Raw genomic sequence first — 71,829 nt, forward strand, 5'->3', positions numbered from 1 at the left:
AGGTCAACCGACCTGACCCCGACCACGACCACGACCCAATTGGGGTCAATCAGGGATGGGATGTAATAATATATTATTAGATATAGATAATTGTGGGTTCTCAATAGTTATGAATGCTGAAAAATGAAAACTGTTCCAAGCAGTACCAACAAACCTCTCCATGTAATTGTTGTGACTTATGAGATGTGATTACAAAACTGGTCACACATTGTTGGCATGAAATTTATTTATAAAAACTCTCTAAAGCCTTAAGTTTTCACATTATCTAGGAAGCGACTGCAAATACACTGCAGTATCAATCGTTGGTCTTTTCAATTGTTCTCTTTTCCAATCTGAACTTAAGTGTGTTCATGTTTTTTCAAGGGGAGAAAAGTATTCTGATCATGACAATTCTAAGGACATGTTAAGACATTGGAGAAAACCAAACATTATCTAGTAAGTACATATTGCCGCAAATCTCTAATTAGATCAATTAGAGATCTTAACTATTTTTATTTTAAAAAAAATTATAAGAATTATTTTTGCCTTTTTTTACGATCTTATTGACCACATCGATACTAATTTGCAAAGAAAAATAAGATTCATGCAATTTGCTTAAGAAAGAGAAAGGAATCCATATTTTATCTATTTTGTAAGAAATAGATATGTTGCATGTCTTTTATTTTTTATTTTTTTTGTAAAAGGTTAAACTTCTAGTCTTATTCAGTATAGACCAAAAGACTAGGAGTAGAACAAGTCTAGGTTACCAGAAACTGCTTGGATGGATTATTAGCACCTTGAGTGGTTTAAAGAAGAAAAAGAAATCACTGGGAAGTAGATCCTCCGGATCATAAATTAGCCCTTCAACTGTGATCTAACACAGCAACATCTCAAGAGCCTCTATACTTTATTTATAATGCTAATAGAGGGGAGATGAATTATGTCTTAGAAATTGGATGGTTTCAAATAAGGAAACTCCCAATCGGTTCTAAAATGTGAAAAATAGAAACAATTGAAAAGGAAGCTAAAACTAATGACTTGACTTCTAAGAAAACAAATATAATTAAAAATGAACCAACATGATTCACTAATGAATTGAACCAAATAAGCCAAAATGAAAGAAACCAAATATCAATTTTTTGTTTGCATGGGTAGTGTCGGATATTGTAGCATTTATCTTTACCCACCAAGGTTTTTTCTAATTACAAGTAAAAATGGAAATGGAAGGGAAGGAAGTCAGTTTATTAAAAAGGAAATAGTATATATCTTTTGTAATCATGACTGTGTCACTGCGTTAAGCTCTTACTGTATATGTTAATCAAACTTTTGAAATGAAGCATATATTTCCTCTTAAATCAAAGAAAATCCATCGTAAAATATAATGATTTTTTTTAGTGAATAAATAAATATATTAAAATGCAGGAAATAAAAAGAATATTACAAGGCAAAAAAGCCATCACGAGGCACTAGGCCTAGACAAAGAGAAAATGAACAAAACATAAAACAAAGATGAAAAGAACAAAACATCAACTGTTTAGAGAATCAAAAATGGGTTAACCAAAAAGAGGGGCTAACTCAAACCATGATCTTCAAACCTAATTATTTTTGGGCCTTTGACAAGTCCAGGTCTTCAAAGACCTGTTGATCATTTAAAATTTTATACTTCTTGATTGTATTCTTCTCCTTGGATTGATTATCCGGGTTTTTCTTAGGTTCTTAGTATACTTGATCTAATTATTTAGATATCAGCTCTTTCTTGTTGGCCATAAGAAACTGGTATTGATTGAACATGAGACTGAAAACATCTCCATATACTGTCTTAAACGAACCTTTTTTTTTTCCCTCCTATTTTCATTTATGTTATATATATGGTACTGCAGGATACATGGGGAGAAAAAGCCCCGTAAAGATGTTTGGTTTCATCAGCAGAAGATTATGGATGTAGTTATCTCAGCCCACCAAAGTGATGAGCCACTCGAGCCCAAGCCCAAGCCCAAGCAGCCACTTTCGGAGCCTGAGCAGCCAGAGTCGCCACTTCTTGAGCTGCTTGAGCCATCTGAGCCTCTCGAGGCACCTGAGCCACCACTATTGGAGCCCCTGGTTGCTGATCTAGTAACCTTAGTGTTGTTTATAATCGTTGCCTTTATCGGGAATCGGTGAGGACAATCGTATAAAAAGATTCCCCCCCACTTTTGCTTGTTAATCAATGAACTTTACTTTTATGCAGGTTGATGAGGTTAATCAGCTATCTGATCTAACCTGGAGGAAGAAACAAGCCTCAAACTCTCCAATTGCTATACTTGTATACATTTTTTTTTTTTTTTTTTACATATAACAGTTGTAACTAGCTCTTTTTTTTTTTCAGTTCCTCTTTGAATGTATTATTTGATTGAAATCTAAAAATTGAGCAAAAAAACACATACATGATTACATTTTTGAAATGTAGGCCCCCTCAAGTTGATATTACATCATGGACAGTTGAATAGAGAAACAAGGTTTCTAATGCTTTAACACTTGTGTTTGAGGAAATTATACTCCTCTTCCCTGGATGTTTCAAGTATTACACAACCATCCCCTATAAAGTTTGAAATTACACTCCCTTCCCTTCTAAGTTCTAGATTCTATCAACCGTACTCTAACCGTGAGTGAGAAGCCATTAAGCGAGGAATCATGTTGTACAAAATTGCTTTAAAACCCAAAATACCCTTAATCCAATAGAGATGACCTATTTGCCCTCAACACATATTGTCATCTTCTTCCATGAGGAAACCATTAACCGATTGAGATTTAGGGTTTCTGAACTTGCGATTAAGGATTTTAGGGTTCTGCAAATTGGTGTGCCTCTCTAATACTCCCTCAGGCGATTGTTTTGCAACGGTCTTTTTCTCAAGACCGTGGGCTCCTCGGAAACCCTAATCTCCTTGTCATTCTCATCTTCTTCTTCCTCTTCCCTAAACTCGAAGACGTTGGGTGCTTGACCAATTCATGTTGTTCCTGCGACAATTGCACCTAGGACTTGGAGAATTACTGCCCCAAACCTATCCTTACATACAATTATGTCATCTACGATGGCTCAACAACCTTTGGTGGGTTCTCTGATAAGGTCGTCGTCGACCATCACTATGTGCTTCGTTTCCCCGACAACCTACCTCTTAATGCAGCTTCACCATTGCTTTGTGTTGGGATTACTGTTTATAGTCCCATGAAGTATTTTGGCTTCAGTGAACCAGGAAAGCACCGGGGTGTGGTTGGCCTTGGTGGGCTTGGTCATATGGCCATCAAGTTTGGTAAGGCTTTTAGACTTAATGTTTTGGTGATCAGCCCGTCGACTAGTAAGGAGAAGGAAGCGCTTGAGCGACTAGGTGCCGACTCCTTCTTGGTTAGCCGTGACCTTGATCAAATGCAGGTAAAATGAACGAAAGTTATTGCATATCTCAGTTGCTTTTAGTCTTAGTGAAGCGGGTTCGATCATATGTTGTCATGCCTTATTAGTGTTTAATTTTATGCCGCAATGGGTATATTGTCATGCCTTATTGATGTTTGATTTTAGGCCGCAATGGGTACTATCACGCCCCGTTCACATAGAACTGGACAGGTGACTGGGTTTCCTCTGGGTAACCCAAAATCACCAGGATCATCAAACACAATAATCACAGCACAACAAGCCACACATGATCAATGGAATATAATTATGTAATACAGTGGAAGTCTTGTCATAATGATTACTTATAATTTTTCATATACTCTTGATACCCAAATTGTTATACATAAAGTATTTACATGTGGGCCCGTAGGTATGATATTTACACAAGAAATAGTAATTTAAATATCGAGAGCACTAAAAAGGAAAATATACCAAAAGGATCAAAAGAGTGTAGTAAATAAAATCTGTCACTGTTGCCCAGCAACACAACCCTCACACAGGCAACCGTCACTATGTTTGAATTCTTCGGGGACCCACTAATCTCTCATTGGGGTTTCGTCAGTAGGACTCAGCATGGGTTCCTCTACAGAGTATCCTACAAAATCATCTAAAAAGGTTTATACAGGAGGGGTGAACTCACTAGCTCAGTAAATGGAAAGAAAGGCGCACACAAACAAATACATTTCAAATGATACTATATGCATGAGATTCATTTTAATCCTAATCCACCTAAATAAATCATTCTAGATCATAGGTAACGTGCTACTCACAATCACAGTGAGTGTATGCCCTGGGTCCGAGATGCGTTCTCCATCCCACAAAACGGCCATAGAGTTGTTGGAGAAGGCCCACCGTGAGCACTCGAAAAAGTAAATCGTGGTCGAACCACAACAGAAATATAAATCATGGCCGAACCACAGCATAAAAGTAAATCGTGACCAAATCACAGCAAAATTTAAAAGCAGTACAATTGGCCCTTTGAATATATCACTAAGGTTTTCAACTGTCCTAATGATCAGCTAGGCATACTTTTAACCACCACGGTGGTCCGTGACCGACGCTTCCCCTCAGTGATAACCCAAGAAGTAAACCTCTGTTGGAAAGGGTCGTAGCATAAGGGTATATAAAATCATAACCACATGCTCCTACATGAGATAGGACAATTGCATAGTATTTCTGTGTCCCATTCCACGGTGTACCAATGTATTTGTATTCAAACTGACTATGGCATCTAATCTAGAAATCTCACACATGATCGGAAAACATTATCATCATAATCTAACATATGATAAATTCATGCTCAAGATTTCCAAGTGAGTAATCATGCATAAAGAATTTAAGATACACATGTTCAGTTCTAAATGAATCATTCATTCATTAATCATGTGTATGAGAATGACAATCAGAATGACAATATAGTCTATGAATGCATAGGATACCAAAAACACTCAAAAAATTAAGATCAAAGTCCTCTCCCCACTTACCTATTCTTGTGGAAGAATCAGCACTCACGGCATGGGTAAGATCCGGAGTGAGAAGATGAGTTTCTCGAAACCTAACAGAGATAAGGAATTTAGAAATACACGTAAATCAAGACTATAATTGACATAGGTTATAAAGGTGATGCGTATAATAGCGTGAAGAAGGTTGTCGGTGAGTTTGAGTTCAATCGGAGTTCGTTTGGGCTACGAGTGGATCATATGGGTGGGTAGGAGAACCCACCTGTGCAGTCTGCCTAGACTAGCAGGTCATATAGGCGGGTTAGGCACTCGCCGGTTTTACTCATCGAGTGAACCAGAAGTGCAGGTGTGACTGGTAGGTCACATTGGCAAGTGACCCGTCGGTAGAACCCGAGGGGCCAGGTGTAACTAGTAGGTCTCACAGGCAGGTCAGGAGCCTGTCGGTGTTACCCGTTGATTTTTTCAGATTTTGTTGTTTTCTTTTTTTCTTCCATTCCAACTCTTAGAACCCCAATAGGGTGATTCCCACTTCATTTTCCACACGTTCTATGCTTCATCTATTTGATTGTACTATGGATCTAAGACAACAATAAGATTTGGGGGGAGAAATTATATCTTTACTTAGAAAAAACCCAAATCTTGGAATCCTCTTTCCAAACTCAAATGCCACTTCAAAAATCTCCAATCTTTGTTTCCCTTCTCAAATACCTCAAGGAAATCTCACAATGGCTTCTTTATCCTTTAGATTCAACATAGACAAAGAGGGTTTCATTAAATCTTAAAGTTTATGGTGTTACTTACCTCAAAATGAAGAACTCAAGTCACCGGTCACTATTTCGACGACGAAAAGGTGAGGTGCGGCTCCGAAATCAAAGGGGTGAGCCTCCTTCCCCTTTCTTCTCTCATTCTTCCTCTTTCTCCCTCTTCTTTACTCCTCTCACCTACTTTTGCTAAAAACCATAAATGAGGGAGAGAGTGTTATAAGGGCTATTTATACCCTAGTGTTATAAATATCTACTAAGGTCCGTTTGGTTTTGTCAATTTCTGGACCAAATCGCATTAAATCGTGTTTTCGGGAGAGGTAGCCGACATCATCGAGTATACAAGACCTCATTGCGCAAGGAGGCCGAGACACACGTGCTCATCCAAGCCGGGCATGCTGGGGTCCACGAAACCCCAACAGGTGGGTCATACTAGTGGGTCTTGCACCTACTAGTGACACCCACCAGTTGGCCAAACAAGTCAATCTTCCTGTATTTTGGAGGAAAACGGAGTCTTGACATGTACTTCACTCTCGTCACTCGTTGTGGATCAAGTTTCAAGCATTCAAGTATGATAACATACCTTTCCTACTCATACGTGGCCTTGTGATATGTGCAAGGTCATGGCTTAGGCGTGCGGATCATCTCGGGTACCGGCTCAATCGTATCCGGCCATCCTGCATTTAATGTCACCATTGCCGTCATATACCACAAGGCACCGGCATCAACCCATTTCGATTTAGACCCTGCAAGACCAAACCAGACCAACCGGTCAATAAACTAGATTTAAAGAGCATGGCTCTACAGGTACCTTGGATGGTATCCTTGACACAATCCTTTTTCGCTGGAAAAGGACTTGCTACGACGGAGTTCAGGAAAGAAAGAGGAGGAGGGTTTATTCCGGTGATTGGGTTAATGGTCAATCATATTTCCCTCGTCTCTTAAGTTAATGATCACGTTAACAACGAACAGAGAACCTCTCTCTCTCTCTCTCTCTCTCTCTCTCTCTCTCTCTCTCTCTCTCTTCTCTGCTTCACTTCTCGTTTCGATCAACGCGACCTTCAGTTGAAGGCTCAGAGTTTCAAACCTTCTTCTTCTTCCTTCATTGATCCATAGGCAGATCGAAAATGGCATTTGTGCAAGCATGAGGTGTAGAAGCCTGTGATTCACTTATCCGTGTGACCGTCACAGGAGATGAAGCGCTAAGCTGGGGGCTCTAGATTCATAACAAAATGGCGTACAATGCACAAGCCTGTGATTCACTTATCCGTGTGACCGTCACAGGAGATGAAGCGCTAAGCTGGGGGCTCTAGATTCATAACAAAATGGCGTACAATGCACACGATTCACTACCCGTGGTGCATTGAAAGACTCGCTGGCCGCTACTGGGAACGAAGATGGAGTTTTGCAGTGGTCTTTTTCTCGGGACCTTTGAAAGACTTGAGGATTAGACAAGGGGGATGGAGGTAAAAGGGACATTTAACACTTGATTCTAATAGAGTTAACAGCATAGGGTGCGGTTGTAATTTCAAACTTCGTAGGGGTTCTAAGTGTAATACTTTAAACATATAGGGGAGGGGAGTGTAATTTCCTCCTTGTGTTTTTTATTTTGCTCTTGAAATATATTCAGTTCCTATTTTTACTCAACACCTTTTTTAAGAGGTTTACACCTCGAAATTATGTGGCATAGGGGTTATGTCCCGATGAGCAAACAAGTTTATGTAGGGCAACTCAAGATCGAGTGGAACGATAGAACAACAGACACTGGCGGTTACTAGCCGATACTGGGAAGGATTATTATGTTTTTTTCTTTTCTTTTTTTTATCTACCCATTTCTTGTGCTCCAAACATAGTCTAAGTGTACTGAAATCTTCCAACCAAAAAAAAAAAAAAGTGTACTGATATCGGAAGAAAATAAAAATCGATTACCAAAACTCAAACTTAAAGACAAGCCACTAGTGCGCAATGACTGTGTGCCATTGATGTGAGAAAGGGAAAAAAAAAAGTCACCAAATGCATTGTGCCAAGAATCAATCCTAGATTTATTTTATTTGAAAAGAAAAACCCTCATTTGAACAACCTTATTTGGCTAAGCTTATCAAAGAAGTCATCTATTTTGTGCCACTTGGAATATTTTGTGGCGATTCTGGTTCTTCGATAAATAGTACATGGTTTGGATGATCGACCTATGTTATATATCATATATTGGTATGCATACCCATGTTTGTCCATGCATGCTCAATCATTGTTGTGCACTAGCTCATAGTTCTGAATTTTGAAACCTCAAATTTGCCAATTGGCATATTTTACAGGCCTCGTTTGATATTCCATGTGATAGATATTTGTGCCTCTTTGATAAGCTAATCTAGGTGGGTTATTCTGTAAAGTTTTAACCTATTAGAAAAATCATAGATTCATTGATTGACAAATGCATTGTGTTTATGAGAAATCCTAAGCAATGTATGCTTAAATTGAAGAATCATGTCACATGAAGATAAAAATGTTACAAATGGTGTAGGAATAAAATAAATTTTCCATCCATAATAAGGCACCTATGCTTGCCACTGCAATCACCACTCCTAACATCATCTTATTCTTTTTTCCAAGAAGTACAGATAGTGGCAGTAGAGGTCCAGCTGTGCATGCAAGATAAGAGGTCACCACCTTGGCTGTGATGTGCAAATCTTCTTTTTTGCTCTCTCCAAGGATATATTTTTCTTTCCCCTGCGAAGCTTTCTGTCCCTGCATCTTCATGATCTGATTTTTTTTACAGATTGGTCATCATGAGTCATTACCCACACTGAATTAGCAATGCTTTTGAAATCTAGGTGTGGACATGGCAATGTTGCCGAAATGCTTTTCTCTTTCATGTCGCATCTATACAAGTAACTGTCCTTCTCATGAGTAAAGTAGATGGATTTGTTCAAAATCCTTGATGATGAAGAAGATGATCCTGTCGTAGTAGTAGCGGTAGCATAGAAATCAGTTTTTCCATCCTGATCAATGAATAATGCCTTGTTTTCAAGGTTTCTCACTCTTTTCCATTTCATTCTTGAAAGTCCATCTTGAAAATCTGAAAACTCCATACCATAGTACTACTTCTTCGGGTCAAGTAAAACTTTTGGAAAAGAAAGAGATCATTGCTATTAAAGCTCGAGAATTTTCCTGTGAGGTGTGAGGGTTGGGACTGGCCTTCTCTTCCTTGTTCGGAACTCCTTTCAATTATTCAGGCATGAGTAGCAGGTGTAAGACAGTTGTTACCCAGTACTCATTGGTATGGATGTCCTCCAGTGCCTCATCTGCACAATAAAAAAATAAAAAATAAAAAATTAGGACTCAGGTATAACAATTTCTTTCTTGATTTTAGCATGAAGTTAAAATTTTGTTTTTCACATATTACTGTTGTTAGTAACTTTGGATTTTATGTCACTTATATTTCACTGATGTTGTACAAAAAATAACAACAACAATCATAACCTTATCCCAATTGAAAGGGGTTGGCTACATGGATCCGATATGGAAAATAAAAAGTCAAGAAGCATAAAAGAGAGGATAAAAAGAAAAACTTGGGGGTAATAAAAGAAGGCATAGCAGTATAGAAAGACGCACCATGGGAACATCTAGGGGTGTCAAACCCTAAATCGAACCGATAAAACCTGTCGGACCGAACCAAACCTAAGCTTTATTGGTTCAGTTTCGGTTTGGAGTATTGCAATCCCATAACCAAACCGAACCGCACCAAAAATCGGATGAACCCGAAACCAAATTGAAACCGGCTCAAAACCAGGACCGAAACCGAAACCAAACCGAAACACTTCAAAATTCATTAAAAAAAAAAACAAATTTTGCATAGTTGTATATACATTTGTATGAAAAATCGAATCCAAATTGGATTAAAAATCGAAACCAACCCGACTACAAATAGAATTAAGAAACTGAAGATAAACTGAAACCAAACCGCATCGAAACCAAAACCGGAATTTCCTTATTGTTTTGGTTTCAGTTTCAGTCTTCCCACAGCGAAACTGACTCAACCTAGACCAAAACCTAGCCAGGCCGACTCATTGAGACCCCTAGGAACATCTAATAAAGACTAGGATTGACAAAGAAAAACTAATCCCAAAATGCAAGATACTCATCTTAAAACACCCAAACCAAGGCATGATAAAAATATAATAACGAACTAGAATAAAAGGAGAAATCAGATCTGGGAACAGGTCTATCGGTTTTAGATTTTAGGATTTCTGAAACCAAACTGAAACCAATACTTAAAGATTGATTTGATGAAGGAATCAGGCTTGAAACAACATAGATAGCATGAGCAATATCTAGAGAGAGAAAAGAAGAAGAAGCCTGATTAGAAGTGTGAGGATTGGAACACAAAATTTTTTCATCTGAGTTTCAAGATTAGAAGAGCAAAAAAATTCATTACACTAGTTTAGAAGTGACAATTTCTCTCTCTTATACTTGTTTTTCCTCAATGGATCCCCTATATTCATCCTATATTTTCACTCTTCCTTCTTATTCCCCTAATAAAGTAGAGTTCCATCCTGCCTTTTCCTTGGTATTTTAAAGATGTACACAGCACAGAAGACTTGATTATTTCAGGTCTCTGAGTGTGAGAACTATGCAGCCTTACCCTCACCATTTGACCAATAGATCACAACATTTGTATTTTACCATTGGACCAAGCACACCCCTTGTCCTTTGGTATTTAAAATCTCCGTGTGACACCTTTTTCCAGGTAAAACCATCTCCATAACCGGCTTACCCCATCACCCCCTCATCCCTATTGCCGTAGCCTATGCAACTCCATTTGATTAAGGGAGCTCCACTTCGTTAGAGTCTCACCGAGCCAATGTACTACTTATGATCACCCTGCCCATTAGTCAAAGCACCTGGTCATAGACGAACCAATCGTATACAGTGGGGCTTCTGGGCTCGGCTCGTTCAAGGGCTTCTGATGTTGATTTCCTCCTCGTCAATCTCCTCATCTATCTTTTGGACATAGCTATTGGGTTTGAGGATTAAACAACAAAAAATAGTTAAAACATTTCTTTTCAAAGGAGGGGGAAAAGAAAAAAATCTCAAAATTACTTATGTGAGAAAGGGGAAACAGAGGAAGTAAAGACGGCAGGGGAAGAGGGAATACATTTGGAATTGGTAGATGAATTTTGAGAAGTAGTGCAGTCCTGAGAATGTGATTTATATAGGGTCGTGGGAGATAATATTGGTGTCGAAGGTGACGATGAAGTTGAGCAGTACTTATGTGATCCTTTCCAACCGGCTATACTCTCTAATCTCATATCACACCACCTTTGGGGTGTAATGGATGGTGTGAGATGGGGTTGCATAGCACAGTCGGATGGAAAGGAAACAAATTCGACATTTGGGAGGGAAGAAGATGGGGAAATAAAACGGTAATTAGGTTTCAAATATGGGTTTTTTGCGATCCTCTTCCGAGAAGAGAAATAAAAATGAGAAATTATGCATGGCTTTAGAAACATGATAGGAAATAATTAGGAAAAAAAAAGTCATGAGGAATCTCTTTGTTAAAATTTCAAAACGTTTTCAAAGGAATAAATGGAAATCTTATAATTTTTCATTTTCTTCTATGCTTGTTTTCAGTTTCTTTTGTGTATCAATTCTCTGAACTTGAGAATTTCATGAAAACGGACGGAGGGCAATGGTGTGGAAGCAGGTGTGCCATCAACCGAATTGCAGTGGTGGTGATGCACAACGGCGAGATGGAGGTGGGCTTACAATGGGAGTGGCAGCAGGGGTAAGGAATTAAGTGGTGGATGATTGCAGAGGGCAGAGGTGTTATGGCAATGGCGGTTTGCAGCAATAGCAGCTTGGTGTTGGGTGGCTATTATCCTACTTAAGCTAATTTCTGAAGAATAAAGTGCGTTTCAGAGAGCAAAAATTATCTTTTCCTATATTTCACATTGGCTAATGCATTGCCAAAGAAGATTGATCATAGAGGATATATTGCTCTAAAATAGGATATCCAGAAACCCTACAACACTCTCCATTGATAATTTTTATTTGCAATTCTCCAGAATTTGGCTTCAGTGAGTATGTTTGGATTTCACCTGAAATAAGAGTTTCAACACCTTTCCTCGGTGCTAAGATATAACCAATGTATTGTGATCATGGAACTGAGAAAGTAGCTCCAAAGAAAACCCCTGAAAAATATCAAGTTCAGCAGCTTTAGCATGCAGCTCAGTAGGCCTACTTTTCTTATTTCTCGAATCTGTAGCATCACCAAAACAAGCCACTCCCAGACCTCCAGCATTCACAGCGGACAAGGAGCTTTTAGGCGATGTAGGCATGGGATGTAGGCATGGGAATACATTTGGAATTAAGTCTCTGAAATCAGATCCGGATAATCTCCAACCTCTCACATGCAGAGGATCCTAATTCCTCGAAATCACTGAAGTGGGGGAGTAAAAGAGCAACCCAGTGCACGAGGCTCCCGCTACTGTAGGGTCTGAGAGAGGCAAAATGTATGCATCTTTATCTGCTAAATCAACAAACAAGGTTTCTTATGTTTAACTAGTGTTTTGGTGGATTCTACTATTCAATCAAATACTATCCCATATATTGGTATGCGTACCCATATATGTCCACCTACAGAATATCAACCAATACTTTGCACTATCCCATAGTGCTGAATTTTCAAACCTCAAATTTGTCAATTGGCATCTGTGTAGGCCTTATCCAATATTCCATGTAACAGATATTTGGGCCCGCTTGAAGATAAAGATGTTATAATTGGAGTTCATAGTCATTAATTGATCAATGCATAGTGTTTATAAGAAATCCTAATTAAGCAGTGTATGCTTAAACAGAAGAAGCATATCACATGCAGATAAAGATGTTATAATTGGTGTTGGAATCAAATAAAATTCTTACTAAATCACATGTACCGTCCTTAATAATGAACCTATGCTTGCCCCTGAAATCACCATTCCTAGCTTCATCTTATACTTTTTTACAAAAAGTACAAGTAGTGGCAGTAGAGCTCCAACTGTGCATGCATAATAAGAGTACTTTGTCACCACCTTGGATAAAATGGGGAGGAAATAATCTCCTTTCTTGCTGTCCTCCTCAAGGATATCTTTTCTTTTCCTGTGCAAAGCTCTATTTTGTCCCTGCATCTGCATCTGCATCTTCATCTCCATCTTCATGATGTGAGATTTTCTTACAGATTGGGCATCATGAGGCATTACCCACACTGAATTAGCAATGCTGGAATCTAGGTGTGGACATGGCAATGTAGCCGAAATGCTTTTCTCTTTCATGTCGAATCTATACAAGTAACTGTCCTTCTTCTCAGTAAAGTAAATGGAGTTGCTCAAAATCCTTCTTAATGATGATGATGATGATGATGATCCTATCGTAGTAGAATAGAAACCACCTTCTCCATATGGATTAATAAATAATGCCTTGCTGCCAAGATTTCTCACTCTTTTCCATTCCATTCTTGAAAACTCCAAACTGTATTTCTTCTTTGGGCCAAGTAAAACTTATGCATAAGATAGAGTTCATTGCCAGACCTTATCAGCTCCCAATCGAGTAATGACACCAAATCTGCACCTATTGAATCTGATTCTGCACATGCAATATCCCGTAAAAATTCAAATAGGTTAAGAAGCTTAGGATCTGCATGTTCCATTTTAATCCTCACGAGTATCTCACCCCCCCCCCATTAATGCATATATGATTCCGTTGCTACCGACTGGACTATGTAAGTTGAATGATTCGTTCAACAGATCTATCTCAGTCCATCTGTTGTGTCCAAGCCGACAAAACAAAAGTCTAAATTTGTCATAGTCTGTGAACAAGACTGCAGTTGGAATCACTGGGGGGAGAAGATAGCAAACATCCATTGTATTCGAATGATTTCCATTCATGTGGTGGTAGATGGATTTTGTCCCAACAAGAAACATTGTCCTTCTCGTTTAAAATCCATTATTACCATCCATCCATGTGAACAAGTGCAAATTTCTTTCTGGAACATGTCAGCTATGCTCATACCATAGTAACTATCCTCTGATATGTTGCAGAGAATTTGTCCAGCTATGTCCTCGCCATGGCAAAAAACAAGCCAAGGTTCTGCTTTAGAAGAAGCTAGTGGCTGATCTCGCCTTGATCTCATCATAATATTGTCTCAGACTCTCTCTGATCCCTACTGAAACATCAAATCACAAAGAACACAAAGATATATATATATATATATATTAAATTGACAAACATATGCTCTGCTTTTATCTAATATGTAAGACAATGAATCTTTAATTATGAGGTATTGACAATGCTAGACTAACCACTATTTAATTCTAGTTAACGATTTTGAAGAAGCTAAACTTTGAGCTGCTTCCCATCATGGACAGTGACAATACTCCAAGAACATACATCTTAATGAAAAAAAAAAAAAACGATTTAGTTTCCTTGATGTGGTGATGTGAAGCTATGATTGGAATCTGGGTTCATCTTTGATTCCCACCCCCTTATTGTTCAAGGTACAAAATACCCTTTCCGTTCAAATGGTCTCGTCAGATGGATTAAATGTTTCTCTCTTCACCAAGGCTGGAGAGAAACTGGATCCTACAAAAAATAACCCACCTAGTATTTTTATATGCACTTCTGAGGGCAAGTGAGACAATCTCATAGATAGATAGATAGATTGAGTACTGTCAAAGGATAGCCTCATAAACCAAAGAATCACGATGACTTTTTCTAAGTTCTCTTTCACTTCTTGTTCTACTCAATTTTGTAGATGTTGGCCAACCCATATGGATGTTTTGATTGGTGTATGAGAACGATTTCCCAAATAGTAACTACTGTAATTGTCAAGCTCGCAAAGCCTTGCTTTTTATTAATTTGCTATAGTCACATAATGGCGTTAACACAAAACAAGTATCAGAAGGAAATTTAGTTATAATTTAAGAAGAAGAAAATAAGAAGAGATTAGAAGATCATTTGCTATAGTCACATAATGGCGTTAACACAAAACAAGTATCAGAAGGAAATTTAGTTATAATTTAAGAAGAAGAAAATAAGAAGAGATTAGAAGATCAAAGAAGAAGATAAGAAGAGATTAGAAGATCAAAGAAGAAGAAAAGTTCAGACAATGAAAGATGGATCATAGCCAAAAGTAGTATGGTTAACGAATCAGAATGAGTCAAATTTCAAGATTTATTGAACCGCTAATCATATTTGAGACTCAGGGAGATCACATTACCAGTGCAACCTTCTTTCTTCACCTTATTCTTGTTTGAAAATTTTATGTTGCTCCCTATTGTTAATTCTAAGTCTTAATTACTGACTTTGGTTCAAATTGATCAATCGAATCTTAAGAGGAGTAGAATAGTTTCAGTGGCTCAGATCCCAAGGGCCAACCAGGTAGATGGACCCTCAAGGTTGACATTGCATAACTCTTTCTAAGATACCTCTTCTAGATTCTTCTTCTTCTCCAGTGGATTTCCCACATCGGCCAACCCACTTCAATCTTTCTTTCTCGTTCAAGCTTCCTCCGCTGGCCAACCTTCATTAATGCCCCCTATTCTTTCTTAGTTCAGAGCTAAAGTGAAATGAGGGGAGTTCAGAGCCGCGCCTTATCTACATAGAAAGAAAGGGGTTACCGAGTTAGGTTAAAAATCTGCAATTCAGTGAGCTCATTTCACAAGATCCTTAGAACACCAACAGAAGAGAGGACAAGGAGTATATTTGGAGATCATAGACATACCTGACGAGCCTTTTCTGTCTGAAAATTGATTTGGCTGTGGGTGATGGAAGATTGAAAGGCTGTAATGAATAAAAAGGAAGGAAGATTGCAAGGAGTTGCTTCCTATTTTGATGGTGATTGGTGAGTGGTTGAAGGAAACTAAAAAGGGATGAGAGAGGAATTTGATTGTTCTGTCTTCTTCTCTAGAATAACTAATTGTGTTAATATATCTTTCAACATATATAGATTCAACTTGACTAGTGCACTAAGCTGGAAACCTGAAGAGAAGTTATATTTTGAAATTCACAGTGAGCAAAAAATCTTTTACATCTCATAATGTCTCTGTAATTTTGGGAGAGCTAGATGAAATTCAATTTCCTTCACTACCAAATAATCTGGAGAAGACTAAACTAATGCATAGGTTGAGTTTACCATTTAGTACAGACCAAAAGTAGGCCCAAAGCCCAATTGTATAGCACTTGGGACCAATCAAGGAAATCAAAATTATTGAAGTACTCATTTTAGAACTTCTCTTCATGTCATCCAGAAGTACTGTTTTGTAAAAGTTGTTTTTTTTTTTTCTGTGTTAAGAGCCTTTCAGTAAATTCATTTTTCGTTTCAATCTCATACCTTACTGTATGAGAACAATGTCTGACCCAATTACTAGAGTTCCTTTAGCAGATGTATAGGTATGACAAAAAGATTTACTTTCATTTGTATTATCAAACAATTTAGACATCAGACCTAAAAATATGAGAACATAGTTGATGTGATTATGTTATGTTGGCATGTTTCAACCATAATGTCTTGTAGATACAATACAACGATACAATGGATGCCCCACATATGAAAAGGATGACAATGACAACTTCAAGAAATTCTGAAGCCCCATATGTGTGTGTGTGTGTGTGTGTGTGTGTGAGAGAGAGAGAGAGAGAGAGGGTTTACTTTTTTTTTTTTCCTGTGCTTGTATTGTTTAATTCTTACATGTAAAGAAATAATAGTATAATTTAGATGGTAATGAACCACAGTCTCAACAACTGAACGCATAATTTTCTAGTTCCCCGTTCCTCTTTTGTTTCTATTTTCGTAAATTTTGAGTCTTAAGGAAAATCAAGCCTATTTTAAATTTTAATGGTTCTTGATACTTTGTCGAGAATTTATGTATGCTTTCTATGTATCTCCCACTTTCCACTTAATTTCACCCAAATTTAAATATTTCAGCATAACTATCCAACAATTTCAAGCTCTCACTGCGGTGCAATGATCGGAAAAATCTAAGATTTAACTTTTCATACAATCATATTTCCTATGGCAAAAACATATATCTTCTTGCCTTGAGGAATCCATTTCCACAATCTACCTAACTAGTTGGATATTTTATTTTAATTCATTACTTTTGTTCTGTATAAATATCTTTGTTGCTACCAATAAATGGTGCACTACTGGACTCCTAAATTTTTTTTATGTGTGCACAGGAAAGAATCATGCTGCAGGGTAGTTGCAGTGTTTCACTCAAAGGAGAAACAGGGATGATTATTATTCTTTTCTTCAGGCTGAAACAAGTAATATTTAACAATGAATGGAAAAAGAGGCAAGAAAACAAAAAAAAATATATACTGAATCAATAATGTTTAATAAAAGAGCTTGTACCTGGTCAATGGATTGTGGAAGCTAGTGAGTTTCTGCAGCTGAAAGCAGTCAAGCACTGATACAAGAACTTGGATTTCTAGTTCAAGGCTCAATTAATTTATCCTGCAAAAACAAAGCATATATAAGAAAAGTCCATATTATCATTAGATATAATACGACAGAATGCGTGGTTGAGCATAACTTTATTTTAGAAGAGCAGCAATTAGAGAAGTTTCTCTTCTGCTGAAGGCAGGAGGAAACTTGCAATTTGCATATGCTAATTAAGTCTCTTGGAGGAACTTAGCCAAATAGACAACATATAAACTGGGCATGTTTGATATCTGTTGCACTGCTTGATGGAAAATCCTGTGAAAGGTGATTAGGCTTCTGTTATTTTATTCATCCTATAACACTGGCACTCCTGTATTGTAAGCTCTACTCTTACTGAGAACAGTAATGGCAGAGACACACATTTATAGATAGAGAAACGACAGAGAACCTTGTTAGGAAACAAGAGAGAGAATATGGATTCAGGGCGTCATGCAACCAAGAAACACTGAAACTTTAGGCAATAAAAGAAAAGGGAAGAGAGATAAAGAAGTGGGGTCGAACAGGAGAGAACATGGTCTAAGAAATAGAGGGAGAAATTCCAGTTCAGGAATTCCTCACCCAAGCAAATCGGCACTCCCAATAACAGTAAAAGAAAGAGAGAGAGAGAGAGAGAGAGAGAGAGAGAGAGAAGCAGGAGGTGGGAGATTGAAAAGTGTGCTGCTTCAATTGGTGAGAAAGAAAGATCATAGACATACTTTGCACTATCTTCTCCAAATCACCATTGAAGGTCTATGACTTTTGAAGAAGATAATGCAAAGTATATCTATGATCTCTCTCTCTCTCTCTCTCTCTCTCTCTCTCACACACACACACACACACACGCACACAGACACTTATAAGAAAATCTCTTCAACTCCACCACCTTAGTATCTATCTATCTATTAGTCGAACTTAATTTAAGAATGAGATGCAGAGAAACTTTTAATCAAATATTCAGAAGGGTTTGATATTTCTGCCACTGACACCGACAAATGGGGAACGGCGATAGAACTGAAATTCCAAGAAGATCATGAGAAAGAAGATACCTTGCAGCGTTGTTACACAGATACGGCTGAGCTCCTGGAGGCCAATAGCGATCGTTGTCCCAGAAGTTGCTGGAGGAAGAAGATGGGCATCACTTTGAGAGTCCGAATGATTTACTCTCTCTCCAAGACTCCAACTATGCTTCCTTTTTTTTTCTTCTTTTTCCCTCCGTCCTTCCTCTCCCTCTCTCTTTTATGGAAGGAATCCATTCCCTTTTTCTTACCATAAAGCCAGATTCTATTAAAGCTTCTCCGATTTTCACTCTTCTCCAGGGATCGAGACTTCCAAATAGGAAGGGAAGAAGCCAGAAAGGCAAGCATTAACGGAAAGAATAACTTGCAAGTTACTCTACGCTTCGTCGCTTCCTATAACCCAAGCCTTCTCCTGTAAGAACCCTCTCTGCAAACCTCTCTCTCTTCTACGAAACCTTAACCCCAACTCGCAATCTCTTCTTCAGGCAAACCCTAACCCCATTGTAAGAGAAATAATCTCTCTTCCTCCCCACCCCACCCCTCCCCTGGGTTTGGAACTTCGATATCCAGGTATGTCTTATTAGTGCTTTAGTCTTAGAACTCCTTGAAGTCCCTGCTTCCTTGTTAAGAATTTATATCAAGTATATTAGAAAGGAATCAAATTTGGTTTTAGTTGCAGCTGAAACTGAAATTTTTTTGGTGCTTCCAATTTTTTTAGACTTACTATAGTCTTTTTTTTTAAGACTTACTATAGTCTTACATGAGTGTTTAACATTAAAATTATTTGTATTCACTACCAGTTTAGTTTCAAATATTTCCACTGTATCATCTAATCTTGACTGATAATTAAAGCTTTGATTATAGATGCCAATACACTTTAGGTAATGTTGTAGCCATCCAGTGAGCCTTGTACTAAAATTTAACATGAGAGTTTAAACAGAGCAGTTGGAACTTGGAACTACAGAAGTTGTATCAAGAGCTCAACATAGATATCACAGGCAACATGAATTATATATTGAAATTGGCCAAATGATGTGTTAGGCCAATGGTTATATTCCAATTGATGGATTGACCAAATGATGTGGTAGGCCAATGTTTCTTTTCCAATTCTGAACTCAGCTAGGCTGCACTCCAAATTAAATACTGATATTGAGCAAATGATGTTTTAGTCCTGCGAGTCCTGCGAAATGCAAATTGATATTGACAACTAATAAATTAGGCTTTGGATCAGCTTGTTCTTTCAGGTTATATACTTGGGTGTACAATGAGGAACGTGTTTGCTTCATATGGTATGGTTCCTGAATTTCTTGGGAGCATGTTTTTATTAGATGGTACTTGGATTGTTTATCCATTTAATACACGTGCCACTTTATAATTGAATGAATCCCTTTGCGTTATGGGTACTCCCCAGTTACCTGCAGGTTTCCTATCTTCGCCTTTCTAATGTATCCAATCACTGTTTTTCAATCATTCTGGCTATTTCCTATTCTTGAAATCAGTGTTGATTCCATCATGAGAGCTTCTTCAATTCCAGCAAGGGTGACTCTGTCATTATTTTGTTATCAGATATTCAGCAAAAGTATCCATTGCTCAAGGCCATCGTCCTACAACTTCATACAGGTTTTGAATTCATAACTGATGCTTCTGTGGGTTTGGACGGTATAGAGGTTGGATCATGTGCCTCTCACCAGAGATTGGATACAATTTATTCAATCAATTCTTGGCATTTGTTGTTAACTTTTGTTGCTCAATCAACTACTTCAGAAGGTTGTTTAGATATATTCATGAATTTGATCCTTGCGAGATGCAATATTTGGAATTCTGCTGATATTTGAGTTTTGTTACTCATGTGTCTGTTTTGTTATTCACATGAGCTATATTGAGCTATATATCTAATACTAATATTCTGAATTCTATTTCTTTTTGAGTTTCTTTCTTTTTTATTGTTATAGATAAATGGACTTAGTTGGAAAATTAAATGGTTATTGTGTAATCTTCCATAATCATACCAGCTCCGTAAACAGGAAGGGCATTTGTTCAGGGAATTACACCATTATTTTTGTTGCACTTTTGACTTGTACTTCTAATTCCTTCATGATATTACAAGTTCATAAGTATAGCCTTTGGTTTCTCTCCCTTTTCTTCATGAGAAGCTTTGAATATGTGGTACATTATATGATACGATTTTTTATATTGATTTTTCTGTTTCTCACAGCTGCTCTTTCCACACTTCCAGATATCTGGTGCCAGCCTTTAGATGCTTTTCATATCAAGCTGGTGTATGTTCTGATTCACCTTCTCAGAAAGAAAGTAGTTTATGGCAAAAGCAACCAAAGTAACATGTGTGGAAGCAGTCAATCTGGACTAATCGGAAGCTAGAAGATCTTGGTATCCATTAGTTGCTTGTAAAGATGCATTCTACCTCTTATACCAATATCTTTACAAGCAAAAGTCCATTTCTTTCTCTAATTTCCATGAAAGAAGAAGCAAAGTATCCCCTTGGTCTGATGATCTTCCTGAGGAGGTTTTGGGTTTGATAGCATTGAGTATTTTTGGGCAGGACTACTGCTCTTTTCGTGCTGTTTGTAGAACATGGCGATCCAAGGGAAATCCATTCCCACTACATATACCTCCAATTACTCGGTCTCTATTGCCAATGACCCAGTCTCAATGGCTTGTGTATCTTGAGGAAGAGGACCATATATTGCATGTATTTCATCCCTGGTGCAAAGGCAGTCTCATAGAAATTCCAGGGTTATCTGATTCAAGAATATGCTCCTCAAGTGATGGTTGGTTCCTCATGTAGCAATATTCAAGGCGAGTGTTCTTTCTCAATCCCTTCAGTAAGACTATAATTGAACTCCCGGATTTTCCACGCCAAGAATGGGACTATCCAGAATCCACAAACGGAATATGGGACATGCACTTGCCAGCACTCTCCTTCTCATCCCCACCAACTTCTTTGAATTGTATAGTCTTTGGCATTTCAAGTTCATGGTCGGAAGGTGTAATTTCTATTTGCATAATCCATCACGGGGAAGCAAGCTGGACCATTCACAAGTGTCTAGCCAATAATCGACCATTCCTCCTATCTAATGCAATCCAATATTCCATAATGGACTTGTTTACTGCCTTAGTGAATATGGAAATCTTGGAACTTTTTGTCCACACAAGGACAGCAGGGAAGAATGCAATTGGACTGTTCTTGCTCATCCTCTTTCACCATATTTTGTTCTAAACATTCAAGATGGAAACTGGTTTTTGGTACAATGTAATGGTAATCTCTTTTCAGTGTTTCAAGGTCACATGGGAAAGGGCGTGACCGTTTTCAGCCTGGATTCCCAGAGGAGGACTTGGAATCAAGTCCACAATTTGGAAGGTCACATGTTTTTTCTTACTAGTCATACTTCACTCTCGACCAAAATAGCTAAGGAATTCGATGGAATGAGTGACAAGATCTACTTTCCCATATTCCCCATTTCTAGTGATAGTAGTAGTAATGGAGGCGGCGGCATCAATTCTCGTTCGTGTGTCTTCTATTCTCTTAGTACTGAGATGTACCATTCTTTTGGCACTAGTCATTCAAACACAGACATATCTAGAATGAAAATTCGGAGAAATGTGCTTAGATTGAACCCAATTTTGTCCTACCTTCTAATAAGGACCTTAAATTGGGTTTCAAATCGTCCACTAATTAAATCAGGTATTAGCTTATGTTTCTTGAAATGTAGGGACAAGGGATAACTTATTACTAGTGCAACAAGTATGAAATATGAAGTAATGTTCATTCATTTTATTTCTTATACTACAACCTTTTTTGTATTTTCTTTTAGTTCAATGATTGTTAACATGTTATTACATTCTCTAAAATAGACCTTGCTTTGGCTTGTTCGCCATTTCTTATTTTGTTTTCAGCAAAGTTGATAAGATTTGATTAGTATAAGGGAAAAGGGGAGGGTTTGAAGTGTTGAAATACAACAAAAAGAATGTTCAAAGCCTCTATATGGAGGGACTCAGGTCAGTAAAAACTCACCCTGACCCTGGATTTATTCTCAACTGCCTGATATACATCAGCACAGCTTGATGGTCTGCACCACCCATATAGTGAGTAGGTCTGCTTCATACATGGACAATACTTTTGGAAATCTTTCAGTCATTTGTTCTTCTCTTCACTGTGCTCTTTAGATAATGCTGAATTATTGTATGACGAGTCAAGGTTGGTAAAGAGTCATATTATAATCCTTATGCCACTTTAATTTTTGGCTTTGCAATAAAGCCTCTCTAATGAAGCCATGGATACACTTCTTGATAATAGGATTAGTGGACAACTAATGAGGGATGTCCAGAATTAATAAAGTTTATAAGTCCTTTTCGAATGTTATTGAAGTCAAAGAAGGAAGATTTTGCAAGACTCAGCTTGGTAAATGGGTCAATTATTCAGGGTGCTCTATCATTGTCACCTTCGTTAGCACTGGTATGCGAATTATGCATAATCATTTCTGTATCGGAGGAGTAGCTGCTGATTTGCCTCATGACTGGATGGATAAATGTTTTTTGTTTATGCAATTATTTTTAAACAACGGTTGTTGAATATCAAAAGCTTTATTACGTGGAATCCTTTTTTTTTTTTTTTTGAACGAGTTGAGAGGGTGGGCATTATTGGTGGAGAAGAAGCGGGCAGTGTAAGCGAACTTGTTTTATCGTACCTCATTAGTGTGCACTTGCTATAGTCCTACATCAGTTTGTTCACGTCCTTGGTGCCTTCATATACTCGAGGAGCTCTTTCAAATTAGAGATTGAGTGACAATCCACAGATTGCATTGTCATACCAAATTACAGCTTTATTACCAAACATGACAACACTACATTAATAAGTAATACAACATAGTTTCATTAAATCTTCTGGTTAAATTATGTGCCGTAAACTCAATTGGCACTACCTTCTCCATTTTGAATTCTCATGAAATCTTAAAAAAAAAAAAAATCCCTCATGAAATCAATGTAACTTTTCCCTTCAAGTATCACCGTAAGGAATGACTTGGAGAATTCCTCAGCTCCTATTGTTCTAAACAAAGCTGGTCTATCTGGGCTGATCAAGCTGTGTGTAGGACCCACTTCTCCATCTAGTTTTGGACTGTAGAATGTTGCGAAAGAGATCCTCTCTTTGATGGAATTCACTGTTGCCCTATGCTTAATATTGTGGTACATCCCATTGGTTATAATATGTCGAAGGGAAGGCACCAACTCATATGATTTGTTAAGGATTTTCTTAGATATTAGAATTGGGAAAAAGAAGCAAAGATTTTGACAAATCTATGAATTTTTTAAGTTTTATTATTATTTTTTTCCTATTTTGTTGATAAAGAAAAAAAAGGAAAAATAGCCAAAATGAAGATAAAGTGTTTATTCAAAAGAGTTCAGAAGCTTTTGAATCAGCCATGAATGCATTGACATTTTGGTGTATCTTCATAACAATTTGAACTTTTAGGTTGGAATCTAACATGTTGTTAGAGCATAACATTGTTTGGACTTTTGAGTTGAAATATAAGAGGCTCTGATACCACAGAGAGGCTAATTTAATTACATCAATAGTCACCATCCAATTTGTTAGTTGTGCTACTAAATGTTTGGTGGTTACTTCCATGGTATATCCAATATTCACTACAAATGCATGTGGAAGAGGATTAGCAACTCTCTCTCTCTCTCTCTCTCTCTCTCTCTCTCTCTCTCCAACCATGCATTCTCTACATAGAAATGAAATCCCCTGAAAAGATGTACATAAGATGGAGGATTACTATAGTGACATCAACTTACCTTTCAATGACATTTGAGAGAGAGAGATAGAGAGATAGAGAGAGAGAGAGATGTTGACAATGACAACACCATTAAAACCCTAAGGACATTAAGTCGTCTTTGTAAACATAAATGCAAATAACTCATACATGAACTAGAGATTCTACTTAGTCATCCGAGTTGAAAAATGCAAATACCCACATTCATTTTGCAGCAAAAGTTAGAGTCTGCTAGCAAGGCTCATAGACCACCTTGTTCGCGAAGTAAAGGAAAGGGTAGTGGGTAGGCACTCTATGTGATACCCTACTTTCTAAACCCGATTTAATTTCTCGGTTTGTTCGATTTGGTCTTGCAAGACCTGAACCCGAGTGACCCAAGGCGGGTACCCTATGGAACATGATGGCAAGGGGACTCTGAACTCAGGTTGACCAAATGAGTTGGAGTTAGTGCCTATAAGTCTGCGTACCCAAGCCGTGCACTTATACGTATCACGAGGCCATGTACTCACAATAAAGGTATATAGCTATATTTTATACCAAGTATGCGTATAAATTGATTACCGAGAGTGAAATATGTGTCATGGCCGAGCCCCATTGAAAGTCCTAATGTTTCGGCTAAGTTTTGGCCGACTGGTGGGTGGTCATGGATGGTCGGACCTACAAGTGTGACATACCACTCTGGTCATTAGATATTTTGACCCCACTATAAATAGCATTTATTACCTTTCTTTCTCCACATTTATTACTTTACACGATGGGTGAGAAAAGTAAAGAAGAGAGAGAGAGAGAGAGAGAAGGAGAGAGAAGGGAAGAAGAAGGAAGAAATGGAGAAGAAGATGATCGTTATGCTTCGTCGGAGTCAGATCTCTTGAATCCAACACCGGATTAGCGACCCTCATCTAGAGATCTACATTTTGACATGAGTAAAGACGGTATTCCTTAAACCTTCACGAAACCCTAAGTGAAATCCTATGATTTGGGTAGGAATCCTTTGGATCTTATTATTATCTCTTGAGAATGTGAATCTAAGGTTTAATAGAAGTCCTATATGTTGTTTATGAATGATTTTGAGGAAGGATTTGGAGGAAGATTTGTGAAGCATTTGTTGATCTCTTGAGCTAAAGAGAAGATTTGGGGTTTTGAGATGTTCTTGAGCAAAGAGGTAAGATCCACGTTTAAGGCTTTGGATCGACCTTAGATCTAGGTTATAATCATGGTTTGGAGCCTTAGATTTGTGGAAAATGCGATCGAATCGACCTATAGTGGTTTCCCCAAGGTGGGATGAAGAATTGAAGAGAACAGTAAAATCCCGGTTTTGACTTATGGGTGTTTGGGAATGATCGGACCAACCAATCTAGCGCCCACCTGTCCTGGGTAGGCTGCTGGCTTGACTGACGAGCAAGACTGGTGGGTGACTTGGCCTGCCGCTTCTAGCCCGTCGGTCTAGGCAGAGTTGCTGGCTTGAAAAGCCAACAAGACCGGTGGGCAACCTAGCCCGTCGGTCCAGACAAAGTCTCTGGGTCGAGCGACGAGCAAGGGCTGGTGGGTGCCTTGCCAGCCGATTAACCCACCAATCCGACCTCTCAGGTCCCAATTGGGCCCAAATTTGTCGAGTAACCTACTCTAGTGATTCCAAACACATTGGGATCATCATACCTCATTGGTTATGAGCATAAAGTGGAGGTATACTAAATCCAACTCTTTTTATGATAAGTTGTACTAGAAACTCGCGTCAACGCACGTTGGATCTTCCTCGTACAAGGGTGATATTAGTACACAACTAGATAAGTGGAAAGAGGACATTGCATCATTTTATTCTGGTTGTAGACTAGCCATGTCATCATATTATTATTATGTAGACTAGTCATCCACGATTGCCATTGCATGCATTGACGTGTGCATTATGAAATTCATTTATGATATGATAAACTAATATCTTTAATTGCTAATTGTCTATTTTTGCTTATGATATGAGAAGGATGATTTTAAACTATTAAATATGATGTTTTGCTAGATTAGATGTCATAGTTGACTTGGACATGAATGCATTGGTGGCCCATGGAATGGGACACAGTGGTACTATGCAGTCGTACTATCTCACATAGGAGCATATGATTAGGAATGACATATCCCTGTGTTACGACCCTTCCGAGCAGGGGTTTAGGTGTTGGGTATACCACTGAGGGAAAGTCCGAGGTTGTGCACCAAAGGTGGAGGTTAGAAGTACGCCCAGCTGATCATTAAGACTGTTGGCAACTTAGTGATATGACAAGAGGACCAATCGTACTGCTTTTATAATGTAGGGCAAGACTTATTTTACTTTAATGCAGGGCAAGGCCCATTTTACTTTTCGGTACCCACGGCTGGCCTTCTCCAGTAACCCTATGGGCGTATCGCAGGATAGGGTTCGGGGCTCGTACCCGGAGCATACATGTACTGTGGTTGTGAATAGCACATGACCTATGACTTAGAATTATTGTTTAGGTGGACTAAGATAATAAAATGAACTACATGCATATAGGTTCATTTGTATTACAAATGCTTGTTGGTCTTTCTTTTCACTTACTGGACTAGTGAGTTCATTCCACGTGCACACCATTTTTAGATAATCTTGCAGGTTATCCGACTGAGAAGCTAGAGCCAGGACCCACTGTGGAGTTTCCAGTTGAGGACTGGTGGATCCCTGAAGATCTTGGGCACGATGCCGAGTGCCCGTGCGAAAGTTATGTTGTAGGACAGCAACACTGATACCTGCATAGGATTCTTTTTTATTATTTTGGAAATGTTACCTATATTTGTGCTTTGGATGTTTAAATTGTATTTCTTATATATATATCACGCTTACGGACCCAAATGTAAATGTATTATTTAATACAATTTTGGTATCAAGATTCTTGGGTATTTACAGGTATGTACATATAAGACTTCCGCTGAAATACAGGATTTGCATGACTTAGTGTGTGTTTGTTATGTTGTGGTTATTGTATCAAATGATCCTGGCAGGTTTTGGGTTAACAAGTGTCAACTCGGTCACCGGTCCAATTCTGTATGGAACGAGGTGTGACACTCTAAGTGTGATTTGAACAAGCATTGGCTAGAAGCTTGGAATTGTAGCGAAATGTGGTAATTTTATTGTTCATCAAGTCTCAATTATCACTCAAATGTTCTTCAAAATGTTTTCTCAAAAGAGTTAAAAAATGACTAATTATTATATACACTGTTGAGGATCATTTGGTGGAATCAATGAATGGATTGATGGATGGGCCACAAATACAAATAATATTAAGTTATCAATCGAAGTAGACTTTATATATACATTGGTTTGTAATAAGACTATAATAGTGGTTCCATGTTTGGCTCTGATTGATTGAACGAGCAAAATATCATCGAAGTTCAAAGTTCATAATCATTCTATTATCCACCTTTATTCTAAGTTAAAAAAAAGTACCAGCCGTTTGAACTAGTTGGGTAAATGTACTATTCCATAAACAAAAAATGAATAAATAAATACATTCTAATGATTAAAATGAGAGAGAGAGAGAGAGAGAAAGGAATCCAAGGGTTTAGTGCTCCGCACTAGGGTTTATAATTTAAGGTTTCACCCTAATGAGGTTAGGGAATATGTCTCATGATATTGTCCACTTTTGGCGTTTAGGTTCGAGGCCCGGAGACTAATTGGTACCCCCCCCACACACACACATACACAATTTTAAAAGCCCTCATGAGAGTGAGGACTCCAATCCTTATATGGACCACGATTTTTCCTTCACTCACTGATGTGGATTTATTTTTCCCTAAAACATGCAAAACCAACAACAGAGGCCCCCAAGTGAAGGGAAGAGCATGTTGCCAGATTTACTTACTCGAATCAAGAGCCCTCCTTCTAGCGCTAATGATGAGGCCAGGGAATATGTCTCATGATATTGTCTGCTTTTGGTGTCTTGGTTCGAGGCCTGGAGGCTAATTGGTGCCCACATAGTTTTAAAAGGTCTTATGAGGTAGTGATGACTCCAATCTTTATATGAACTACGGTTTTCCCTTCAATCACCGATGTATGACTATTCTCCCCTGGGATAGGCTTTTACCTACAACAAGAATGATTGGTTTAAGGTTTTCATAGGTTATATATGTACAAGGATTTTTTTCCATTTGGTTCTAAACAGTAAATTTGATTTGGTTCTAATCGCATGATTTCACCCCTTGAAATTGAAATTGAATCGAACCAGGAAAAGATTCTTTGTTTTAAAACCAATTCTACCTCCATTCAGTTTGGTTCAAATTTAAACGATTGGTTTTGTTTCAACTCTAAAACCCTTAACATGAATAAAATAATGTAGAATTATAGGTCTGAAACTTTTAACAATCCCCACACGTATGGATAGATGAGATGTTATTGTACATGTAGAAAGGCATATAAAAGAAAAGAAACAAAGGGTTATGGGTTCTGATACCACGTTGGAGGGTCCAACCTAAAACTGAAATAATTCTTCCTCAATTCGGTTTGGTCTAATTTTAAACGATTGGTTTTGGTTTCAACTCCAAATTGACACTCTTAACATGAATAAAATAATATAAAATTATAGGTCAGGAACTTTTAACACTCCCTACACATATGAATAGATGAGATGTTATTGTACATATAGAAAGGCATATAAAAGAAAGAAACAAAGGGTCATTGATTATGATAATATGTTGGAGGATCCAACCTAAAACCTTAAAGCATTAGGTGGAGAGAACTTTTTAAATATACAAAGGCATCAAAGGCGAGAACAAACTAATATGATACTCTAGCTCTAAAAGCTCAAAGAGCAGACAAAGTATCACACTTTCAAATCCCATTATGGGATCTACAGAGAAGATCATGTTGGATATTAGTGTGTATCAAATGTAATTAAATAGTTTAATGTATATTAATTTGTGTTTATAAATTTGGCCAATAATGTGTCGTAAGGTTTTATCTTAAATTGTTCACAATGATAGAGCATTCTATTTGCATGGTTAATGCATCATGTTTCATGTGATTAACCATCCGAACACAAATGCCTATATTCATATGTCATTCCAATTGGATAGTAAAAAAAAAAAAAAAAAAGTTTGAAAACTAGTAAGGTTAGATTACAATATAAATTTAGGATATTTGGATCTTAAGACATTGAGGTTGGGGTGCCTCTAGTTTATTGATAGATAAAAAAGAGTGCTCCATCGTAGTGATCATAGCCTCCAAGCCAAGTCTCCGTACGGCAAGCAACGCTTCCACAAGACGAATGAGTGACAATGAGACGTGCTAACTTAAACCAATAACCAGCCGACTCGAGCAGTGATGGGCAAGGACTTCCTTCCACTAGGCTATCAACCTCGTTGGCATTCTACCTCTAGTTTCGACAAAAGATAGCGGTTATGGTTTTTTTATTGCTGTTATATCTGGCTAAGTAGTGGGCAATATCAAATGGCAGATAATGAACATATAGGGAATTTTATTGAAGATAATTTCAATAGATAACAACATAGTTGCAGGGGAGGCAATTAAAGACCAATTTTATTGGACTTTAAATAATGTCTAAAAAGATGAGAATGAAGAACTGCATACATGAGGAGGTTCTTCGATTCCATCAATAGGAACCTATCACTAAATTTGCTATCAATAATGCAGCTTTCACTTGGTCCATCTTACAAGATCATCCTTTTATGAGTTCTGTCATCATGTTATTGAATCAGAAAGCCAGTAGAAATCTCTTTAATATCATTAGGAACTACCACACCTTGGCTAATCTGTAAACTTTGATTAATATCCATTTTTCTCCAAGCTAGAGGTATTTTGTTATGTGCATGGATTATATTACATGAGACATGTAATGAAGATTTGAAGTTCCAGCTGTTCCTATTTTCTCTCCTAAGAGAAGAGGCAGGCATCCTCATCCAAATTTGACATCTAGCTTCATCCACAAAGTCAAGTGGTGAACACCTCCCAATTAACCAAGACCCCAAACTTGGTCATAAAAGCTAATCTAGCAAATAGAGAACTGCTTTTATTTTTATCTCCTTGTATCTCGTATTCTCTCTCACTTATTTCTTATATTTTTGCCTATTTTGCCTTCACCCGAATTTGTGTACGTCATCTGTTTCCCAAATAACATTTTTCTCCTTTCAACAATGTCTTGCTTGGCAAGTAGAAACGATTCAGATTGGAGCATCCTTTGATTCGCTCTTCCTTTCGCCACTAACGACCTGCCCCCTGCAACTCCCCGGCCAAGTAACCCCCCCCCAACCACCATCCTGCATCCTCCCACTCTTGACTTCCCTGCATGGCTGCTTCCCTCACCCTCCCCCCTCCTCTGCCTCTGCCCCTGCATCGCGTCCCTTGATGATCTCCAGACAGTTGGACGTGCTGGTCTAGGCCCATTTTGGCCTGCAACATCCAGTTGGAGAAAGTGAGATTTGTGATGGCACGGCTGAACCAGAAACGCCAGATCAGACTCACCCACCAGAATTACACTGTTCTTGTGAGCTCCGAGAAGAATGACGTGCTGGTCCAGCCCTGGCTTAGTTTGCACCTTCCACTAGAGAAGTGAGATCTGTGATGGCACAACCAATCCACAGATCCCCGATCAGGCTCACTCACCAAAATGACAACATTGTCGTGCAAAAGCTGCCTCTCCCCTACTGTCCCTCCCCCTCCCATACCTTTTTCGTCTCCCTCCCAGTTTTGTTGGTTTTATTTTTTTTTTTGGTGGGGGGGAGGGGGTTGTTGTGGGGGGAGGTGATGAGTTGTAGTGTGAAGATATGGACTTCAAAGTTCAAACCCTAGGTATAGGTAGGAAGATGCATCACTATATTATACAATATACTCTTTTTCATTAGAACAAAAAAAAAATCCACAATTCTACTGAAAAGAAAAGAATTCCACCACCTGTCCATGAAAATAGTATCCAGCACCTCTAATCTTACTGGGAAAAAAAAAACAAGGAAGAAAAAAGGTACTTAATTGCCAATCTGCTACCACCAGAGAACCTGCAGAAGCAAATAAAAGAAAACAACGCACCCACTCAACAAAAACTCCAGCCTCAAAAGACAAAAATATATGCGGATCACCTCTCCTAATAGCTAACCTTCTGTGTCAGCTTGGTCCTCGTCAGATTAGAATGGTTTCAACTCATACAGAATAGCGACTTTTAGCCAACCTGTCATGCTTCTTCGCATCATCCTAAAATTTCACAGAACAAATCATGTCACCAAATTTTCAAGGCAACTGAAATGATGCATATATGGACGCATTAAAATTATACAATCTTACATGAAAGATGAACCCTATGTTTTCATTGTAGTCAAGAAACTCCTTCCACTGCCTCCCAATGCTCGTCTGCAAATAAAACAAGTCAGGTTCTAAAATCAGAATAAATGCAGTCATTACAAGACAAGCCAAGAGCTAATATTAACTCAGTCAGGTTAACAGTAATCACATGCAGCTAACTTGTTAGCCGTCAGAAAATACTACGCCATTTATGCTTGTTTTAATTTGATTGGCATGTTAAACTGTTAGCAGTGGATAGCATTCCCTAATCAAGTGATGGTAAAACAATGGAAATGACACACTCCAGAGCAACAGGAAAAAACAATTAGGCATTTCCCTAAGAAGGGTAGAAGCACAGAGAAGTATATAGTGAGCCGGCCTAGAAAACCAAAATGGAAGTGCATTATCAAATTTAAACATCCAAAAATCTGAAGCGTGTATTCAAGCTAGGATATTATTATCCTCTTGTCAAAACAATTTATAGCGCAGTACACATACAATGAAAACCTGGTAATCGAGGGGAAAAAAAAATGACACCCATGCAGCAGCCAGGACAATTTAGTCTGGCACCCCCCGATCCATTGCATAACACCCAAACTTGTCTACCAGGGGTTTTCGATGTTCTTATTCACACAACTTGGAAAGGCCTGAGATTCTGGACCCAAGATATATTTACTGCAAACCCTCCTCCCTCACCCCAACCCCCGCCCAAAAAAAAAGGTTATAAACTGGCTGACAGTATACGATGATAGTTCAATGGCAAGGGAATCACTCTTAGATAAGGCACAGCAACAAATGCAATGTTGGTGATGTAAACAACAATTCAGAAACAGGAAATTATTTAAGTGCTAGAAGACACTCAAATCTTGCTTGAGCTTGATGCCTATAAGTTTTTGGGTTCACTTAAAGACAACCACTTATCCAGAGTACAACAATCACATTGACTGTTATGGGTGGACACCAGAGTGGGCATCAAGTGAGCGAAGCAGGCTTGGCAATATAGCTGAAGCCACCCCAACCTCATCTCAGGTTTTATATTCCCCAGCAGCCCAACCAGAGCCCAACCCAACCAAAATGCTCAAAGCCCACAGCCAGCTGGGATTTCTCATGTCTGCCTCAGGGTGAACTGGGCTTGGGTCTCTAGGGTTTGTGACATTATGGTAGCCTAGGTTCAACATTAGCCAAGAAATAAGATCATATATATGAGTAAATTCTAGGTTGCATAGGATAGAAAAATAACTTTCTAATCTATGCATATCATGTCAGAATCTAAGATAATAATATTAAGGGAGAAGGTTCTCTGAGCAAGCAGGGTTCTCTACACCCTCTCACAATGACTTTTTTTAATTTAAAAAATAATCGAAAAATAATCCCATGTGAGAGGGCGTGCAGTACGCCTCAGGCTCAGAGAACCTTTCCCTAATACTAAATATCCCCATATAACATCAAGTACATAAATATGCAAATCTCAAACACATCAAAGCTAAAAATTACCCATAGCTAATAACCACCCAAAATAAAAAGCAGCCACAATGCCAACAAGCAAGGAATGCAATTTTATAAAAAACAAATAGACAACACCAAACAAATCCTCAGTAAATTTGGACTCCTCTAAGTGAGTTCGGCCATACACCTTGCCAAAGATTATATACCAGATTCATCTTGAAAATAAAATATGGGAGAGGGATAGGTATGCTGCCGAGATACGGTAAACTAGCGGATAGCACGAACGGGGGCACATGATGGGGTACCATTCAAGAAGGATATGACGGTCATTTCAAAAAAGGGAAGAGAGAGATAGACACAGTGGGTGCTAGCATACTGTATACCAGCAGCATACCCAACCTTTTCCCATAAAATATACAAATCCCAAAACACATCAAAGCTCAAAATTACCAATAACCACCTAATATAAAAGAAGCTATAATGCCAAAAGCAAAGAATGCGATTTTGTGAAAACCAGATAGACAACATCAAACACATCTTCGGTAAATTTGAACTCCTTTAACTGAGTTTAACTATACACCTTGTTAAAGATTATATATACCACATTCATCTGGGACTTCTTCTTTTGTTTCTCTTCCATAACTTGCTAAAAGTTAAAAATATAGTTTTGATACACCCATAACCTAATAGGCAAACATTTGGCAAACACCAAAATAGGCATAAAAATTCATCATTATTACATATGTATGATAATGTCTCAATGAAACCATATTGTATCATCAGATGCCAGAGGCAATCTGACTCTGGAGGATGATTCTGAGATAAGAATGATTCCAAGGGGCTGTACAAATAGAAACCTGTGTTGCTCAAATCTCCCTTCCCCTTTATTGTTCTTTCCTCTCTTGAATTCATTTCCTTGATACTCTATAAGCAATAATCACAATAAGATATCACTTGACATCTATGATGATATGCTAAAGCATCAAGAGAAAACTGCAATTGCAAGCTCCCAATCTTCAGCATAGCCACCAGAATAAGAAAATTGTTGCAAGGCATGGAAACATATATAGGAATAACAGGAAAGAGAAAGGGGCGGGAGCAAGAGAAATACATGCTGCCAATGCTCCATTAGCAGCAAAGATAGCTGAAGCAGCAGCAGCAGCAGATGCAAAAATGTGAAACAGGATTCATGGTGAAGCAGGGAGGATCAGAAGATAGAAGCAAAGGAACCAATGAACCGTGCATGCATTTTAAAATAGAACGAGTTAAACTTAGCAATCACAAGCAAAACAAAAAGAATAGAGCATACAAATACAAAATGGTCGTCAATTGGTTTTAACATTTAACCCCATGTTGTTAATAATAAATGTGACTTTACCAGATTCATGGTTCAAGATCTCGGTGAGACCTCACTAGTATCTTGATTTTTTGGTTTGCCGAGATGAGAGCACAGGTGATATGAAAATTGTACAATATCTCGGTCGAGATCTCGGTGAATATCGTGGTCTCAACTCGAATCGATTGAGTTAGACCATTTCATGTGGGGTATATACATCATTTCGACCCTCAACTCAACCCAACTCAACTGCTCTCGCCTTTCTCACTGCTATGAAGAAAAAAATGAGCTTTTGGTGGTTTTTCTTACTAAATCTCTCCTTTATAGTGGAGATTAACAACTTCAACACTTGGAGATTGGAGATTATCATCATCAACATTTGGAGATCCTTTTCTTCTCAAGAACAGTTTTAGGTAAAAACTTCAAAAATCTATTTATTTCATAGAACTTTTGTGTGGATTGTGGAATAGCCTAGAGTGAAGGGTCCGATGACTACCTACCTAGGGTCCAAAGCCAAAGTACAAAACTAAGATTTCCACTATGTTTAGAAGGCCTAAAATAAACTAACTGACAAGTTTCAGGGGCTAGAAAGCCAATATGGCCACCAAAACCAACCACTGAGATGACTGAGCAAAAATTACTAGATCTTGGTATTTTTGCCCAGCGAAACCTGTGTCGAGATCGAGATCTTGAACCTTGACCAGATTTAGTTTTCAAACAATAAAACACTAAACATTCTTCACTGAAAGCTATAAGAAAATCATTGCTAGATAAACAAAGAAGAGAAATATTGAGGTTCACAGAGGTAGGTGAACTTGATAGAGTTCATGAGTTGAAAACAAAAGAGTAATAACCTAGTGCACGGGGCCCCCGCAACTACAGAGTCTGGGAGGAAAAATGTACACAGCCTTATTCCTTGCTTCGCATGAGATGTTGTTTCCAAGTTTTGAACCTGTGACCAACATGTTTCAATAATGCAACTAAACCGTTGCGCCATAGGGTCACCCACTAGAGTTCATGAATTGCTAGATGGAAAAAAATGGTTGAAATGGGTGGGTCCATGTTACAGAGAATCATGTACCAATCTCACTGTTAAATTTTCAGCCTAATATGAGTATGTAATGTGGGTCAGATCAAGGCTAAAAGAACGTAATAGACCTCTAATATGTAATGATGTGCGTCAGTGGCACGTTTCTATTTTCTACAACTTTGGAGACACTTTTAACCCATATAGCATGCTCATTTTCTTATGCAGAACCCGGGTCACAAAACCCTATCTGGTTCACTATGGGCCAACCCGATTCAACAAAAGTCCAAGCAATTAGAAGGGAATGGCAAACTAGTAATAAACCAGATTTTCCAAGGGTTACTTGGTAGGTAAAGGAGAGAGGACAAAAAGTATTAGAAATTATAGTTAACAGACAAACTTGGAACAAATCCAAAGTAAAGGATAGAGAAGAATAAGGGATAAAGGGGAGAGGTAATAAGGAAAATCAAAAGAATAAAATAAAGGAAACAGGAACAGTGGGGCAAGGGATAGCATCTCCTAACTTATGAAATAAAAGAGGATAAGACAAAAATCATCATGACTAAAATACTAGACAAAATTAAGAGGGGATGGGAGGATATTGAAGGAAAGAAAACCTAGCAATAGGAGTGCTCAATTCTAAAGGGAGAATCTCAGCAGTTAGGCCTTTAATTAGCCTGAAATTTCAATGGGAGATTCATTACCCAATGGACTAAATCAACTCAACCCACAATCAAATCTAAAGCCCAAAATTGACAACGAAATCTTAGAAACATGGCCTGGAGAAAGAGAGAGTTTCAAATCTGGTTTTAGCAAGAAGCCTCTCAACAGAAGGGTCAAATGGAGAAGGGAAATAGGTTCGCCCTAGGGAGGATTTCCTTTTACCCTATTCTCAGTTTGAAAGGAAGAGCGAAGAGAGGGATGAACCTCAGCCTTCATGGGCTACTGTTACCGCTAGGACAGCGAAGGGGTAGAAAATATGATAGAGAAGAAGAACCAGGAAGAGAAAAGAGAGGAAGGATATGATGGCCAGAAAGCCACACCACACCAGTAACTCAAAACATATTCATTCTCAATCACCAACTTCTCCAATGTATTACTAGCACATTTAAAAGAAAAGAAATTCCATCTAGTTATGAAACTACTAAAATTAGGAAATTGAAATAAGACCCCTACTTTATCTAAAACTTCCAATAAAAAAATTACAACAAAACAAAAAACTTAGCCTTTTCCCAACAAAAAATATTACAATATAATTCAAAATAGATATCTAATTAACCTACTGGACCCAAATCCCAATTCATGCACAGTTCCGGTCGGGGGGTCTCAAACAGATCTAGCCCGGTCCAAGGAATTGCTCCTGCTTCATTTTTTTGTTTAAATCTGACCGATTAGATGGGTGAAGACTCAAATGTTGATTAATTTGCTTGCCTAGTGGCAAGTAATGAACTTGCATAGTTCACCAATCTTGTGAATGTTATCAGCCCCCAATACAGAAGTATTGATTTTATTCATAGATGCTCTCTATCCGATTCAGATATGCTACCAAATCAAAAAGGTGTCATGTATTATCCTTCAGCTAAAATAGCATCATATTAGCCCAGAAGATAAGATAGTAACAGTAATAAATATTTGTAGAATATATTTAACTTACCTGAGCAGCTTCATGTGAAGCATTCTTAGTCCATAGATATATCTTGTCGTGCTTTCCTCGGACATTAACAACAGCTCCACAAATTTCATCACCATGATCAAACTGTTCTCCAATCATTGCCAGCAACTAGAAAAATTGGCACAGAAAATAATAAATTATAAACAGCTCATTTGACATCCAATTTTTTTTTAATAAGCCGAAAATTCTATTAAAAAGAGAATCAGAAGGGAAGTACAAACCCAAAACAGAATGTCCTGAAGCCACCCAAAACAAAAAGACAATATTTAATTTTCTTATACTAAATGAACAGAAGCATACCGTATACAACCATGATGTATCAGACCTCCCTCTAGGGAAGGTTATTGTCCATCTCCCACCATTAGCACAAACAGGGTCCTCCCATTTTGGCACAATTTTGTGCTTGAAACAGTAGAAGTCTGCCCCCACACCAAACTTGCTTGGATGAAGAATATTATTGTAAAGGCTGAAAGCAGAACAAATGAAATAAATTTTTCACAATTGTATACAAAGAAAAATTAAACTGGGAAGAAAGACATTGTAAGATATGAAGGTAAAGGGAAACTTCAGCAGTCATTGCCAGTGCAGAAAATTAGCACAGAATAAATTAATTTGCTAAAGAAGCTATTGCAAAACCATATTCAAATTATAACAGAATGAACAAAAGATTAAAAAATTAAAATTAAACGTTGAAATAGATAGCAGGAAAAATGGGAGCCCGAGGTGTTTGCTCTCTAGATAATGTACTCTAAGTACAAATAAATGATCCACACCCAGGACTCCAAATTTGTGGGAACAAAAATGCAAATGGATGCATAGAAATTTATACCTATTTTGATCAATGCATGTACAAGATAGATGTTGCTTCACAGCAGAACTATAAAGATTAAGGTTTTTCTCATCAAACAGTGAAGCATTAGGCTTAAACAGGTCAGTCCTAGTAGTTAAGAACCCCATACACAATTTACTGATGTATGTGGAGACTCCTTCATTTCAAAGTTCTTTGTAGTCATGCAAGAGAACATGTATTTGAAATATAAAATAATTTTTTTCTGTCTCAACTTAGTTAAAGCAAGAAACACTCGAGTGCATCCCCCCCCCCCCCCAATGCTGAGTTCAGTGAAGGATGATGTAATAACATCCACGAATGGTTATGTGCTGCCAAACATAGCAACCGACAGCTATTAAATATTCTATTAAGAACTTGCGGAAGTTCTAAGACCAAGATGTTGGGGCTAAGTCTCTCACAAACTACTAGAACTCTCGTACCACATAATCTTTGAAACATCAATGAGCCAAAAAGAGAGTTTCATAACGAAATTGGGCATTGCTATTTTCCATTAATCTTATTAATCTTGGGAATGATGGAAATCAACAACCGATGAATTTCAAAATCTAAAAATCTACAGCACATCAGCTCATGCGTTATGCCATATAAAGAACCTCTCCTCTAGTTGATTCCGAACACCAGTTTGCGAATACATTTCTGTTAAGAAACTGAGGTTCAATAAATAAAAGCTACAGAAGAAATTTTAAAAAAAAAAGTAATAATAATAATAATAACAATAATAGCAGATTTGCGAGTCCGTCAAATATAGCATATCTGCAAAGAAGAAGAAAACAATGAATATTTGATTGATGTGAGCCCTACCTGAATCAGAAATTAGTTCACAACCCTAAAATCGGTTCTTGTAAAATAATTTCCAGATACTTCTCTTCAATCATGGAAGGTTTATTGAACATTTCTTCTTCACAAAGAAACTGCAATTACCTTTCTTCTTAATATTCGGGTCAGTCAGGAAGAAAAAAGGAATTGGAATTACAGTATGAAATTCACCAAAAGAAACTGCAATTACCTTTCTTCTTAATATTCGGGTCAGTCAGGAAGAAACAAGGAATTGGAATTACAGTATGAAATTCACCAAAAAAAAAAAAGACTGATCCGAGGCAGAGAGAGAGAGGAGGAAAGAAGTGTACCCCCAAAATTCCTCGACGGTGGAGAAAGTGTGGATGGGACGAATAGAGGCACCCCACTCGATCTGCTTGGATTTGGAAGAAGGATTATCGAACCAGAAGGTCCACGAATTCTCCAAAGGGTGAGGTTGAGGTGTAACTGTCGTCGAAGCCGTAGCAGAAGCTGAATCATCCCCTACGATCTCTCCTTCCTCGGGTTCTTCCCCGCCAACGACGGCTCCATCAGTCTCTTCCTCTGCTACCTTAGACCCTAATCCAGCTTTCACGCTCTCTAATTCCTCCGCCATCTTCTCAGTTCTTCTTCTTGTGCTGCTCTTCTTTAGATTTGTCTTTTCGTTGCGGAAACCTCAAGAAGCGGACCACTTTCGAATCACAGACAAAGTCACAAAACCCCCTCTCTGGCTTTAGGTCTGGTCTTAACTCTTAAATATGTAGCCGTCCCAGACTCGTCTTTGGACCGGTTCTTTTATAAGGATTACGAAGTGAGTTTCGATGGCATCGCTCAAAAAAGGCCCAAAGTTGTATGGTCATGTTGGTTGTTGGGACCAGAACCATCCTTTTGGTTCTAACTCTTAAGAATCAGAATCGAATTGCCGACGCTTCAAAGCTTGGATCCGCTGCTGGCATAATCACCCAATCATATAAATTAGCAAGTTAAAAGATGTTAGAAGGAGAGGAGGGAAAATGAGAGAGAGAGAGAGAGAGAGAGAGAGTACAGAGAGATGTTGGGAAAAACAATTCATTTTCCTACCTATGTATAAGTTAATGGAGATATATAATAACAATCATGAATGTGCAAAATAATAACACATTGATACGAATCATATTAATTGAAAAAAAATAAAAATAAACAGAGGATGTAGTCCAGGTCAAGCGGTTGAAACAGCCTATCGACATTCTCAAGTAAAACCTTTCTGGCATCAAGGATAATAACCCTTTGTTCACATCCACCCGGCACATGGGAGGAGGGAGACTTCCCTTTTGGAATCCTTATCCCACGTCCTAACTCTTGTGTTGAAGCCAATGTGAGATTAAAAGAAGTTCCTAAGTTTTGCTACTTACCTCATTTACAACTTCTACAAATGCACCAACAAGATAGAAAGTGAAGTAAATTTTGATTGAACAAATTCTGTTCTGAGCTTTCTGACTGGGTTGTTTGGATGTGTAACATTGTATGCATCGCTGGAGGCTTGGTAGGGAATGCGGTGGGCTTGATGCAAGGTAAGACTGGAATGGCACAGGTTGCCCTTGTCAATGGTCAAATTGGAGCTGCATAGCGAATCCTATGCATCTCAGGGTCTCATCTTGACAAATGCTCTGTTGTCTAATTTCTTCCTTGTCACTACCATAGTCCATGGATAGCGACTGATGGGTGTGATGTTCGGATTTTTCTCTCATGGCTAATCAAATGGTAACCATCATAGCTGAAGCAAAAGGGGGAAGAACTCCATTAGGGAAGACACTCAAGTCACTTTGTTTGGCATAGAGAGTAGTCATTGTATTAAGTTTGGTATGAACTACAGCCTCCCAATGAGCATGGGCTTTTTGCAAACCACAACTCACCAACCGCGTTAGGGCATTGTTGTTTATAAGCTCGTTGTTGCTCCTTCTCATTCTCTAGCAGTCCTAAGGTGAAGCTTTGATCCTTTTTATGTTTTCCTTTGTTCATCCAGGGCATAGTGCCTTTTAATCTTGCCTTGTATTCTTTTCTTGTTCCTTTCTTCCGGTTTTTAATGCATTTATTTGTTCAACAGAAGAAAAAAAAAATGGGAGTCACAATAGAATCTCCATTCTCAATGCTTCCCAGTCTTTTTGAACCTGTTTTTTATCCAAAAAAAAAAAGACAGAGCATTCAAAGCATCACACAGAAATAATGGGAATCTTAAATTGATCAACTACATCCACCCAACAAATCTAGGTCAGGAGCCAACCTAACTGAACAATATTAATTATCAACTATTTGCTAAGTCTTCTTTCAATGGCTGGTCCCAGACTAGGAGAACTACCTAGGGGAAATCCACACATTAAACACCAAAAGGAAAAGAGAAAAAGATGGTGAGGGGAGGGGGTGGAAGGGCCTATTCATTCAATGTTACATTCTTCAAATCAGTTTTTGGATCAAGAACGCACTTGCAGAGTATTTACCAGGTGGCCTTCCTGATGTCTTCAACAAAGTTTACATGAAATTTTGATCCAAGGACCATCATAGATGCGATTCCTTTCCGACTCTGAAACCCATGCATTGCCAATTTTATCAGGATAGAACATTAGTAAATTATAATTATCATGCAGAATTCCATAAGGTCCATAACTGTAACTCAGAACAGTTCTTTTAGAGGATCACCAGAAATGTTGCTGCTGAAGTTTAGTATTTACAAATGACAAAAACAATAGAAGCATAGTACTGATTTAGGTCTGTAAACCATCATTTCACAAGCATTTTGTAAGAGGATGGACCAATGTATTCCTTTACTTTATTTGAAAAACGAAACAAAGTTTAGGAATGTCAATGAAGCACAAGATTCAGATACAGTATCACACTATCATCATCTGTGTCATCTTCATTTACTTGGTAAGAAATCTCATTAATTTCATACCCATAGTAAAACATTCTTCATAAACCAACCAAATTGCCTTTAAATCAATGAATGACTTCAATGAAGAAATCTCTTTGGCTAGATGTGCACATATAGCAAGGTTACAGACAATTTAAAAATAGAAAACCATGCTCTCTTTAGTCTTTACAGATCTAGAACCACAATTGCCTTTCAATCAATAAAAGAGTCTTGATAGATTGAAATCAACCAAATTGTCCAGATCTAGTTTTCTATCTCACATTCAGTTTGAGATACCCCTTCCAGCATCAGAAGATGGCTAATCACTCACCAAAGTTTTCTCCTGCTGCATCTGCAAACTGATTTATAAAATATAAATAAGTAGATACATTGTCACCACTAAACCAGAATCATAAAACCACCTCCCTTAATATGTTTTTAGTCCTTCCCCAAACATTAAGCTTGTTGCTGAGGTGTACAGGTCCAAGGACTTGAGGTTAAGGATTTTAAGTTCATAGCCCTTGTGATTTTAAGTGCAAGCAGTAACTGAAAACAGCAAAACACACTTTAAGACAAAAAGCTACTCAAATAAAACTAAATAAAATGCTAATCATTATTACAAGTTTCATATCAGCTTCAATGGCTAAATCTAAACTAAACCAATAAATTAGTCAGTTAATGATTACATGACTTCCATCCACCAACAGTGGATCGGTAGATCTGCTTGAACTCATATTGGCATCTGAGGTCTATGAACCAGCAGCAATCGCATCTCTTTTGATCTTACTTCCTTTGCTGCTCCCTAGCTACAATCTTGAACTTTCCACTCTGTTGTTGCTACAGACAAAAAAATTAAGTAAATAAATCCATCCTCTTTGAATCAGGAAATATAAATTCAAAAAGCAGAGAGAGCAGAACAAATTTACCTTCTTCCACAGCTCAGTGTGAGTCTTGCAGAACCCAGCAACAATGGCACCTCCGCTCCTCCCTTCTCTGTACTCAATACATAGATCCTCTTTTAACCCGCAACTAACATGGAAAGCCAATAGGCATTTGGGCTCAGAGCATTCAATAACACATCCACTTGCAGACTGACATAGATAGCATTTCCCTTTCCATCTCCTACTAGGAACCTGGGAACAATCGATTCCATCCCTTCCTACTGGATCTTTAAAGAATACCTCAGGCACTAGAAGCGCACAAATGATATGAGCGCACCGCCCATCTGTTGTGGGTTTCATGGCTCCTCCTTTAATGGGACAGAGACAGCAGCAGAAATCTACATTTCCCTCATCAGCTGCAACCTTTCGAGAAGGCGAAGAAATTTCACACCTGGCACAGAACCACTCCCCTTCTGGGATACCCTGAATGAGGGGTTTTCCATAGCAGGTAGCGTGGACCATGAGATCACAGCCATCACAGAAGACGATTGGATCGGATGGATCTCCATCGGTGCTCAAGCAAATGTCGCAGACAATCCCATCCTCATATTCTTCTTCTTCGTGGATGCCCTCAGATGTATCTTGATTCTCCTCTTTTGCTGCATTCTCTTCATAATCCACAGCTACTGTGGATGGTTTCTTCTCGGGAGATGGCTTATATTCAACATTGAGATCAAAAGACGAACTGGGTTTTTGTGGGCTGAGAGGTTGAGGAGCCCAAACCCTCTTTTTCGCAGGTAAGCAACAAGAGACAGTAGTAGATGGTAGAATGGGAGGATCCCATGATTCTTTTCTCTTCTTCGCTGGAAGGCGCGATGATGAGTGCCCGCTCTCATCTTCTTGTTGTTGCAGAAGTTTGAATCTCTTTAGAGGAGGCAGGCCACGAATCGAGCCCTCCATGAGTTTCTTCTAATTCTTGATTGTCTTGCACACAGAGAGAGATGTAAGTTTGAGAACTGGGAAACTTGAAAGTTGAAAGAGAGGATGGGAAGAAAACCCGGGAATAGACGAAAAAGGAAATTCGCGGACTTTTAAGTTTGAATTTGGCGGCATATTCTTGAAAAATGAAATGAAATTTTGGTGGCAAATGGAACTCATGGCGGGTACGGTCTTTAATTTAAGGCTTCTTAAAAAAATTTGGGCTAGAGAACCAAACTTGACCCTTTAAAGGGGACCTGGGACCCAAAAGCTGGCTCGTTCAGGGCCTTAGCTAATTGGTTCTCATAGGAGAGGCATTGGGAGCCACGGTTGTATTGGAATAGAGGATTTTTTTTTTTTTTTTTATTTCTCATTTTGCGGTTTAGATTGTAGAAAAGCATATGCTTTTGATTGAGAATTAAAATTGCAATTTAAAAATTGCTTTTGGAATCCTCCAAGGGTTTCTTTTCCTCCTCTTGATACTTGACTAGATTTATGCATTATTTTTTTTATCAATGATATACTTATATTTCAAGTCTACTTGTGAGAAGGGGAAGTTATATTTCTTATCTTTCTTTTTTGTGGTCTTGGTTGTGGGTTTTTGTGGAGGATGTAGTTTATGTTTACAGTCATACTTCTAGAGATGAAACGGTATTGCGGCATTGACAAAATGGTTGTGACTGGCTGAATGGTTATGCTAGTTCATTTTGCTTCCAGATGCCTCGATACATATATATATATATATATATATATGATGAGAGATTGGTTTTTTTGGATTTCTTTTGGGCATCGAATGCAAATTACTTGGTTTCTAGTAGATATCATATTCTGTACTTGCTGCAGCTGGCAAGTCAAGTTTTAGCAAGTGCCTGTCACTAGAAACCCTGAAGAGGGACTTCTCAGCCAACGGACATTTGTCAACAATAGGGGACTGGGAGTTGAGGTATGTATATGGCTGTGTCAATGATGTTAAATATACTCTAGAAGCTTCTCTTTAAATTATTACGGGGCTCTTTTTTTCCTTGTTCAGCGGAATCATAAGCTTTTATTTTGTTGCAATTCTAGTCTTGTTTCTAGTTGTAGATGTGTCTTGTTTTATTTAACTTGCTTTAGATTTAATGTCAAAGAAGAAACTTTGGTGCTGCACCACCAATGTGTTTCTAGGGATTGGTTTTTATTTTTTAGAGAAAATTGCATTGCCACCCCCTGAACTTTGGTCGTTATTTAACGCCACCCCCTGGACTTTTTGAAACATCAAAGCCACCCCCTAAAAATTCAAAAAATTTCAAATCGGTCCCTGCCGTTAGCCAACCGTGAGAAATGAATGAAAATCGGTTAGTTTTTTTATAATATACCCAAAATACCCCCACCTATTGTGAGAGGACAATATTGCCCTTTCTTTTATTTCCATCTCCTAAACCCATATCCCATCTCCCATCTCTCATCTCTCATCTCACTCCTCTCACTCACTCGGTCGGACAAGAAGAAGAAGACAACGACACCCCCTGCAACTCAATTCTCTTCCCTCCGGCGTCCGATTCTATTCCCTCCGGCGTGCGATTCTCCCCCCTCCGGCGTGCAAAGCTCTCTCCCCTCCGGCGTTCGAACCTCTATCCCAAGGTATGTAGGGTTCGGCTTCTTCTTCTTCCTTTCTAATTTAGGGTTCTTCTTGTCAAGTTAATCTAGGGTTTATGCACTTTGGAGTGGGGAAAAAAGAAAGTAAAATTTTTTCTTGGACCGTTGTTTGATGATGATCTTTAACATTTGGCAATAGGAGGCATAAATTGAAAACAAGAAAACATCTCCAAACCCGTGCGATTTTGGACTGAAATGCGTATCAATGAACGCTTCATGACCTTTTGTCACAACGGATCGCAAAAACTAGTGAGAAATGAGGAACAAGCCTCAACTGTATGTAATAATAATAATAGCAGAAATTGTAGAAGGAAGAAGCCCTTAAACTTATGAATTGGGTGATCAGGAAGTGAACAAATTAACAGATGAACAAAGCAATGCTCATGAAACGATGATGCATTTACAATTTATTTTGCATGTACCAGTTATTATTCACTCAGCATTGCCCAGATAAAGAAAAACCCATATGAGATTTGAAAGCTTAGATCAGAAATTAGAGAAGCACAATACATAGTACCTTAAGAAAACAAAAAAGAAACAAACAACCTCTGCAATCTTCTGTAGCTTCTTCAACTTCTTCCCCTCTTTTCTCCTCCTTCTCCTCCTTAAACTAGAACAAGAGTCCCATCCCAAAAATGAGAATTTGAACCTTCAATGACTGGATCCCGCAAAAATCGATCCAGGGAGAAGGCTCTCTTCAGCGGGTCTCTGCTCTGAAGAAAAGCTCAATAGGATGGGAATTACAATAGGAAGCAGTAGGAGAACAAACAACAAAATTGTGAACAAGGTGATCACAATGTGGTTCAGATCGACAATATCTTCAACAATCATGATCCCCATCAAATAAGCAGCCAAAAGGAGGCAGACACTATAAATAAATGTGAAATTCAAACCATCGGATGGCCGATTCTGTCTGTGACCTCCAACAGGTCTAATAAGGAGCATCAATATTATAACCACCATGGTTGGCCCAACAGCAACCATGAAGATATTAATTTCTGGTTGTAGTCTTCCTAGAACCAAATGGAACTTCCATTGGTTCCCCCCCCCTCTTTTTTTCTCTTTCTTCTAACCTTTAAGGTAAGTATGTGACCCATTCATATCAGCTTAATGTGTGATCAAGTAGCATATCTGTGAATTAGTCTTCAATCATCTAGAGGTTTTATAGTTCCTGCATCAGAGGTTCACGATTTCTATCGACTTACGTTCTGTTGCTGCTGTGAAACCTATTCTCTCCCTCTCTTGTACATGATATATTATCTTATTATACGGCCGGATAGAGAGAGCAAAATGACAACCTCATCCCTCAATAAAGTTAGAAAAGATCAATTATTTATGTTAAGTGTGGATTGATGATTTAACCATATTATTTTGTTATGAGAAAATATATATGGGAAAATAGTTGATATTTGAAAAATCCTATGATTAGGTTCTCTGTATTATGCATTGCTATGATTGGTCATTGATTTTGATTTGGAAATTTCTTTTTTGGATGTATAAATGCTTTAACTTGTGTATTATCTGAAATCTTTGATGAAGAGTTTACCATTCTAATGAGTATTAAGTAATGTTACTGATTTTCTCTGTTTTCACATCTGAATTTTTTTTTAGCAATGAATGTTAAGTGTGCTATTGAATACCATTGAAGTGGGAAGACTGTAGTTAAAATTGTTGATCCAGACTTATATGGCTACTTGGACATGGTGTATGGCATCTACAATGAACTCATCACACATGTGCCTGTGGGTCATAATGTAGTTTTCCAAGCGAAGTGTATACTACCAAACAATGAGATAAAGGAGGTAACAGATGATCCATCAGTGTATGAGTTGTTTGGCTTGCATAGTTGTGATATGATAAATATATATGTGGAAGACATTGTTCACAGCAAGTCTGCAACCGATGAATTTACAGTTAACCGGTTCCCTAGAAGTCTGGTTAATGATAGAGATGGTGAACTTGATGATGAACCTAGTGGACAATGTCAACAGGCTCTACAACCATATGGTGATGGTCCTAGTCAGAGCAAGGGAAAAATTGTTGTATGTAGGGCTACTACTGATGCTAATAGTAGTGGAAGTGGAAGTGCTACTGCTTGTGCTATAGCCACTGCTAGGGGAGGTAAAGATACCAAGACCATTGCAAGGTGTGTGAGAATTGCTACTTCTAGTGGAAGAGCTAGTAGCAGAAGTGAAGCTACTGGTAAGAGACTGAGAGTGTCTAATGAGGTTGTCAGGGCTATTAGCAACAGCAATGCGTGTTCGGATGACTCTATGGTTGGATCTGATGAAGAGTGGAAAATTGGCAGCGAAGACAAGTGGGATGATGAAAGTGAAAAAGAAGATGGTCAGAATGACAGTGAATCTACAGAGGATGATGGGTATGGAAAAAATGATGAGGATCCAATTGATGATGACCTATCTGGATATGAATCTGAAGAGTATTATGGCAAATTTGGTGAACAGAACTATGTGGGTGAAGGTGGCAAGGTGAAGATTGCTGAAGGTAATGTATATGGAAATGTGCACCATTTCAGGGAAGCTTTGAGAGAGTATATACTACAAGAGGGGTTTGATATTATCAGGCTGAAAAATGAACAAACTAGAGTTACAGTTATATGCAGAGCACCAAATTGTTCATGGAGATTACATGCTTCACCAATATCAGATGGTATCACCTACATGGTAAAGACATATAACCCAGTTCATACATGTATTAAGGCAACCAAGAACAAGTCTGCTACATCTAGATGGATAGCAATGAAACTTCTTCAACAGCTGAAGGTTCAACCAGAAATGAAAATAGAGACCATGGCTGATCACATGCAGAAAACATACGGTCTTCAGTTCCACTATACCAAGCTGTATAGGGCACGCAGGATTGCCCTAGAGATTAATGAAGGAAGCCATTCCACATCATATGCAAAATTACCTGCTTATGCTAGGTTGGTACTTCAGAAGGATGTTGGGAGTATTTTTAAGCTCCAGTTTGAGAACAGGAACCGTATGTCAGATAATCCGATTTTTAAAAGATTGTTTGTCTGTTTTGATGCTTGCAAGAAGGGTTTCTTAAGAGGATGTAGACCGTTCATTGGTCTTGATGGCTGCCACCTCAAGGGCCGGTATGGAGGGGTACTGTTGAGTGCAATATCTGTTGATGGGAACAATGGTATTTTTCCTATTGCATATGGTGTAGTTGAAGTTGAGTGTAAGGATAGCTGGACGTGGTTTCTGGATAATTTACGAGATGCTCTACTCGATGACAGTGATGATATGTCACTCACATTCATGTCAGACAGACAGAAGGTATAGGGGCATATACTTTTCTTTCTCTTTTTTTCTTTTTTTCTTTTTTATATGTATTTTGAATTACTCATTTACATGTCCTAACATTTGAACATATGTGTTGTATAGGGGCTGTCAGTTGTGATTTCCACAATCTTCCCTTATGCTCACCAAAGAATTTGCAGTAGGCATCTATATCAAAACCTGAAGGCAAAGCACCCTGGTATGCTATTGAGACTACATTTTTGGGCTGCCTCACAAGCTTCAACTGAACTTCAGTTTCAAAAGGAAATGAATAGCATCAAGGAGATTAAGGAAAATGCATACTTGTATTTGAATGAAACCACCTCGAGGATGTGGTCAAGGCATGCCTTTGATGTAGGAGCAAGAAGTGACCATATAACGAACAATATGACTGAGTCATTTAATCACTGGATTGGAGACTTAAGGAGCAAACCCATTCTCACATTGGTTGATCACCTAAGGGTGAAAATAATGGGTAGGCTACATAGAAGGTATGAGAAGGCAACCATGTGGGAGGGTAAAGTAACACCAAGGGTTATGGTGAAGTTGAACAAGGTTCAGCAAGAAGCAAGGCATTGCAGGTGTCAACCGGCAGGTGAAGGTCAATTTGAGGTCTTAGATAGATTTGGAAACAGATTTGTGGTTAATTTGAACCATTACAGATGTGATTGTAGAGTTTGGGAAAGCACTGGTATACCTTGTCTCCATGCTGCAGCTTCTATATCATACATAAGGGGAGAGTTGGTCAACTATTGTGATCCATTTTTCAGTATTGGAAAATACTTGGATACATACAAAGAGATGATCCATCCACTTCCAGATTTGGCAGTGTTGAAGGATGATGCTCCTAATGAGAGAGTACTACCACCAAATCTGAAGAGGTTACCAGGTAGACCTCACAAAATCAGGAAAAGAGAAGCAGGAGAAGCACTTCCTTCAGATTTCAGGAAGAGATCATCATCAATTAGGTGTGACATCTGCAAGAAGGAAGGACACAATAGGAGGACATGCCCGAGGGCTGGAGATGCTAAGCAGGATGGATGTACTAGTAAAAAGAAGAATATAAAGGTAAATGCAACTCACTTTATTTATTTAGTTGAAACTTGTTTAATAAATATCTCATGCTTATTTGTTGTTGTGTAGAAGAAACATAAAGGAGAGAGTGAAGATGGGATCAACACATCTCAACGACTGACTAGATCACAAGTATCTATGTCTAGCACAGTTGGGTGTTTACAAGACAAGGTATTGACCAAGCAAAAGACCAATCGACCAAAGAGGACAGCAAGGGAGAGGGAGAAGAAATGAAGTACAAGCAATCTGGATGTTTTAATTTAGAACAAGAGAACAATATTGTATTAATTTACTTTTTATGACTTTAAGACAGTTGGGTGTTTCTTTATGGTTTTGGATGTTTTTGACGGATTTGGTTTTTTTTAAGAGCTATTTCTATTTCACACTAAACATGGTTGTATGGAATATGTTATGAACAGGAATTTGAAGAGCTATTTCATATATCATATAGATGTGGTTGTATGGAATATGTTATGAACAGGAATTTGAACAGGTATTCATGGATATGTTTTGGATGTTTTTTTATGGTATAGGTTGTGATGAAAACAGGAATTTGAACAGGTATTCATGGATATGTTTTGGATGTTTTTTTATGGTATAGGTTGTGATGAAAACAGAATTTGAACAGGTATTCATGGATATGTTTTGGATTACAGGTATTTACAGGTATTAAATGTCATTTTATAGCCAAAATGCTGCCCGTTTACAGTCAAAATGCTGCCTGTTTACAGCCAAAATGCTGCCCCGTTTACAGCCAAAATGCTGCCCGTTTATAGTCAAAATGTTGCCCTTTTGTTTTCGAAACTTATCACAATGCTAGCACTCTCTCCATCAAAATGCTACCCATTCAATTTTGAGGGTCATGATTAATCAATAACTTAGTAATAAGAATAGTGAGAATGAACGATTTCATTTAGTTCAAATTCTTACATACTTGACACAACTTCACTATTAAACATTGTAAAGTCATTTTTTAACACATAGCACTAAACACACCACTACAAGCACACCAATTACAATTTTCATCGTTCTATACGCTTTCTCTAAATACTTAATTCTTTTCCTCAAGGCACGAATATCTTCTTTCATCTGTTGACTTTGGATTCTTTCACCAACAACTGCTTATAAACTAGTTGCAGGGGGTGGCAAAAGTCTTGGTGCAGCTATAGGTTCACACCATGAGAAGTATCGACATCCTCTTGGTGCTTCAGGGCAGCAGTAGTACAACATATTTGGGTGCGAGCTAGACTCTGAAATTCACACCAATGCCCTTTTGGGTTCAAGACATTTGCATCTAACATTCACAAACCTTAACCCACTTTGACTGCTGTCATTGACACTCGTGGTAGACATCGGTTATCTGCAAATTAAACATGTTAAAAGTGGATTATTATTACTTAGCATCCAGAGTATGAGAAACACTCAAAATATAGACCCAGAACTCAAACACATGGAACACAAGTCATAGATCTTTCCTCAAAGAAAACACTGAAACTTACAATGTAACTTCACCAGCCCCTTCAAAGCTCTACAAAGCAACATAAACTACCATATTCATCAGCAATCAAGCTATTGTAAACAGAACAAATTAAGTGACAAAGCAGATTTTACTATGATGTAAAAGTGATAGTAATTTTACTTAGTTTGTGAATTAACCAACTGGCTGATTGAATTGTCTAAAACATTTGCTTCTTTTGTTGAAGTTAGGCATCTGTTGCAAGTATTCTTAGTGTTGTTGACCCTGCTAAATAACTTAAAGAAGTTGCGTTAAGCGGATTCTTATATTGACTTTTGATTTTCATTCTAAATAATGTTGCAAAACCTGCATTAAGTCAAGTTTAGACTTTAGACTATCCAGAATGAGGGAAAATTATAAATCAGAAGGGAATTTTATATACTAATGTTTTTATAGACTGTGAAGAGTATGTCAACTTTCTTGCAAGACTTACTATAGTGCATATGTATATGGATAGTTGCTTGTATTGTGTAGTAAATAGTTCAAATAATTTGTCAAAGAAAAAAAGAAAAAAGGCACTTAAACTTGTTTAAAATGGAGGGGGAAGTCATACAATTGTTGAACCTAGTTTCTCTATAGTCTATACTTCTGGTGCATTTTCTCTTTCCTTTATTATTTCCATTTAGTTTTTTCTTTATCTTATCTTTGTCTGAGTTTTATGTTTTATTTTCCTTTTTTTCTAAAAAAAAGTTTTGATATCTGTTTTCCCCACTTCTGAGTGTAAAAATTCCTTGCCTCTTCCTCTCCCTTTCTCTCCACCCTCACCTCTGTACAAGTAGACAAATGGTGTTGGAAATTCATGTATAAACCAATATCTTGAACTGGTTGTGACAAATCAAAGGTGCAGCAAGACTGGTACTTGTGTGGATACTTTCATGGAACTTTTCTTGTCTTTTAGAAAACCCATGTCTCTGTGCGGAAACTCTTGGTCTCTGCACTTCACCGGATCGCATTCTCCTCTGATATACCGGAGTTCCCAACTTTCCTGTCAGAGGAAGCAAAAGACTTTTTGGGGAAGTGCCTTAAGAGAGATCCAAAGGAGCGGTGGACGGTTCAGGAGCTTCTTAAGCACCAATTTCTCGAAGAGGGTTGCGGCGGACAATTGAATTTGAAGCAAATTCAGAACTCTACCTCTGTAACTTCTCCCATGAGCATACTCGATCAAGGCTTCTGGGGATCAATGGAGGAATCCGAGACAGAAACAGAGACAGAAGCAGAAACAGAAACACTAGTTCAGATGCCCAACCAATTTGGATCGGGTTATTCTTCAAATTCTCCGTCAGAAAGAATCCGGCGATTGATCGGAGACATCCCATCTTCTTCTTCTTCAAGCCCAAGACTGCCCAATTGGGCATGGGACAAAGATTGGGTCACAGTCAGAAGGAACAACCACGCAGAACACGTTGTTTCTATGGAGCATGATCAAACCATGACACCCCCAGACGAACCCACGGAGACTAGTAGGTCCGCTTATACAGACTTGTTTAATAAACAACCCGTCCACTTCTCTGTAAATAGCAGAAACTTCAGTAGTAGCAGTCATGGAAGCTTGTGTATAGATTGTAAATGTGTTAGAGATTTTGCTATAATTTGCAATCCCAACTATGAGTTTAATGGAGCAAAGAAATTTTTACTTTCTTTAATTTCTTTTTTATTTTTCTTTAAACACTCTTCAATTTCAATTCCTTCAATTTCAATTTCAATTTAAACACTCTTCTTTTCACAATTAATTAATAGGTCATGAAGCGTTCATTGATATGCATTTCAGTCCAAAATCGCACGGGTTTGGAGATGTTTTCTTGTTTTCAATTTATGCCTCCTATTGCCAAATGTTAAAGATCATCATCAAACAATAGTCCAAGAAAAAATTTTACTTTCTTTTTTCCCCACTCCAAAGTGCACAAACCCTAGATTAACTTGACAAGAAGAACCCTAAATTAGAAAGGAAGAAGAAGAAACCGATCCCTACATACCTTGGGATAGAGGTTCGGACGCCGGAGGGGGGAGAGCTTTGCACGCCGGAGGGGGGAGAATCGCACGCCGGAGGGAATAGAATTGGACGCCGGAGGGAAGAGAATCGAGTTGCAGGGGGTGTCGTCGTCTTCTTCTTCTTGTCCGGCCAAGTGAGTGAGATCTTGTCCGGCCAAGTGAGTGAGAGGAGTGAGATGAGAGATGAGAGATGGGAGATGGGATATGGGTTTAGGAGATGGAAATAAAAGAGAGGGCAATATTGTCCTCTCACAATAGGTGGGGGTATTTTGGGTATATTATAAAAAAACTAACTGGTTTTCATTCATTTCTCACGGTCGGCTAACGGCAGGGACCGATTTGAATTTTTTTGAATTTTTAGGGGGTGGCTTTGATGTTTCGAAAAGTCCAGGGGGTGGCGTTAAATAACGACCAAAGTTCAGGGGGTGGCAATGCAATTTTCTCTAATTTTTTTCTCCCCCTTCTGTCCTTGGTTTTTCTCTTCAACTTCTTAGAAATATCCTCCTCTTTCTCTTTTTCGTTTTCATATTCTTTTTTCTCATTTTGAGATTCAACCTCCTTTCCCTTCTTAATGTTTTTTTTTTTTTCTTCCTTCTTTCCTTGGGTTTTCCCTTCAAGTTCTTAGAAATATCCTCCTCTTTCTCTGTTTTGTTTCTTTCTTTTTTTCTATTTTGAGAAACACCCTCCTTTTCCTTCTTAATTGTCAAAACATCCTTCTTTTCATTGTCCTGCCTTTCTGTTTTCATGGTTTCACAAGGATCCTTTAGTTTTAGGCAATCCAATTGTTTACTGTCTTGGGCAAGAATCTTCTCTTGCCATATTTTTTGCCTTTTCTTTCTGTCAAGTTTCTAACAATTTTTTTCTTCCTTATTTCATCAGGTTTTCCCTTCAACTTCTCAGAAATATCCCTCTCTTTCTCTTGTAGACACCGAATTTTGTCACCCCCCGGCAATGATGACAATATGAAGAATTACATGTTAGACATTTTAGATTTGGAGAATTTTCAAGCTAAAAGTAGAAAATGACCATTTTTCCCCTGTAAACTTTCAGAAGAAAATGTTTTCAAAAATTAGAATCTGATGTTATGAATTATTATCGTTTGTCCCCTCCAGTTGGACATTACACTTTGATGTGAGAACTATGCGAATTGACGCCCGATTCTCTCTTTCATTATATGATTCGGGTCCCTACTTTATGCATATTTTTGTAAAGGTCCTTGGTCGAGACTACAATCGTGTCTCACATCATTGGATAGTGCTTGAACTGAGCTTTCTAACGACATATTACACGTCGAATACTAACGGTTTGAAAGATATGACCTCTAAAAGTTGACTCCAAAGTTCTGTATCAGATTCCATTCTGAGCAACCAAGGAGTGCCACATGGCGCCCAAACCCCTTTGTCCAAAAGCAAGCCTTTTTAGACAATTCTCTCTAGTTTTTTAGTCCCACATTGGAAATAAGAGAGAATTGTCTCAAGTCCGTCCTAAGACTATAAATATAGCCCTTCCTCTCTTCCAAAAAAGGGCAGAAAAAATTGAGAATTTGGGAGAGAGGATGGCCCCATTAAGGTTTTGGCTAACTTCTTCCCCCTAAAATCAAATATTCTCCAAGTCTAAAAGTTTAACACATAAATCCTTCCCTGAGCCGGGATATTTAGTCTGGTTCGGTTCAATTCGGGGCTTGAAGCACAAGGGTTATCTCCCCTTGTTTCTTGATTAAAGCCGGGTTTAAGGTATTTTTTTTCTCCTAATTGCAATTTAGAACTAGTTTATCTAATTTAATAGATTAGGTTCTAATTTATTAATGATTGGTTCATTTAGATTAATTAGGTTTAATTAGTTTCAATTTTGTTTAATATGGTTTATTATATGTAACCCGATTCAATTAGGTGTATTTAAGTCTTTTGGTTCAATTAAATATGATTTTTGTTTAATTGGTTTAATTAGTTCATTTTAGTTTTATCCGGTTCAATTAGATGTAATTAGGTTCATTCAGACTTAATTATTTATTTTTGGTTTGTTTTAATCTAAATTGATTTTTAATTTACATTTGGCTTTATGATTCTACTTAATTGTTAATTGTTTTATCCATTAGATCTCGACCCTTGGATTAGGATCCAAGAACCCAAATCCCTTCTCCCTTTTCTTTATCTCTTCTTCTATCTCTTCTTCCTTCTTTTCCCTATAGCAGAAAATCAGCCACCTCCCTCCTCTTCTCCTCCTTCCCTTCTCCATGGCTGCCACCTCCCACTTCTTCTTCTTCTTCTCATTTTCTCCTTCTCTTCTGTTCCTTGCTGCTGAATCCATAAACCTGCAGCTTCTTTCCCTTCTTCTTCTCATTTTCTCCTTCTCTTCTGTTCCTTGCTACTGAATCCATAAACCTTCAACTTCTTTCTCCTCTTCTTCTTCTTCTCATTTTCTCATTCTCTTATGTTCCTTGCTGCTGAATCCATAAACCTGCAACTTCTCCATAACTGAAATCATCCCCTACTTCTTCCCACTTCCTTTTTTTCATAACCGAAATCTGAACCACTACAGCTCCCATCTTCTTCCCTTTGCCAAATCCATCTCTAGCCCATCGTCTTCTCTTCTTCTTCCTATTTTATTTTCTTGTTTTTTGTTATTTCTTTAATTTTCTGATTAGATAGTCCATATTTTTAATACCCACAACCTGTTGTTTCATTTCTATTTTCTGTGTGGAATCTTCCCCTCCTTTCTTTCTTTATTTTTATTTTATCCATTTTGGTTTGATTTCAGGTTTGTAATTTATCCGGTCCTAAAATTTGGGGTTGGGATTCCCCTAATTTTAAACTTTAAAATCAAATGATTTTCTTTTATTTCCCTTTTAATAAAGTATGGGATGTAGTCTAGGGTGCATGTTAGCAAGGGCATGGCTGGCCCCCCTCAAATCGGCTCGTAGCATTAGGTGCGTATTGGGGATTTAGGTTTTCCCACTATCTCCTATCTTTTGCACTCCAACCCTCACTTGCATTAATGTAGTACTAATCTAGATTGATTAAAGTAACGTAGTTAACGTAATTAGTCATTTCAACTATTGTTTATTTAATTGTGGTTTGTTAAATCAGCTTTTTAAATCACTGCCTTTGATTTCTTCATTCAATTCAATTTATTAAACTTGTGTAATTATCAATCTTTTTCCCTCTGGTGGTTTATTTATTTTGATCAATCAACTAATTAGTTATTTAATGTAGGATAATTAACTATATTAATTAGTTAAAAGATTCTCTTCTCATTAGCTTAACTATGATTTTGAAAAATGTTTAACTCATCTTAGGATTAGCTCAAGGTAAACATAATTAGTCCAATTAGGTTTCATAATTAATTTAATTAAACCTTAGGTTTAGTTTAATCCTCCCATACTAGATTAGGTAGATTAGTAAAAATGCATTCATTTAATGTAATTAATCCATTTAACTTTTCTAATTTAATTAGGCCCCATTTAATTTAAAAATATTTTTACCAATTAGATTAAGTAGGATTGCAATAATTTATTTCACAAATTACTAAGGATTGAGATTAACCATTTTAATTCATTCAATTTAGGATCTCACAAATTCATTGATCATCCATCTAGGTCAGGCTCAATTAATCAAATTAGTTTAATTTAGGGTTTCATATGTTGCTAAACTAATCCTAGGTTTAGGCTTATTTAATTAGCTTAATCTAAGACTCATAATTCATTGATTAAATCATTTAGTGTTTTTAATTTTTAATTAGCGTAATCATTTCATTATTTGCATCATAACCTAGCTAGCATAATTTAGACACTTAGCTTAGGGTTTTCACATGTCATGCTTAGATACCTAGTTTAGGGTTTTCAGTGACCTAGATTTAGGACTAGTTAGTAGGGTACAAATAAACTTTGGTCAAACAAAAAGAGACTGGCCTTAGGGCCGGGCAGACTGGGTGCTTAACACCTTCCCAGTCTGTCACTTGACACTTGCCCAGAATTTTGGTGCAAACTAGCCTTATCCATTAGAGTCATTAGTCTCTCTCCCTTGATTGGGGGAGACATTTATGGGTCCTAGACCCTTTCTAGGTGTCGACTCCCTTTTACCCATAACGTGTATCCCCCCCTTGGCATTTGACGACCAGGGGATACTATCTCATCTCATTAGGGTCGACCCCTAGCGTGTGTATAGGCGCTATGCGCCATATCGCGACCCGGCGGAGGTCCATGATACCTACACTCTTTTCTGTTTTTGTCTTATTTGTTCTCATTTTGAGAAACACCCTCCTTTTCCTTCTTAATAATTTTTTTCTTCCTTTTTTCCTTGGGTTTTCCCTTCAACTTCTTAAAAATATCCTCCTCTCTTTCTTGTTTTCATCTTCTTTTTTCTCATTTTGAGAAACACCCTCCTTTTTCTTCATTTTCTCCTCCCAATAAGAAAGATACTCAGTATGAGCATCTTCAAGCAAGCGTATCATGGACTTTCATATAACACTATATCTCCCAAGCCATAATTGTGATGCTGAAGTGACTCCCTGACCAACTTCAGGAGGCGTGATGTGACTTCCAGTAAGGCAATATTAGTTGGTGTGCATGTGAGGGTTCTGCATTTCGTTCTTACAAGTACCCAGAGCAAAGTTCCAACTGTCTTTGTCTTCCCAGTACCTGGAGGGCCCCAAATAAGTTTCACTGAACTCTTATAGTTGCAACCTTTTGTTGCAATGGAGCTCACCGCTGCATCAATCTGTGATTCATTGAAGGTTTGAAGATCTCAGAGAAGAGAATTTCCATGGATACTTTCATCTTGTGAAAATAAGCAGAGATCACAATCAACCCCAACCTATCATTAAAAAGGATATAAACAAAATTAACAGTGCATCAAAGCTTTTTATTTCAGGCATAAGATCCCTACTTGAACCTATATGTGATCCAAAACATGCGACTTGTTCCTCAAAATCTCTTAAATAATGTCTTTTTTACTTTCAAGAAATTCAAAAGTAATTCATTCTATATCTTATTTTAGTAGTGTTTCAAAGTTCATTTTAATATGCATGATGCAAACAAAGCTCCATGTTGGACCTTCTGTTATTGATAGAGAATGGATGGAAATATTCAACATGCAAGAGTTGGTAATCCAATACTGTTGCTAAATTCTGACTAGTACTGGCATGGAAAAAAAAATGAAGTATCTTGGTTATAGTTTGTTTCAGTTCCAGTTTTTTGTACAAAATATCCTTTCTTTTCAACCTTTTTCTTTTCTGTCTCAGAAATTGAGAGTAGGAAGTCTTGCCGTGGACACTGTCATTCTCTTATTTAGAGCACTCACACTTTAGCAAATGATCACATATTGCCTGGCATAGGAATTAAGTATTCCACAACTAAAATAGTGAAACTTCATTGGAATGAAGGACTACCACATATTCTTTCTCCTTGAGGTGCATACATATAAGAGTGAGGGATCTTTTTAAGGCTCTGTTTTCTGTTTTCTGAGGCACCTGGTTCTGTTTGATCTGATGGGAATTATATTGAAGAATAAATCCATAATGCAGTGGAAGTATGAAATGAGTCACAGGTATGAGGAAAACTGCAAATATGAACAAAACCATGGAAATAGAGTTAATGTGTCTTACAGTGGAATCAGTGCACAAGACCTCCTTGATAACAATCATGTTCCCCCCATTCCATTTACGGATATTCGTAACCATGTTTATCAGGAAAACAGCAAAAAGGGGTTCCCTCTTCTTCTGCGCATCTTCTTCAAATACAATGGGTTTTGATGAAAGTACTTTGATGAGACAGCTGCCTTCATCATTGTCTTCCTCTTCATCTGCAACTGTTCTTGATGTGACTAAAGCAAGAAGATAAGATCTTCTAGGCCTGTTTAAAAGGGTCTTACATCTGATAGAGCAATGATGCACTTGAGGCTCATAGATTTCTTTACCATGCTTATTATCACCCTCTTTCCCAACTACCATGTCATAAAACAAACCTTTTTGTGGCTTATGATTATTAGATTCTTCAACATAATCTATTTGACATTTTGGTGCCTCGGACAGGTTCATCATGCTAGAACACAGATCTGCATGTGTTTCCTCAATGAGGGGGAAAATGTACGATGTCAAGTAATGATGTGCTGAAAGGAATGTCTTTGGGATCTTCTTCACCTGTAAAGTAATAAATAAATAAATAAAAAAAAAAAAAAAGTTGACTGTTGGGTAGAAAAGCTAGAAAAGATGTCGAGATGGATTAGTGCTGAGTAGAAAAGCTAGAAAAGATTAAATAAAAAAATAAAACAGTCAAGGTGATTTAGGAGTGGCTTCTATAGGACAAAAGTTGAAAGAGAGGCATTTGAGGTGGTATTGGCAGTTGTAGTGGAGGGCATTTGTGGGACTGATTTGATGCATTTTAGAAGAGTACAAGACTAGGGTAAGAACCAAAATGACTTGGAGAAAATTGGTGAGAAAAGAAATGATTAATGGATTTGGGTTGACAATAAACATTAAAATAGAGTTAAGGGCAAATGATCTTTGAACTGGCCGGTGTGGGAAATTTTTTCTCCATGAAAGGGTGTATCCCACACTGCCAGTTTAGAGTTAGTTTCCTCAAGAGTTAAAAATCTTAGTTGAGTTGAGTTATAATTAAAGACACCTAAGGTAGTAAGTTCACATTCAATGACTTGCATAGTAACAAATTTGAAAAAAAAAAAAAAATGTTGAAGCATCTGAACAAGTAAATACAAGTTCAATGTCCCAAAAACTACGATTGGAGCAAACTAGTGGTGATCCAGAATCCTCCCCCCCCCCCCCCCTTGTAGAGGCAAGAAGATCAAGTTCTGATGCCAATATCGAATGAAGTATGAAGTAACAAGAGGATGTCATTGAGAAAGTAATAACAAATCACATTCTACAAGAAAATGTCAGTCAAGAGGATTTTTGTCATCCCAATAACAAGTTTCTCCTCAAGTTGACTCCAACCATTTGAACAAGGTATTTCATCATGAACTTTTGTAAAGTAATGAGAAAGATAGCACACACAATATAGTATGCTGCCAAGTACAAAACACAATTTTCCCCCTCTTGCCCCCCCCCCTCTCCCCAACTTGTACCAACCAATTATATGGAGGATCAACGATAAATCTTTACATATTCAAGAGTTTCTTACAACAACAATAACAATCATAACCTTATCCCAACTGAATGGAGTCAGCTACATGGATCCAATAAGGAAAAGCAAAGAAGCATAAAGGAGCGGTTAAAGAAGAAACTTGGGGATAGAAGTAGTACAACATTATAGAAAGACGCATCATGGGAACATCCCATATAGGGGGTCCGCAACATGGGTCCTTGTCCTCCACGTAACTCTATCCAAAGTCATACAAGAGTCAAGAGTTTCTTTAAAAAAAAAAAAAAAAAAAAAAAAATCCCTTAACCTAATCACAACTTAATGGAGTCAGCTACAAGGAATCATGCAAAACAAAATAGGGAAAAACTGAGATCCAAGATAGCATAGGAAAATTCATGCATACATGCAAGTCTACCTATTCAAAAACAACTGACATTGCAAGCATTCAAGTGCATACAAGGAGTATCCCCTGTTAATAGGGAAAAAATAGCATCCTTGTGCAAGTTATTACACAAAATATATGAACATGAATCCCACTCACAACCAATGTAGCATCCAAGTATTCAACTTGTAAATATCCATCCCCAAAACTCGAATTGAATTATCGGGTAGAGAGACACAATGTATAAGAGGGGATGGAAGGCCTTTGGGGCATACAAAAATACCCATGATAGAACTAGAGAGGAAAAAAAAAAAAGCCTATTCTGCTACCTTGTAAATATCCATTGCAAAAGCTCGAAGTAATGGCTAGAGGAACTCACTAAGTATACAAGGAGACAAAATCTACAAGAGTAAAGGATGTGAAACTATTATCCTAACAAGGCAATCATCTCTTTTGATATAACTTTTACAAGACATACCAGATATATACAGCAACAAAGATATGTAAAGTGAAAACGTTCACAACCTCCATATGGGTGTAAAGGGTGTGGGTGCAAGATGGACATGACAGTACCTTAGCTTTGTAGAGTTGGTTGTTGAGTTCATCTTTAAGAGACCATGAGAAGACCAAATCCACCAGTTCAGAATACATTTTAGTTTCTCACTATATCAACAACCAGTCGCAGAAGCAGAACTGGGGATGAAACCTTTTCCACTTCCTCCTCAGTCGCGTGTCAGGCTTTATGAAGAATCTGAAGAGGCAAACTAGAATATGCAAGAGCAAAGGCTGATAACGTGAACTTTAACTGACCATGGAATGCCCTTACAAGACATACGAGGACAAAATCATTACAATTTACTATAGCTCCGGTTGGTTGCAAGGTGAATTAATGGAGAGGGAAGTGAAATTTTAAAGCATAAGAGGTCTCTCTGCACCATGACCCAGTGTCGTGATAATCAGACATGCTATTCTGATTCTTGCCAGGTGTCAAGCATCCACACCTAGTGCCACTCTAGTCAGACTGACGTCTTGGCATGCATCACGCAGCACTATAAGCGTATTATAGTGAGTGTCACAGGTGGACACTTTAATAATTCACCTCACTAAGACTCTTCTGGAAAACAGTGGGTCCTCCCACGTGGAATGCTAGAGAATCGTTTTGTGGCTTATTTTTAGTCACACACCTGGACTACGAACAAGATAACTTTCGGCCGAAGCTTATCAGTTTCTGACACATACCCACACCTTATTAGGTGTATCTTCTTTAAGACAAGGACACCTTATCTTGAGGCTATTCATCTGTCACACTAGGTTGGTTGGATGCCCATTCGAAGCCACCTCCATCAAGGCCTATCAGCAGCCCTCAACCACAATTTGTTACAATTTGGTGTCCGCCATCTATAAAAGGTGAGCTCTTCATTCTTTGAGGACACCACGGAATATATAAAAAAGTAGAGTTTTTAGTCAAGTCTATAAGAAAATGTGTCTTGTGAGTTTGTCTGAGTGTTCTATAAACATTTTAAGTATTGTGCCAACTACAAGTGTTCGTGTTCAATTCTGTAAATTGAAGATTCTCAGGTAAGTTTGTCTTCTTTACTTTTGATTTCATGTATTATGTTTGTTGTCAAAAAAAAAAAAAAAAAAACTTGTTTTGTTAGATAATTTGATTAATATTTCTTTTGACTATATTGAATTTTATATTTATCTAGTCACTGTGTATCCTAGCAACTCCGCTATTGAACTTCATAAATGCAAAATCACTGAATTGGCTAACTTGCAGTCTAAGAAAAGAAAGCTTCTTAGCTTAATAGCTTCTCTCGATGCCTAAAGTCCGACCTTCCCTTTGATCCTGGTTGTAACTAGTATCAGAGCCACGCTAAACAGGTGCCAAAGTCGTAAGGGCCATTAAGTTGGTAGTATTTCACCAATTGTCATATAGATCTACACCCAAGTCGTGTCGACCTACACCCAATCGTGTTACCGTAGATAGGTGTTTGAAGGCAAAATAGTATTGACAGTAGGTAGGATTGATAGTAGGATAGATTGACCGAAACCCTTATTGACTCGAACCTCTAAGACTATGGCTTCATACTTTCGCTCCAGCTCAAGGAGATCCTTATCCTTTGAGGCTAGCACCTCCGGAAAGACTTATGAATCAGTCTATAATTCCGAAGAAGTGGTTCTTCGTAACCTAGAAGTTGCTATAAATAATTATACCATCCCTAAAATACCTGAATCCAAGGTATATCATAAAGAAACTTTCGCATTTCATAGTGACTATATTATTAAGACATGCGAGAGCACACACACTCTTACTTCTGATCAAGAGCAAATTCAACTCTTAACAAACTCTCAGATCCAGAGGCATAGAGATCGTGGATTTAAATTTATCCACATCAGCCTAGTACAGGTGGCCCTTAAACCCTTAACTTTTCCAGGGTTAAACTATGCGGTTTTTGCAGCAGTTAGAGATGCCAGGATGACAGAATTTAGTGAATCTCTAATGGGTGTTGTAGAAACTAGTCTCTGTGAATGACTGATATATTTTCAGTGTCATCCAAATCTCACAATGCCCTTAACAGACCCTAATATTCTTGATGGTACTATTATTTTCCTAAAGATATATGGATATAAGGTTGCTCCGGGAACCTAAAATCTTGTTGTAATCTATCGTATCTATTACAAGGTAATGACTACCATAGCCCCTGATGCTAAGGTTATTGATCTAAATGGTCAAACTGTCTGCTTCCAGGCCAATACTAAAAGATCAAAAGTCTTTGTATCTAGATGTATCAGATGGTCAGAAGTTAACCTTCCTGACTCTTGGACCTTAACCTTTGTGACTCAACCTCAGCCACCCATGAGAACCTCTCCATCATGCATCACTCAGCTTCCTTTTGGTGATATTAAAATTACTTTTGATCGTAGATCTACTGATTTAAGAAGATCTACCTCTTCTGTAATTTTTTCCTCTTTTGAATATCCTCTGTTTCAAGCACCTTCTTGTTTTTCTACTTCTAGAGTTCAGAATGAGAATTATGATGGAACTATAAATCTTCAGGGTACCAACCGTACACCTTTCCAGGTTAATCAACCTGTTTATGGCCTTCTGCAAAGAGAACAATCTCAGACTAATTTTCAGCCTCCTTTTGCTCCGATTAATAGGGAAAATGGGTCTTCTTCTCCAACCCCTTCTGATATGCAAGCCCCTTCAGGAATCATGATGTTTCATATCACGGAAGAACCTAAATTCCAAATTAATAAGAAACTCCTAATTCAGGAGTATATATTCGCTAAGAATGCTAGAAAAAGAAAATTTTTGAAGAACATTATTCTTCTAGTTTTGAGCGACAGGAGCTTCATGAAAAATGGGTTTCTCACATTGGAACTAATCAAATAAATCTTCCACTCTTTTAGTGGTTAAAAAATTATCTTCTTAACAAATCCTCCAACTCTCATCAGGTTAGTGAGATTAAGAAGGTGACAACCACTTATGTTTCTGAAGAAGGAACATAAATTGAATCTGTTCACCCTCCATTCCAAGCCTTAAAAGTAGGCAATAATCAGATGGTTGTTCATCTTAAAACTTCAAGTCACACCTCTTCACCTCTGACTGAATTTCATCTTAGTCAAGTTGTTGAACAAAATAACTTTACTAATCTATGTCTTCAGTCTATTGGAAGCCAAACTGATCGTATTGAGAGGATAGTAGACTCATTAAAAGCTTCTACTCCGTCTACTTCTCATGCTAAAATTGAGCATATTTGGCCAACTTTTACTTCTGAACCTAGAAGCAACCAGAAACTGCTTTTCAACCAAGAAGCAACAAATCTGTCCTATTTAAACCTCCTCTGACCTTAGATATCCCGAAAAATAAAACTGAGTCTAACATTCATGATGAGATTGTTAACCGACCCCAGAAGCTCCAGGTATCTAAAGAAAAATTAGAAGAAAACCAGGCCCTGACTCTTTCTCTTGCCGAGCCTTCTGATTTCGAAATTGAAATAACAGAGAAGGAATTCCAGTCTATGCTACCTCAACAGGCAGTAGTACCCAAGTCCATTCCTCAACTTAATCAGGCAATGAGGAAAGCCTGAAAGTTATGCCTATCACTCCAAGTAATTATTATTACCCTCGACCTTCTCCTGTCGACCTTCAATTTGAAGGAGAAGGAGAACCTGCTAATTTCCCAATCGATGGTAATACTATTTTTGAATGGAATATTGATGATTTATCTAAATACCAAATCATCAATCTTTTGAAACAGATGCTTGTGTGTCCTACAACAACAAAACTTAATCATTCGTCTGATTCTAAGGTTGCTAAAATGATAGCAACAGGATTTTTAGGCCAACTTCGTGGTTGGTGGGATTTCTATTTGTCTGAAGAAGTTAGACAATGAATTATAAATTCTGTGACCCGTATTCCACAACAACTTACTGAACAACTTGCTGATGGTAATTTTGACCAGTGAACTATTTATATCGAATAAGAAGATGCGGTTAATACTTTGGTCTATACTATAACTCTTCATTTTGTTGGACCAACTGAAATTCTAGCTGATCGAATAAGAGAACAACTTATGAATCTTCGTTGTCCCACACTATCTCAATTGAGAGGTGGCTTTAACTTGATTGATTATAGTTTTAAAACTGTAATCTTGAACCGAAGGTTTATTAGGAACTGGGCTAGGCCTAGTATTATCTTTTACTAAGGTGATATACTCATGTAAGAGTTGAGCCTTAGCTATAGGATCATTGACTTGGTCAATAGTTTTTAGAGAAATGATTCTTCGGTTGAAAGAACCATCAAACCATTTTCTTTGAGCATAGTCTGAAAAGGATCACAACTACAATGGGGAGTCTGAGACTTAGACTCAGAAGAATCACCGTCGAACTCAAGTTAAGCAATATCTTGGTCTGAGTTGGGCTCTGTGTTAGACTCAGGGTTGGACGAGCTATATAGCAAGACCTTTTCAAGATTTTGCTTTTGTGAGTCATCAATTTCTAGGGCATTCATCATTGCCTTAGTATGATAGTTATTCTTATAATGTCTTATTTTTCCACACTTGTAGCAAACAGGAGGTTTGTGAGTGGGAAAAGTGTTTTGAGGACAAGATTTGAAAAAACGTTTCTTGGAGAAGCGTTTTAGTATAGATTTATATGGTTTGCCTGATATTTAGGCTTAGAAAACTTAGAGAGTTTTTTATGAGTCTTTTTAGGTCCTGAAAGACGTATCTTCTCAAAACCAAACTACTCACAAAAATTGCCAAGTTCTCGGAATCCAGCTTGTCTTTCTTTAGACAGCTTTTTTTGAGTTTTAGGTCTGTGCAGAGTTGAAGACCTTCATTGCATATTTTAGCAGCTAATTCTTTGTAAGTATATTGCTCGAAGGGAATAGTACCGTTATGCTTTGCTTTAAGTCTATATCGTACCTTTTGAGCAAATAAAGGAGGTAGACCAGAGATGAACTTCTCTTTCCATATGGAATTGTTGCAGTCCTCTCTAGAAAAGACTTTTCCAAAAAAAATGTCTATATACCGTCTATACTGAGATAGAGTAGGACAATGAAGATTTATAAGTTATTCTCTTGTTCGATCAGCTAGAATTTCAGCTAGTCTAACAAAATGAAGAGTTATAGTATAGACCAAAGTATTAACCGCATTTTCTTGTTTGACATAAATAGTTCACTAAGCAAAATTACCATCAGCAAGTTGATCAATAAGTTGTTGCAGAGTATGGGTCATAGCATTTATAATTTATTGTCTAACTTCTTCAGACAAATAAAATCCCACCAACCACAAAGTTGGCTTGAAATCCTGTTGCTATCATTTTAGCAACCTCAGAATCAGACAAATGATTAAGTTTTACCGATGTAGCATACATAAGCATCTGTTTCAAAAGATTGATGATTTCGTATTCAGATAAACCATCAATATTCACTCAAAAATAGTATTACCATCGATTGAAAAATTAGGAAGTTCTCCTTCTACTTCAAATTGAAAGTCGACAGGAGAAGGTCGAGCTAATAACAATTAGTTGGAGCAGTAGGCATAACTTTTCAGACTTTCCTCATTACCTGATTAAGTTGAGGAATCGACGCGGGTGCTGCTGCCTGTTGAGGTAGCATAGATTGGAATTCCTTCTCTGTTATTTCAATTTCAGAATCAGAAGGCTCGACAAGAGAAAGAGTCAGGGACTAGTTTGCTTCTAATTTTCCTTTAGATACCTGGAGCTTCTGGAGTCGGTTAACAATCTCATCAAGAATGTTAGACTTAGTTTTCTTCTTCGGGATATCTAAGGTTGAAGGAGGTTTAAATAGGATAGATTAGTTGCTTCTTGGTTGAGAAGTAGTTTTTGCTTGCTTCTAGGTTGAGAAGAAAAAGTTGGCCAAATATGCTCAATTTTAGCATGAGAAGTAGATGGAGTAGAAGCTTTTAATGAGTCTACTATCCTCTCAATACGATCAGTTTGGCTTCTGATAGACTGAAGATATAGATTAGTAAAGTTATTTTTTTCAACAACTTGACTGAGATGAAATTCAGTCAGAGGTGAAGAGGTATGACTTGAAGTTTTAAGATGAACAACCATCTGATTATTGCCTACTTTTAAGGCTTGGAATGGAGGGTGAACAGATTCAATTTTTGTTCCTTCTTCAGAAACATAAGTGGTTGTCACCTTCTTAATCTCACTAACCGGATGAGGGTTAAAGGATTTGTTAAGAAGATAAATCTTTAACCACTGAAAGAATGTAAGATTTATTTGATGAGTTCCCATGTGAGAAACCCATTTTTCATGAAACTCCTGTCGCTCAGAACTAGAAGAATAATGTTCTTTAAACAATTTTCTTTTTCCATCATTCTTGGCGGATCTATACTCCTGAATTAGGAGTTTCTTATTAATTTGGAATTTGGGTTCTTCAGTGATATGAAGCATCATGATTCCTGAAGAGGCTTGCATATCAGAAGGGGCTGGAGAAGAAGACCCATTTTCCCTATTAATCGGAGTAAGAGGAGGCTGAAAAATTACCTGAGATTATTCTCTTTGCAGAGGGCCATAAACATGTTGATTAACTGGAAAGGTGTACGGTTGGTACCCTGAAGATTTATAATTCTATCATAATTCTCATTCTGAACTCTAGAAGTAGAAAAATGAGAAGATGCTTGAAACAGAGGATATTCAGAAGAGGTAGATCTTCTTGAATCAGTAGATCTACAATCAAAAGTAATTTTAATATCACCAGAAGGAAGCTGAGTGATGCATGATGGAGAGGTTCTAATGGGTGGCTGAGGTTGAGCCACAGAGGTTAAGGTCTAAGAGTCAGGAAGGTTAACTTCTGACCATCTGATACATCTAGGTACAATGACTTGTGATCTTTCAGTACTGGCTTGGAAGCAGACAGTTTGACCATTTGGATCAATAACCTTAGCATTAGGGGCTAGGGTAGTCATTACCTTGTAATAGATACGGTAGATTACCGCGAGATTTTGGGTTCCCGGAGCAACCTTATATCCATACGTCTTTAGGAAAATAACAGTACCGTTAAGAATATTAGGGCCTGTTAAGGACATTGGGAGATTTAGACGACATTGAAAATGTATTGATCATTCACAGAGACTAGTTTCTACAACACCCATTAGAGATTCACTAAATTCTGTTATCTTGGCATCTCTAATTGCTGCAAAAACCGCACAGTTTAACCCCGGCAAAGTTAAGGGTTTAAGGGCCACCTGTACTAGGCTGATGTGGATAAATTTAAATCCATGATCTCCATGCCTCTAGATCTAAGAGTTGGTTAAGAGTTGAATTTGCTCTTGATCAGAAGTAAGAGTGTGTGTGCTCTCACATGTCTTAATAACATAGTCACTATAAAATGCAAAAGTTTCTTTATAATATACCTCGGATTCAGGTATTTTAGGGATGGTATAATTATTGATAGCAACTTCTAGGTTACGAAAAACCACTTCTTCGAAATTATGGACTAATTCATAAGTCCTTCCGGAGGTGCTAGCCTCAGAGGATGAGGATGTCCTTAAGATGGAGTGAAAGTATGAAGCCATAGTCTTATAGGTTTGAGTCAATAAGGGTTTCAGTCAATATATCCTACTGTCAATACTATTTCACCTTCAAACGCATATTTGCGGTAACATGACTGAGTACGACTTGGGTGTAATTCGACACGACTTAGGTGTAGGTCTATATGACAATTGGTAAAACACTACCAACTTAATGGTCCTTACGAATTTGGCACCTATTCAACGTGGCTCTGATACCAGCTACAACCAGGATCAAAGGGAAGGTCGGACTTTAGGCAGCGAGAGAAGCTATTAGGCTGAGAAGCTATCTTTTCTTAGACTGGAAGTTAGCCAATTCAATGATTTCGCATTTATGAAGTTCAATAGCGAAGTTGCTAGGATACACAGTGACTAGATAAATATAAAATTCAATATAGTCAAAAGAAATATTAATCAAATTATCTAACAAAACAAGTTCTTCTTTTAATTTTTTTAATAGCAAACATAATATATGAAATCAAAAGTAAAGAAGACAAACTTATAAGAGAATCTTCAATTTACAGAATTGAACACGAACACTTGTAGTTGGCACAATACTTAAAATGTTTACAGAACACTCAAACAAACTCACATGACACACTTTCTTACAGACTTGACTAAAAACTCTACTTCTTTGTATATTCCATGGTGTCCTCAAAGAATGAAGAACTCTCCTTTTATAGATGGTGGACACCAAATTGTAACAAATTGTGGTTAAGGGATGCAGATAGGCCTTGATGGAGGTGGCGTCGAATGGGTATCCAACCAACCGAGTGTGATAGCTGAACAACCTCAAGATAAGGTATCCTTGTCTTAAAGAAGATACACCTAATAAGGTGTGGGTATGTGTCAGAAACTGATAAACTTCGGCCGAAAGTTATCTTGTCCGTAGTTCAGGTGTGTGACTAAAAATAAGCCACAAAAAGATTCTCTGGCATTCCATGTGGGAGGACCCACTATTTTCTAGAAGAGTCTTAGTGAGGTGAATTATTAGAGTGTTCACCCGTGACTCTCACTATAATACGCTTATTGTGCCGCGTGACGCATGCTAAGATGTCAGTCTGACTAGAGTGGCACTAGGTGTGGATGATTGACACCTAGTAAGAATCAGAATAGCGTGTCTGATTATCACGGCACTGGGTCATGGTGTAGTGAGACCTCTTGTACCCTCCCGTGGGGTTTTTTTTTTTTTTTGAATGACATGCCTTAATATTCAGGCCGTTGGGCGCCTTGACTGCCATCATCCGAAGGAGGAAGAGTGGAGGAGGAGGATGAGGATGGGGCAGGGTCGTCGGATTGAAGATTAAACCCAATAGCGGTGAGAATGCGTTCCTGGATCTGCTCATCAAATAAATGCGGAAGACGACGCCGAGCAGCTTAAAACATGTTATAGAAAGGCATTTGGACTGCTGTTGAAGAAGATGCAAGGGGCAGATCGGCACCGATGCCTCTTTTAGGTACAAACCGGGAACTAGTTAATTGGTGAAATGTAGAATTTATCCCACCATTTGACTGATAAATGACATTCTAAATGAGGAACATAGTTCCATTCTTTGAGCTCATCAGTAATCATCTAATATTTCCACTGAAGGATCCAGGGTACTTCATATAAGATATAAAATTGAACGAAGAGGGCCCAAGAGACCAGAGATTGATTGAATTCTTTAAACTTGGTAACTGACTACTGAAGAGTCGTGGGGAAAAATGCTACTGGAGGTGGTCCCCATGTATAGAACCATTGGAGAAACTAGTTCAACACACCTAATAAGGTATGTTGAAGTATAAACTTCACGAACCAGGAATGGGTCTCATAATCGTTCTGATATAAAAAGATCATGTCCCAAGCTTTAACATAATTTGCATAATCATATGACCTTAGTTTAAGGCCGGTGACATCCTGGAATTCGCATTTGAAAGAAGGCGAAGATCCCCATTCGTGATCCCGAATGATGTATGATATATTGAGCTTAAAATAAGCACGAACATGAGCGGATCTATAACAGTGCCGAATTCGAGCACTTTGAGTCTCTTCTAGGATTCTTTCATAAAAAAGACGGGTTTTATCCCCAGTGGATGGATGAAGGTGATCATGGAGGTAAATAGTGGCAATTTTGGAGGGAGTGTGGCGAAGATGGATGGATTCTATAGGGATGACTGGGATAAAGTTTGTTTGGATGAAAGGAGAGTTATTAACAGCTTTTAAGGTTGAGGCAAGTGATGGAGACTGGGATGACATAGGAGAGGGATGTTCTTGAAGTCGCCTAGTGGATGTTGAGGCAACATCTTTGTTTGGAGAGACAGGGACAACAACCTTTTGCTTAGGAGCCCTACAAAAATTCTCGAATTAAAAAGTCAAGTAGACTGTTAGTATCGCCTTTGATGAATTCAATACTAAAATAAAAAACAGAGAGTAGCGACTGCCATCGAGCAAAGATCTGTTTTGAAACTAGATTCTTGATATTTTTCTCAAGGACGTCTTTAGCCGCCTTACAGTCTATATGAACTAAAAAATGTTGATTAAGAAGATCATTCTCAAATTTGGTTATACACAAAACGAGTGAAAGAATCTCCTTTGTTATTATTGAATATTTTTGTTGAGTGGCATTCCAAGTACCCGAAGTAAAACGTACTAAAACTTTGTTAGGAGGATTAGGACATTTTTATTTCAAGATACCACCGTCTCCAAATTCGGATGCATCGGTCTCAACAATTTTGAAACAATCTGGTCGTGCTAAGCTTAAGCACGGAAGTTCTTTAGCTTTAAGCTTGATTTTATGGACATAATTGGTATGTACAATTGTCCATGGTTCAGGCTACTGTTTAAGCCTATTAAACAAAGGTTTGGCATCATTTGCTTAGTCTTTATAGAACTCAACAATATAATTTAGGGTACTAAGAAACTTTTGGAGTTGAATCTTGTCTGTTATTTCATCAGAAAATTTATCCGCAAACTGAATAGCTCGCTCTATGGGAATGATTGATCTAAATGAGATGTAATGTCCTAAAAACCAAACTTTAGTTTGAAATAGACTTATTTTCTTCATAGAAACGACAAGTCCTGCTTGACGAATAACAAAAAATAAAAGATTTAAATGTTTCCAATGTTGAAAAATGTCCTGAGAATATATAAGAACATCATCAATATACACAATTATAAACTGTGAATATTTATTAAAAATCTTATTCATAATGTTTTGAAATTCAGATGGGGCATTTTTAAGACCAAAAGGCATGACATTTCCATTCGTACTGGCCGAATGGGACAACAAAAGCTATTTTATACCTATTGTTCTCTGCTATCTGAATTTTTCAGTATCCGAACTTCATATCAAACTTTGAAAATATACTTGAGGTATATAATCAATTGAGAAGATCCCTTTTATTAGGGATATGATACCGAATCCATTTAAGAACTTTATTTAAAGGTTTGTAGTTGATGATAAGTCTGGGTGCACCTCTTTCAATTTCAACATTATTATTTACATAAAAAGCAATGCAGCTCCAGGGAGATTTACTGGGTCTGATAAGACCTTCATCAAGAAGTTCAAATATCTCTTTCTGACAAGTTTCCCTTAAATGATCAGGCATTTGGGCTGCCCAAGCTTTAGTGAGAATTTGGCTTTTGAAAAAGTTATCTTCATATGGAAGAGTAACAATATGTATTTTCCTAGACCAAAATGCAGTAGGGATGTCTGAACAAACTTCATTTACAATTTTAGCTTGAAAGTTTTTAAC

The 71,829-nt window shown here is 37.8% G+C and overlaps 5 protein-coding genes and 2 long non-coding RNA genes across 9 annotated transcripts in view; 4 read left to right on the forward strand and 3 right to left on the reverse strand.

Moving 5' to 3' along the window:
* Nucleotides 1-2,151, forward strand: part of LOC122060935 — an 8,822-nt gene extending 6,671 nt beyond the window's left edge. For both annotated transcript variants that reach the window (XM_042624047.1, XM_042624046.1), the window contains exon 3: nucleotides 1,860-2,151. In XM_042624047.1, the coding sequence (XP_042479981.1) occupies nucleotides 1,860-2,139 (280 nt within the window). In that variant the 3' untranslated portion in view covers nucleotides 2,140-2,151. The remainder of the gene's footprint in view (nucleotides 1-1,859) is intronic.
* Nucleotides 2,152-2,185: 34 nt separating this feature from the next.
* On the forward strand, nucleotides 2,186-3,676 carry LOC122060792 (probable mannitol dehydrogenase). The gene is made up of 3 exons (XM_042623893.1): nucleotides 2,186-2,281; nucleotides 2,993-3,385; nucleotides 3,530-3,676. The coding sequence occupies exons 1-3, from the start codon at nucleotides 2,186-2,188 to the stop codon at nucleotides 3,674-3,676; spliced, it is 636 nt and encodes a 211-aa protein (XP_042479827.1).
* Nucleotides 3,677-10,590: 6,914 nt separating this feature from the next.
* Nucleotides 10,591-21,917, forward strand: LOC122060587. Of its 2 annotated transcripts, none has more exons than XR_006134470.1 (2): nucleotides 10,591-12,133; nucleotides 20,311-21,917. It is a non-coding gene; the product is annotated as an uncharacterized LOC122060587 (long non-coding RNA). The 2 variants fall into 2 exon arrangements; XR_006134471.1 differs by lacking the exon at nucleotides 10,591-12,133 and adding an exon at nucleotides 18,592-19,715.
* LOC122060586 lies at nucleotides 12,456-18,602 on the reverse strand. The gene is made up of 4 exons (XR_006134469.1): nucleotides 18,126-18,602; nucleotides 17,011-17,112; nucleotides 15,083-15,251; nucleotides 12,456-13,821 (listed from the first exon to the last, which is right to left on the reverse strand). It is a non-coding gene; the product is annotated as an uncharacterized LOC122060586 (long non-coding RNA).
* Nucleotides 21,918-30,719: 8,802 nt separating the features above from the next.
* LOC122060866 (eukaryotic translation initiation factor 4E-1-like) lies at nucleotides 30,720-39,031 on the reverse strand. Its single transcript, XM_042623963.1, has 6 exons — nucleotides 38,634-39,031; nucleotides 36,957-37,122; nucleotides 36,639-36,764; nucleotides 31,179-31,244; nucleotides 30,994-31,088; nucleotides 30,720-30,895 (listed from the first exon to the last, which is right to left on the reverse strand). The coding sequence occupies exons 1-5, from the start codon at nucleotides 38,915-38,917 to the stop codon at nucleotides 31,038-31,040; spliced, it is 693 nt and encodes a 230-aa protein (XP_042479897.1). The 5' UTR covers nucleotides 38,918-39,031; the 3' UTR covers nucleotides 30,720-30,895; nucleotides 30,994-31,037.
* Nucleotides 39,032-41,766: 2,735 nt separating this feature from the next.
* LOC122061131 (protein Jade-1) lies at nucleotides 41,767-43,132 on the reverse strand. Its single transcript, XM_042624326.1, has 2 exons — nucleotides 42,112-43,132; nucleotides 41,767-42,022 (listed from the first exon to the last, which is right to left on the reverse strand). The coding sequence occupies exons 1-2, from the start codon at nucleotides 43,024-43,026 to the stop codon at nucleotides 41,969-41,971; spliced, it is 969 nt and encodes a 322-aa protein (XP_042480260.1). The 5' UTR covers nucleotides 43,027-43,132; the 3' UTR covers nucleotides 41,767-41,968.
* Nucleotides 43,133-46,379: 3,247 nt separating this feature from the next.
* On the forward strand, nucleotides 46,380-49,130 carry LOC122060793. Its single transcript, XM_042623894.1, has 2 exons — nucleotides 46,380-47,984; nucleotides 48,093-49,130. Exons 1-2 carry the CDS (start codon nucleotides 46,380-46,382, stop codon nucleotides 49,128-49,130), a joined length of 2,643 nt encoding a protein of 880 aa, XP_042479828.1.
* Nucleotides 49,131-71,829: the final 22,699 nt, after the last annotated feature.

Source organism: Macadamia integrifolia, chromosome 14, assembly GCF_013358625.1.
Source record: "Macadamia integrifolia cultivar HAES 741 chromosome 14, SCU_Mint_v3, whole genome shotgun sequence".
Lineage (NCBI taxonomy): Eukaryota > Viridiplantae > Streptophyta > Magnoliopsida > Proteales > Proteaceae > Macadamia > Macadamia integrifolia.

Coding starts and splice junctions, on each gene's coding strand:
- LOC122061131 (XM_042624326.1), bottom strand. CDS start 43,026: ATGGAGGGCTCGATTCGTGGCCTGCCTCCTCTAAAGAGATTCAAACTT. Junction 42,023..42,111: donor ACACTGAGCTGTGGAAGAAG/GTAAATTTGTTC, acceptor TTTTGTCTGTAG/CAACAACAGAGTGGAAAGTT.
- LOC122060793 (XM_042623894.1), top strand. CDS start 46,380: ATGGTGTATGGCATCTACAATGAACTCATCACACATGTGCCTGTGGGT. Junction 47,985..48,092: donor TCATGTCAGACAGACAGAAG/GTATAGGGGCAT, acceptor TGTGTTGTATAG/GGGCTGTCAGTTGTGATTTC.
- LOC122060792 (XM_042623893.1), top strand. CDS start 2,186: ATGAACTTTACTTTTATGCAGGTTGATGAGGTTAATCAGCTATCTGAT. Junction 2,282..2,992: donor ACTCTCCAATTGCTATACTT/GTATACATTTTT, acceptor AATTGCACCTAG/GACTTGGAGAATTACTGCCC. Junction 3,386..3,529: donor GTGACCTTGATCAAATGCAG/GTAAAATGAACG, acceptor GTTTGATTTTAG/GCCGCAATGGGTACTATCAC.
- LOC122060866 (XM_042623963.1), bottom strand. CDS start 38,917: ATGGCGGAGGAATTAGAGAGCGTGAAAGCTGGATTAGGGTCTAAGGTA. Junction 31,245..36,638: donor CTTCACATGAAGCTGCTCAG/GTAAGTTAAATA, acceptor TTTTATTTGCAG/ACGAGCATTGGGAGGCAGTG. Junction 31,089..31,178: donor ACATAGGGTTCATCTTTCAT/GTAAGATTGTAT, acceptor GTGAAATTTTAG/GATGATGCGAAGAAGCATGA.